Genomic DNA, 71,453 nt, shown 5'->3' on the forward strand with positions numbered 1-71,453 from the left:
CTCTATTCTATTGTGATGCTTCATGGGATTCAAAAAGATGTCATTTTGATGCTTTTTCATCGGCGTGGGATGGTAGATGCAGCCATGGTAAATGTTATTGGGAAGCAAGAGAAGATGGATTTTATATGTCAAGCGATAAGGATGTTCCATCATTTTATAAAAAGTATGGTGATTGGCATTAATATAGTTTCATTGTGATTTTATTACTTTAATATGCACTGCGTCAGTAGTAATATAGTGGAGTAGTATTTAAATGTCAAAAATTAATAAATTGGTTTTGATGATCTTTAGATGTATTTACTAATTGTCAGTTAAAAGAATTGATGTACTTTTCATTGGCGTATGAAAGTTGCCGTGATGGACAATAGAATCGTCGTGGATCGGAGGAGAAAATAAATATCCGTCGATCTTAGATGTATTTTACTAATTTTCAATTAAAAGAATTGATGTACTTTTCAATGGCGTATGAAAAGTTGCGGCGACAATTGAATCAATAATGGTTCCAAAATTCGACTGTCGTGGAATCTGACGAAAAAATAAATACTCATTTCATTTCATAAAAATAGACCAATTTTAACATTTTCGACCATATCATAAAAATAACTTATTTTAGAACACTTTTTTTCTTTCTAATAAATTAAGTAGGCCTTAGTCTTCACTAACAAAGAAAACAATATTTCTCGAATCCCCATGACAAGGAACATGGTATTCAAGTCCAATTTTTGGAACCGAACAACGGAGTTTATAATCATTCACGTAGTTGGTGAATTTGAAGGTTGAAGATGACAAGTTGAGGTTTCAGAGCGTTTGCACAAGACATTTTTGTGGGTCGGAGAGATGCATTAATTGGGATTTGTAGTGATTTTTCATTTTTATTTTGAGGCTAATTGAAATGAGTACATCAACGACAGTGTCGTGATTTTTGTTGCAGTAGACGTCGAAACCTGGATACCCGCACTTTCGGGGTTGTTTGCCTCTGATCTTGAACGGGAATCGGATTAATGGCCGCTGCCTCACCGACAACTTTGTGGCTTACACTCATCTCTGCTTCGAGTAGAGTAAATATACTAAAAAACAAAAAAATTAAATAAGACGTGACGCTGGAGGGGTGGTTTCGAGAGAGCTACCATGGCTGAAAAAGAGAGAAGGGTGATATAAGGGTGAAGGAAATAAAAGGAGAAAATTCTTTTTTCGTTATAGGGAACAATTAACATTCCATTATGCATCGCTGTTAATGAAACGCATGACAAACATGCGTCTCTAAGACGCATCTCCTTTATGCGTCGCTTAAGACGCATGAGCCTTGTGCGCTTTTATAAGCGACGCATGTGGCTCATGCGTCTCTTAACATTGTTTATTGCATATTTTGTTTGGTTTTTTCCCAATTTTGTAAGTTAGGGTTTACTCATTGTTGGGCGTTCCAACATCTCCAACACTTTTACTCATTGTTGGGCGTTCATCGGGATTTGTTCGTATGCACCACAGTCCAACTATCGCCATCTTCTCTTGAATCTTTCCAATCTCATTCTCATCATCAACATTATTGATCTCTGCCGTGAAATTTGCAATTCCCTTGCCTCGATTCAAGTAGTCATATATCCAATATGAAAAATACTAAGAAGAATTATTAGTGTTTCTCGTCATCCCTTTGTTTACGTCAGCTATCTCTATCAACAATATCCCAAAACTATATAAATCGGCCTTGTGAGACACTCGGCCAATGCTTGTGTCGATGATTTTAGGAGCTACAAAGCCTATGGTGCCTCTAGCAGTGGTCAACGTCACACTCTCTTTGTCTGTAAAGTATAGTTTTGCCAACCCGAAATCGGAGATTTTGGGGACAAAATTTTCATAGAAAGTATATTATGAGGTTTAATATCAAAATGTAAGATCTTCATATTACAACCACCATGCAAATACTCGATACCTCGAGCAACTCCAACTATGAGTTTGAATTTCATTCCCCAATCCAAGGAAGCTGTCTTTTCTCCTTCGGATATATACTTGTTGAGAGAACCATTTGGCATGAAATCAAGTATGAGAGCACGCTTGGATCTTTCAGCACAATATCCGACAAGTTTGATGATATTTTCATGATGGATACTCCCAATTAATCTGATCTCATTGATGAAATCTTGGTCGTTTACTCTGCCTTTTTCTCCCAATAGCTTGACAGCCTCATAATGGTCACTCCGAAGCTTTCCTTAGTACACAGAAATGAAACCACCTTCACTTAGTTTTTCTCGAAAACTGTTGGTTAGCTTCTGTATTTGTGAATAGGAGTACCGGATTGGGGACAGTTGGTTGTCACTTTGTAGATAGCTCTCTATGTCCTCATACGACGACAAATGCCTTCTTTGGAACTAGTAGATCAAGAACCCCATTGCGCAGAGAAATCCCACGAGGATTCTTACACCAAAGCTATAAACTACCATCTTATAAAGAGCAATGTCATATAAAAAAAATAGTATGGTTTGAGGCATAAAAATGGGTTTAGTAGCACCTAGGGGCCAATACATTTCCACACACATGATAGCAAAATGGTTCAAAAACATATTCAAATAAGTAATAACATAAAATAATCAAGAGAAAAGGTGTGTACTATAACCAAGTCTTACATGCTACTGATTTAGACCAATAATAGGCCGGATTTTCCGAAAATGATCATGGTTCTTGCTGCCTTATAATTGCAACAGCTGGAAATTTTTATGCAAAGTTAGTTACTTACTACCTACATATCAATGAAATCAATGTTATCTAGAAATTGATACTACACCATTAAATAGTAAAAGCTCACCAAGTATGGGTAGGGCTGGGTCGATACGATATACCGTATCGAAAATTTTATTTCGTTATCATACCGAAAATTTCGATATGAAAGAATTTCATATCGTTATCGTTTCGAAAGTTTCGGTATACCAAAATTTGGTATGGAAAAAAACTATACCGTTACAGTTTCAAATTTTCGGTATATTGTACCGAACTTCGGTATATCGTTCTGAAATGGATATTTAGTACGATAGAATTTTATATCATTTCGAATACATGTATACCAAAAAATATAATTTCAAAACTGAAAAATAAAACCAAAATTAAGTTTTGATATTGCGGCGTGAGATAGGGATTTGATTCCTATTAGGGATTTAGAGTTTCCAATATAATTAAGTTATATGGATATATATTTATGATTCAAACTTTTAATCTTAAAATATAAATTATATCATTATTATTATTATTATTATTATTATCAACGGTATAAACGGTATGTATCGATAATTCGATACGTATTGATTTTCGATATATTTCGGTATACCGATAATATCGATATATATCGCATATTGGATATAAAACGGTATATCGCGGTATAAGAAAATTCATATCGTTATCGTACCGAAAACTTTCGATACGGTATTGTATCGTACCGAATGTTTCGGTATACCGAAAATTCGATATTTTTTTTTATATTTTTCAATACGATACGATCGATATACTATTTTTTCGGTATATTTACCTAGCCCTAAATATGGGCACCTAATGAGGAGTACGAAAAAAGTTGTTGAGAAGTAGTAAATCTTGTTAATTTATAAACGTGGAACTAACCAATTATCTTACCATAAGGTGGTCGGAAGGAGTACATGATATATGCTGCAATTTCAGGAACACAAAAAGGTATCAACAATAGAAAAGGAATCCTTAACTTGTAAAGCTAGCAAATGATCTTACCCTACTTGTAATAAAGATCAGAATGATGCTATAGCCGAGTATTCATTTTGGCATCCCAATGCAGATTAAATCCATATAGCAATGACTGATGGATTTTTGAAAGTGATACATTATTCAAATATGCAAATTTCCAAGATGTTGCTAGTAAAGAATCTATTGTGCACATATATTCCATATCTTTGATATCCATGAACTGAACGTGTATATATGTATATCTGCTAGATTGTTCACAATGAGTAAGTTGGGTAAAGGAGGAAGAATTATGCAACATATGCTCGCAGCTCATCAAACTAATAAGATCAAAGTCATAGCCATAGCTAGGGTAGATAAAAGAATATTTAAACTTATAATCGTTTGCATAATATATAGGAAAAGAACAGTTGTTGTTTGCGGAAATATCAGAAAGCCTGATGGTGAATGTTTGGTAATTGATTGCTTTGACATTATATTTACGAGAATTAAGATAAACCAATGGTACGTTGTTTACGCAAAATATCTCGAAACTGGAATCGCTACAGTTGCTAAGATGGAAAGGGTAACTAATATTGTGAATGAGGCCACAGGCAGAAGGGGTGCAATTTGCATAACATGTTTCAAAGAACTCTAGTGAGAGAACCAAGAGAGATGAACAAGTACGGAATATGAAGTTTTGAATGTATTCACAGGTGATAAAGAGTACACATATGTTAATCCAAAACAATTGTTTTATAACTCCAGAAATTAGAAATGTATTCACAGGTGATATAGAGTATATATATGTTAATAGGGAAGAAAGTGAGAAACTCACAACTTCAATTGGTAAGGTCCGAGAGAGAAAGGAGAATAAGAGAGATGAGATTCGATCATAAAAATTTATAGGAAATAAGAGAGCAATAAATGTCCAGTGAGCTAGATGGCACGTGCAGCAATTCCAAATGAGGGAATTATATATAGTGCGAATTTCTAGTTAATCCAACACAGTGCAAATTTCTAATTATTTCAATACAGTGCGAATTTCTAGTTATTCTAACATTGTGCAAATTTCTAGTTATTCTACTGTGCAAATTTCTAGTTATTCCAATACAATTCGGATTTCTAATTACTCTAACACAGTGTTTAGGATCACTTTTGGCCTTTACTCTTTTCAATAAAATCTCCAACATAGCAAAACACAGAACACGCGAGTGAAGGAAGGAAAAAAGAAGCAGCAATGAGTTCCAAGCGATTTTCCGACGAATCCAGTCGATTGCGGTAATTCTCTTCAATATCTTGGTATTCCTCCCTTAAACACGTTATTTAGTGCATATTTTGTGTAGGTTTTCCCCAATTTTGTAAGTTAGGGTTTACTCATTGTTGGGCGTTCCTACATCTCCAACACTTTACTCATTGTTGGGTGTTCATCGGGATTTGTTCGTATGCACCACAACCCAACTATCGCCATCTTCTCTTGAATCTTTCCAATCTCATTTTCATCATCAATATTATTGATCCCTGCCTTGAAATTTGCAATCCCCTTGCCTCGATTCAAGCGGTCATATGCCCAATATGAAAAATACTAAGAAGAATTATTAGTGTTTCTCATCATCCCTTTGTTTACGCCAGCTATCTCCATCAACAATATCCCAAAACTATAAACATCAGCCTTGTGAGACACTCCGCCAATGCTTGTGTCGATGATTTCAGGAGCTACAAAGCCTATGGTGCTTCTAGCAGTGGTCAACGTCACACTCTCTTTGTCTGTGGGGTATAGTTTTGCCAACCCGAAATCGGAGATTTTGGGGACGAAATTTTCATTAACAAGTATATTATGAGGTTTAATATCAAAATGTAAGATCTTCATATCACAACCACCATGCAAATACTCGATACTTCGAGCAACTCCAACTATGAGTTTGGATTTCATTCCCCAATCCAAGGAAACTGCCTTTTCTCCTTCGGATATATACTTGTTGAGAGAACCATTTGGCATAAAATCAAGTATGAGAGCACGCTTGGATCTTTCAGCACAATATCGGACAAGTTTGACAATATTTTCATGATGGATACTCCCAATTGATCTGATCCCATTGATGAAATCTTGGTCGTTTACTCTTCCTTTTTTCTCCCAATAGCTTGACAGCACATAATGGTAACTCTGAAGCTTTCCTAGTTATTCCAACACAGTGCAAAATTCTAGTCATTTCAATACCGTGCAAATTTCTAGTTATTCTATGAATAGCATTATAGTCACCAAAATTATTGATCTCACTCTCGGCCCTAAGATTAAAGTAATCCTATTGGTTTTATATCCCTATTTGTTGAAGAGGAGTAAAAGTTTAGTGTTAGACAATTAGTTACAAAGTGATTAAATGTGCTTTTATTAGCAATCAAGCATAATTTTGCTATATATGCAACCCTAAAATAACAGAATGTAGCCTTTTAATCGAGTTCAAATCCAGCTAATATAGTAATATGATTAATTAAATTAAAAGAGACTTATGTCGTTAATTGTCAGCCGCCAAAATAATTTTAATTTTTTTTTTAAATCCTTAACTTTTAGTATGTTTAATCCTTATAACATTCATTCATATAGATCACTTAAGAATAGGGGTAACTGCTTTTAAAGTCACCAACTTTCCATGAATTCCGGTTTTTCCCACGAACTTTAAAAAGTTCGTGTAATGTCATGAATTTTATTGTCAGTTGCTATTTTCCCGTGTCAGGTTTTCCGATCTGATTCATACTGTTTGTTTCCTATTAAGACAATGTCCAAATTCTTTTATCTTACTATCGTTATTTTCGTCTTTGAAATAGCTTCGCGTGGGTACTTTGTACGCCTCAATCGGAACTCGGATGAAGAAGTTATGGTCATTTGATGAAGGCTGCGACCTTTGTGCGACCTTGTACTATCATAATGGTCATAACTTCTTGATCCGAGTTCTGATTGAGGCGTACAAGGTACCGACACGAAGCTATTTCAAAGACAAAGATAACGATAGTAAGATAAAAGAATTTGGACATTATCTTAATAGGAAACGAACAGTTTGAATCAGACCGGAAAACCTGACATGGGAAAATAGCAACCGACAATAAAGTTCGTGGCATTACACGAACTTTTTAAAGTTCGTGGGAAAAACCGGAATTCATGGAAAGTTGGTGATTTTAAAAGCAATTACCCCCTTAAGAATATACATATTCTTAAAAATCCGCTCAAGATAATAAAAAAAATAAAAACTCTAATTATTATATAACGTGATATTTTGACCTCAGAATCTAGTCATGATTTTACAACTTTTTAGTTGACGATGTTATGAATATTTTTTAATAAAAAATTTCTTCAATAAGATTATAATATCTAATCACTTAATTCCCTTGGTGAATAATGGGTTGCATCATTTAATTACAGTAGATTGTTCTATTTGTTAAATAGTAGATTGTATATAATTTTCCATTTCATATGTTCATAGATTTCCCTTTTTCCAATCCTCATTTATGATGATCAAGATATAATTAATTTCATGATCAAACGAGTTACAAATCTAGTCTTTCTCCCATCACTATAAAATGTAATTATGCATGAGCTCTAATCTCATATAAAAAAAATATACAAAACATGACTCCAATTAACATGAAAGATTACCCAATTACCATCCTATTTCTTTTCCTAATTTCTTCCCACAACTTTCAAGCTACTATAGCATGCTTTATTACGGTTAAATTCTCAGTTGATATATCCAATAAGCTCCCTTCAAATTCTCAATTAAAGTTGCATTGTGCATCCAAAGATGATGATTTAGGAAATCATACCCTCAATTTTGATCAGGATTATACGTGGAGCTTTTGTCAGAATATTTTTGCAGATACTTTATTCTATTGTGATGCTTGGTGGGGTTCAAAAAAATGTCATTTTGATGCTTTTTCAGCAGCGTGGAATGGAAGATGTACCAAACATACATGCTATTGGGAAGCAAGAGAAGATGGACTTTTTATGTCAGGCGTTAAAGATCAACCTTCATCTTATAAAAAGTATGGTGATTGGATTTAATATATTGTAATTGTGACTTGATTATCTTTAGATGTCAGTGATTAGTAAAATGGTTTTATTATCTTTATTCTTTTAACCCTTCAATGAATTAGCTATCGCCCCATCAATGTATGAAAATTGTTGTTATTGAAAATCAATAGTGGATCCAGAAATAGACGACCTTGGGATCGGACGAGACAATAAAATGTACTCCCCTCGTTCCAGAGTAGTAGGGTCATTTTGCCATTTTGGTACGTTCCGTAGTAGTGGAGTCATTATTTTTTTTAGTAAAAGTCAACACATTTCTTCTCACTTATTTTTCGCTCTCTTACTTTTTTCTCTCAACTTTTTCCTCTCTCATACTTTATTATCTTTTATTTAACACATTACCATTTTTTTTCTTAATCTCCATACCGGAAAGAAATGTTTTTAATATTATGGAACGGAGGAAGTAATATTTAAATAATAATTATTAATACATTGTAATTTTAACTCCTTGAGGGTTGAAGGGTCTATATTAGTTAAACTGATCAAAATAATTGAGAGATATTTGGGGTATTTAAACGAATGCAAGATCCACGAGCATCAAATAAGATCGGAGGTCAACCATTAAATAAAAATATGGCCCAAATATGACTCTTGGAAGCCCACCCCTTTCAAAAATTCACACGATCGATCCAGGCCCAATTTGAAAGTAAGGATTAGGTCACGACATGCATTAACGATCTTTTTCCTTTTTAAATAATTGATTTTTTTCTAAAATATTCATAAGTTATATTTCGAAATTATTTTTATCTTTTGTGAATTGTGATAATTATATTTACGATTTTTTTTTTTGTATTTTTCAGTATTTGAAATTTTACGCATATAATTTGCATTAAAATTTTATTTTGATCCATTTTTTGGGTTCTTTGATTGTACATTTTTAATGATTGCATTTTTCCATTGTCTACTTTTTCAAAAAAATAGTAGTTGAAATTTTGATTAAATAATTTTCATTCAATAATTTATTTTTTAATAATTTTTTTATACAGTAATTATATTCTCATATACACATGAAATTCATAAAAATACTTATAAAGTTCCATATATGTTGGGCTTCAGCTCGTTATAAGTTCTACTCCTCTTGTTCCTTGTTAATAGAGACACTTCTTTTAGGCACAGAGATTAAGAATAGTATGTTAAGTAGATGGTGAATAAAGTAATAGAGAGGGTTACTTTTTGCTAAAAATAAAAATGACTCAATTATTATGAAACTTTCCAAAATAGAAATATGACGTACATGAACTGATCTTATAGACCCCCTAAAATTTTGTCCTCAATTTGCTAGTTTCGAGTGTAACTATATATTTATCACCATGTTTTGCAATTTTCTCAATTAGTAGATGCTAATCAGTATCTAATAATCTCCATCCGGCATCCAGTACACTTTGTTGAGTAAAATTTATTCAATAGTAATTATATATTTTTAATTGTATAGTTCTTGGGTAAAGAATAAAATTGGATGCTTTAATTACACGATATACTTCAAGTAGTAATTCATATTCTCATCATTTAAGAGCTTTTAGGATAATGGATGTATCATATTCATCTCCAAAATTAAATAAAAATAAAAAAACAAGAAGAAATGAAATAGCACGAGGGAAGGGAAAGAAGATGAAAAAGTTGTAGATAGATTCACTATAATTATCATCAATACAGCGAAAGACGTTGCAATGATTAGCGTTGGTAAAAACGACATAATTGAAGAATAGAAATATTAATTGAATAATTGGTGATAGATAAACTCATAATAGCATCATATTCTGGTAATTATGATGGTTTGATATTGCTTATGTCTGAGCATATTATTTTGGCAGCAAGTGAACTACTATCACAAGCAACATTTAAGAGGTAATTTAATGGTATCTATTGTTTGGATATAAACGCCGAAGCAATTAATGTTTAGTGATGAAAACAAATACTCGACGGATAGAGAAACAAATGCATAAATTTAAGTCGATCCTATAAAATTCGTCTGTTGTAGTTCCATTTATTTCATGATATTAGAGATATATCCATAATATGCTTACCATAAATATATTAGAGATATATCCATGTCATGCTTAAAATAAATATTACAGAATTAAATTGAGTGGGTAAGTGACGGTATATTGATGATGAAGTATTAAACAAAACAACACATTTTTTAATGGTTTGAACTTTTTTTTTATTAAAATAAAAATAAAAATATGTATGTGTCATTTACTAGTACAAACTAAATATCAGAATTCAATCTAAAAGATTAGTATGTTAGGAGAGAGAGCTTATTTTTCTTTTATTTAAAAAAGGTTAATTAAACCATTCATAAATGATGAGCAAAAGAGCACAAAAGTTTGTACAAAAACTAAAGCTCCCAAAGCAAAGAAACACCACAAACATACGAGTTGCAATTTTTAAACTATATGTATGGGCAATCGACCCTCATTCAGAGGCAACATACGTCATCGTTAGTCATGGCTGGTTCCCAAACCGCACCTCTGTGTGGTTGGTCACGACCAGTGGCGGATCCAGGATTGATAAACGGAGGGGGCGAAATATATATTAGTAGGTTGGTTTAGGGCGAAAATGACAATTTTTTTCGATTTTCGGGGCGACGTCGGGGCAAACGGAGGGGGCGGACATGGTAATTTTACGTCCGGATAAGAAGAAATTAGTCGCACTGAGGGGGCGACCGCCCTCTCCTGCGCTGGTCACGACCACATTGGTCATGACTGGTTCTTCGTCAAGCCAGCACATGTTAGCCGCCTTCCGAGTCTGCTCCCAAACATCCCCGGTAGTCATGCCTGATTCCTTCATCATGCTACTATTCCATAGGCCAGACTCCAAGTTGTTGAGCCTCTTAAAGACGATATCAATATTACAAACTAAACATGATAATCTAAAAGACTAGTTTATTAGGAAATAGAATTCATCTGGTTTATAAATCCGACACTAGTTGTCATTAATAGTCTACACTATCATCCTCGATCGGACAACGATTGAGGTTTTAAAACCGTAACTTTCTCTCGTGGGCTGAACAACGGAAGCCAAACATATTGGTTATGTTGGTCAGATTCCAATTTAGATTTGTAGAAATAGTAATTGACGGTTTAACTATTAGTTTTGCTTTAATTAACAACCAAGCATAATTTTTTATATGTGTCAATGTAACCCAAAAATAATTGAAGGTAGCCTTTCAATCGAGTGCAAATCCATCTAATATCATTAATTAAATGAAAGAGACGTATGTCGTTAATTGTCAGCCTCCAAAATATTGATCGAATGATTCTATAAAGTTGTAAAATTGACTGAAATTGCCTCCCATCTTTAACCGTCCAATAAATTAAATTACATTTTATAAAAAAGGGGGACCTATATTAACTCTTTGCTATATAATGCTTCGCGAAGACATTAAATATCTCACTGCAGTTCGATACCAACTTATATTTTTTTTTATTTTCGAATTAATTATTTAAAATAAAAAGAAAAGTAAAGAAAAAAAGAAAAATATATGATTGTGATCCCCTGAATTGACTTTATTGCTTGCAGAGATATATAATATATTTGCATGATAAAGAAAAAGGGTCTAATGAGATGTTATTTATATGGCAGACACAGGCCATGCATGGTAGGTACCAATTCTTGAAAAGTAAGATTAGTTAGTTGGTATCTTTGATTGCTTCCAATGGTCACATATAAACAAATATTCATATTTATAAAGAAATCTACTCTAAAATTCAGACTCGATAAGATACCAAGACGATAAGCCTCAACACTAATCTATTAATTTTGCATGTATTCATGTCGTGTCAAATATTGTTAGATATACTCTAAATACATTTTAAAGGAAGGATTAACATTAATAACTAATTAAGGTTTTAATTTTCTTATAAGTTGTAGATTTTATGTTCTTGGTCAGATTTTCATGTGTATATGAGGGGAAAAAAAGGAAAATACAAATGTGCGCTCACACAATAAAGCAAGATGAAAATATAAAGCAACAACTTTAATTAATTAGACTAAAACAAAGTCATCTTCCATATGATGACTGCTACAACATCATAATCTAAAAAAGATACACTGATCTATATATAATTCCCTAAATCCTCACAATATTCTCCACCAACATAGAGAATTTTGCAGCATCCCATTTTCATAATCCATATCATGGGGCCAAATTAGACTACTAACTAACTAACTATAGTAGAAAATAAAAATAAAAATAAAAATTAACTCATCCCAAATCAAAACCTCTCTCCCTCTACAATTAGTTCAAGAACCTAACACAATTATACAAACCATTAATTAAAAATGTACAAACATCAATTCTTAGCTACCTCGATCTATCGACACATCACATCCGACAGCGACGACGACGACGAAGATCAATTTCGAAAATCCCAATTTTAAAAATGGAGACTCTTCGACTCCTAATTAATTAACACAACTCTAATGAGAAATTGGTGTGGTTAATTAATTAGTTAATTAATTAGTAATAATGTTAAGTGGTGAGCAAATTCGTTGGAATTTAGAAGTGGGAGAGAAATCCGCAGTGTTTAACATACTCCTCTTGTTACCGGCGGTTGGGCTGATGAGCATTTTCGTCCGCGGCGTCACCGGCGGAATGTCGCCGGAGCTGAGCTGCGGCGGCGGGTGCTGCCACTGGGGGAGCGGGCCGGCGAGGAGGAGCGTCTGGAGGAGCGGGCCGGCTTCCATGACGGCTTGTAAGAACTTGCCATTTTCCGGCAACGGCTTGCTCACCGGAAGTCTGTCGGCGGCCGGCGGGGGGCTGTCGGAGTCGGAGAGGGATTGGGAATTATTGGTGTTGGTTTCGTCCTCGTTGCTAGTGGTGCCACTTGAGAGTGGTTGCAGTTGCGACGACATTTCCAGCGAAAGTCGCTGGTATTTCGTCGCAAATTCGTCCCTCTCTTGCATGATATTGGCTAGTAGCTCTTTGAGTTGGACAATCTCCTCGTCTTTCCTTGAAATCTCCTCGTGCGCCGCCACCACCGCCGCCTCCACCTCTAGCGTTGAGTAGAAGAGGGATTGCTTCAAATCCGCTACTCCCTATGTATATCACAAACAAAATTAGTTACCTTTAGAGTGTTTGATAGTAAAAATGAGATAACAATATAAAAAAATACACATTTTAAGTCAGATAACTCATTTATCTTTGAGTTATCTTAGAGTTCAAAATGCTCAAACTCTGAAATCAAATATGGGCAAAAGTTCAACAAAAGAGAAAGAGTGTTCGTCTCAGCAAAACAAAGAAAAGAACGCACTACCGGAAACAAAGATACTTGAAATGGGATTAAAGGGAAATAACCTAGTACCTCTTCTTCAAAGTAGTAAGCCCATGTAAGAGGACTGCATTGTTCTTCCATTTTGGTTAGGTTTATTGCTTGGAGGAAAAAGAAAAGAGTACCACAAAGGGAAATGTTAATGAGGTTGTTTTCCACTTTCTTATAGTAGTTGCTTCTTCTTTTTTTAATTTCAATTTTTTAATGAATACCTATATCTTTTGCTACTTTTGTGTGGTCATGGGACATATGGTTGGAGAGAAGCATAAAAGGCCAAAAGCATAAAAAGTCAGGTGCATATAGTGGTTAACTTTATACTAGTAGATTCTTAGTACACGAGGACCTTTTACTGTGAAATATTATTTCCTCTTCTAAAATAAATATTCATTTCTATATTTTTTTAGTGATTTATAGACTAAGAGTATTTATTATCTGATCCAATGATTGTTCCTCGTGCTTATTTGTAGGCTTCTCGAATGATGAAACAATTGGCCTTGTGATTTAAGGTTGTTCAAACTACTCTCCTTGTTGATTTGTAGACACTTTGAATGATGAGACAATTGACCCAAAGATTTAAGGTTGTTCAATATCCAAAGGCAGAGATCGATCCCCTAACTAGTTGATTAAGGATGAACGAGTCTTGTGCCACTCGAACACACCCCTTGAATTTATATTTCATTTCTAATTTAACATATAGTCATAGCTAGTGTTTTATTATCTTTAATTAGTCCAATTCAATTCTCCATTTGTATTGATTGAATGAAGCACAATACAATAACCCTTATGCCCTCAATAAATTGTTCTAATTATAAATGAAACTTATTTTTTAGGAAGTGTGTTGCTTAGAAATGTTAAAAGAAAATGATGTCATATGAAGAAATGAAAGACATTTATTTAGGTAGTAAAGAAATATAAAGGAGAATCTGAAATGGGGCAGGGGATGGAGTGTGAATCCAGTGATTAAGGTTGGGGGTTTATGTCCCCTTCTTTATGATTCTAGTGAATTTCCTTTTTCTCTCGAATCTCCTATTGGTTCTTTTGGGATTTGATAAATAGTTTTCTATATTAAATGTAATGAGATTAGGAAAATAGGAAATGTTATATAATTATATGGCCCACAGCTAGAAATCTAGAAGTTAAAAAGTAATTTCATGATAAAGATTTTAAGGAGAAGACCACATATTTGTGCTGTGCACTTAGGGCATCTGTAACACCGGAGCGCACAGAGTGAGAGAAACAGAGGACAAATGCATGGTGAAGAGAAGTGGTGAGGGCTGCTGATAGCCTCTTTTGCCCACTCGTTGTGTGTAGTATTTTATTATGGAAACTCAATTTTGTTTTCTTTCTTTTCCAATTTTCTGTTCGCAACGGTCTCATAACCAATTTTTACTTAAAAAGATATTTAATCATATTCCTCTTCGCTATTTTCTTTTCTATTTTCTACTTTCTATAAAAATTAGGTCTTCTCCTCCCAACACACGATTTTGCGATGGTTAATATCACGAGGCCACGATCCAAAAGTCGTACCATTTGATATGAATAATATAGTACAGTATGTGGTGAAATGACAAGCACGGCTGAAAGTACGATTAAAGTACACCCTCAAGGAAGATTCTGAACGTTTGTGCCGATGCAAGCAAAGATCCGATCATCTAGGAACAACAAAAGATAAATGATTTTTCCAAGAAAGTTGCTACCATGGAGTATAACTTTGTATGTCTTGAAGGCACTCCAGAGCGTGCGTATAAGATGATTCAATTTTTTTTGACCAGGCCAATTGAAAAAATTCAAAAATTCTATCTTGTTTACAATAGTTGGGAGAAAGTTTAAGGTCTATTCAAGTCGCACGTGGATTTCGGACAACTCTATCGAATTGTAGTCTAATCAATTTAAGGTCTATATTTTCGGTTCGAATTGAAATCACTGTCTTTAACGAACAATTCTCTCTACAAGTGGAAGCCTCCGGATCGGATTTTCATCCAACTAAAGATGCGACTGGATTCTATGACCCGAACTTGGAGTCGAGAGATCAGCATCGAAGCCACAACACATTGATCACTCCACAGTATCTTTACTATTTTTCTTTGCATTACTACTGAAAATTCCAAAAATAGTTAATTTAATAGCCAACTCGTGTGGGATTCTGTCTTTTTCATTATTACGCATTAATCAAATTTTGAAGTACCGACTGCCGAAACAAAAATTAATATTGATTATGAATTTATGATAATAATATTAGAGGATCCAGTAATACTCTTATGTTTCGGATTATTGTAATTCGAAGGGACTCTATTTTGCGGTAGGTACAAAACAGAAATAAAATGCAAATTTGTGACATGGACATGTATATTAAACTAATTCTATTACCAGTTGTCTAGCCATTTTTTGATTGTAATGAACTTGAAAAGTTTGATTTTGAGGTACATGAGATTGCGATTTGCCAGTTGAGTCTAGAGTCAAATTATTGAATTAGTAAAAAAATATTTTTATTTGAGTTTAAAAACTCTAGAATTTTGACAATAGTTTGTCGTCTAGCCATTATATTTTTGTATTCTGGAATAGATTTTCGAAAAGATATGATATCCCACAAATCACATATAGATATTCTGGAGTAGATTTTTGACATATATTGAAAGCATAACTCTAACTAGCGACTTTGGAATTATGTTTGAGAGACATTTCTAACTAGTGCAATGCTTCATTACATATTAAATCAAATCCAAAGTTTGGATAATAAATAAAGGTTTTATTTGAGACATTTTAAAGAAGATTAATTCCAACGTTCAAATTATATAAATCAGACGTGTTTATACATTCAGAGAAGCTCGAATTCCAATGATATTTCGATATATAGAGTTCAAGAACCATCAGACCAAATTAATAAGCACAAGTTAGAATATTTCTCTATATTTGGAAAAATTATTCGAATAAAAAATAGAAAAATCAAAAGCTCATGTTTCTAGATTCAAAATAAATTATAAAATGTCCAAAGTTTGTGCATTTACATATACTAAAAATTACCTTCTACTATAAAAAAAAGATGTAATTTTACTGATTGATCAAATTTGTCACATTGGCATTTTAACACGCTAGCTTCAATTTGCACAAAATTAAATTTCAAAGAAAAATCATATTTAGATTTTTAAACATATAACCTAATAAAGAATAATTTAAAAAATAGTGTATATACCAAATTTGGTTTTTTTTTAAAATTAGGAAATATTCTATTTTGATAGATGATGGTGAAATTCGCATGCTGTAGGATATGTTTCTTCACTCTTTTTACATGGTCTATTAATATAGGATATATAATTTATTGTGAGTTGGATGCAAAATTTTCCACGTAACCTTATTTCCAACTTTCAATATAATTCATGATATTATTATCACGATTTATTGGTATGCGAAATATTTTCTCTCTTTTTTTCAATTTTTCTCATTCCTTATTATCACGCTCACGCCTTATAAAATGAAAATGTCCAATTCTTTTTGTTTTTTAGAAAATAAAAGGTATGAAATCTATCTGAAAAAGGTACAAAAATATGTTGAACTTCACTATGGGATTTTTTATTTTCAACAAAAGACCACATTCTTCCTAAGTTCACACCCGTAAAATTGAATTATTCAAAAACAAAGATAACTGAATTCCAATAAAATGAAGGATTAAAGCTGAAAAAAGAGATCATTAAACATGCATGTAATCATTACAAACATCTGATTTTTACTTCTTTTTCCTGTAAGAGTATATGCTCAGGTTTTTTCCTCCTTTTTTGACTATCATAGGATACAAAAAAAAGGCAAGAAAAGTGAGCAATTAAATTAATTAAACACTAATTCATGAATTAAGATTTCAAGTAGGGATTGTGACTTAATTTGCACCGTTTGTTAGAGATTATGCCAGTTCATATTAATTATGAAAAATTGAAAATTTAGAAAATGAGTTAATGCTCTGTATTTGAACTTGTTTAGATTATTCCCAAGTTATTTGTCACGGATGGAAGCTACAAAGTCATTTTCAAGAATAATTTGTGTTGAAGAAAAATCCAAAATACTTTATTCATATAAAATCTTTTTAATTAAAAACTGAATTAAAATTTTGATTTTAAAAATAAGGGAGGTTATTGGTAGGGTCCTTATGGAAACCTTTTGCACAACAAAGTAAAAAGATTTTGGATTTCTGACCAATTCCAAAACAATGTGTCAAGGGAAACTGCTCCACCACGCGTTGGCTAGTGGGTCCATGCACAATATCATCATTTCTATCCATTTAATTTATTATAATTTATTTATTTTTATTAGGAATATATTTTTATAATATTTAATTATATTTTAATTTCATGTGCTATTTTTAATATTTTAAATGACTACTTAAATGTTATATAGATTGCATCTAGTATTAAATCAAGTCAAGTTGGTGTTCTTTCATGCAATTAATCCTAATATAATACTATATCTATCTTTTAAAAAAGATTTTTAAATTGTTACGAATTTTAATGCAAAATTAGTAAAATAAAAAAATTACCATAGAGAAAAAAAAAATACTATAATAGAAAATTTATAATTTTAATGGATGAACTAAAATAGAAATAGTTTCTATTTTTAAAGAATAGAAATAGTACTCCCTCCGTCCCAAGATAAGTGACCTGCTTCTTTTGGGCACGGGATTTAAGGAATTGTATTTAAATAAGTTAAAGTGGAGAGAGTAAAGTATGAGAGAGGGAAAAGTAGAAGAGAGAAGAGAGAATAAAGTAGGTGGAGAATAAAGTAAGAGATATGACTTTTTGCTAAAAATGTAAATAAGTCACCTATAGTGGGACACCCCAAAAAGGAATACAAGTCACTTATCTTGGGACGGAGGGAGTATGTTTTAAGATTTTGTTTTGCATGTGCTTCAACTTGATGCTTGATGTCATTTAGGATAATGCATAATGCTCAACAATAACTAATGCAGAAACCAATTTGTTGTCAGTGTCATAAATTGATAAGTAGAAGTATCACGTGTAGGAATACTAATGCAATCTGAAAATCCGTAAGCTTGACTCGAATAGTCCACTGTCTGAATAGGGTTAGAGTTAGAGTTTATGTTTATTATAAATTATAAATAATTAATATCTATAATTTTCATAAATGTTTATAAATATAAAACACTTAAATCCTATTAATCTCTAATTAGGCTAACTTGAAATCCGAACGTTCATGATTAAAATTGTAAATTTCTAACCTGATAAAACTTCAACTTGATTAGCTCATATTTAATTGACCCGAAACCAAATAAGCCGGTCTAGTTGACATCTTTAATCACATGTACATGTGAAGGTATTTTACTAAAATAATAAGAGTATAAACATGCATGTTGGCTTAAAGTTGGGGATCGAAGTAGATAATTAAAAGTAAATCAATGCTAAAAGCCTATTAAATATAGGTTCAATAAATATAGATATTATTGTATCATTATGAAATGTACAAAACAAACTCAACAATTAGTAACCCAAGAGAAACCAATAGTCAATACACACACAAACTGTATAAATTGATTGTATGCATGCAATTTAAAATGCACAAATGTGATGTAATAAATTTGAGTACCTCATGCATTTTTTGTCGCGTCTTTTATCAATACATATATGGCTTGTTTGTATTTTGTATGGGATAATGTACGGTAGATTTTATCGATATCTATTACTCAATTAGTAATATATCAATTTCATTTTCATATTTGATTATATGTATTAAGATATCCATAGTTATATGTTGTTTGATAGAACAAACCCTACTGAATTTTGCAATTTATAATAGTATCATAAAATAAATACTCCATCTGTCTCACTCTAAGTGACACATTTTCCTTTTTAAGATGTCTGACTCTAAATAACACATTTCTAAATATAAAAACATCACTCTATCTATTTTTTCCTTGTTTCTCAATTTATTCTCTCCACTTTACTCACAAAATAACTACATAAAATTCCGTGCCGATTTAGAAATGCTCTTTTTAGAGTGGGACGGATGAAGTATTTATTATAATCGTGCATGGTGTTGTCCGTAACGTTGCCCAAGAGCCCAATTGTTATTTAATTAATTATTTACCATTTTCGGTGGCTTAAAAATATAATATAATACATATATTGTGCAAATCTAAAGTATGTCACTCAAAAAGATTTTGGATAATGTTTATATTTGAAAATGTGCAACCCTACAAATGAAAAAGGAGGCATGCATGAATATTCCAAAGGGAATGATATATTTTAATGGAATGCTTGTTGTATTTTTCTACATTAGCATAACTATGACTCATACGATGAAAATGATATTATGTATTCTTCTACATTAGCTTAACTATGACTTGTATGATGAATCAGTTTTTTGTCTCTGAATTTCGTAAGGAAATGTTAAAAGTTGGGATATTTTATCAACAAATGTAACGTTAGCTTTTTTCCGATATATGTTGAAAGTTGCGGATCTAATAATATTACCACCATTCCTAAACACTATACTCATTTTATCCGCTGAGAGTGTGCAACAATCGTTTTATTAGACGTCCACAAAAAATACTACTAATAAGTAATAACACCAATCCTTATAATTTGTTTTCATAATTACCCCTTTTATACTACTTCATCCGTCCCCGATTAAATTGTCACTCTTTGACTGTGCACGGATTTTAAGAAATATAAAGAAAAGTTAGTTGAAAAGGTTTGTAAAATGTGGGACCCGCTTTTTTTATATTGGTTTTATAATAAAATGTGAGTGAAGTGAGTTAGTGGAATGTGAAACCTACTTACCATTTATGATAAAAATGAAGTGTGACAATTATTGAGGGACGAACCAAAATGAAAAAGAGTGACAATAATTAATTGGGGACGAAGGGAGTAAAATATTTATCTTCGACTAGCTTGAGACTTTCTCAAAACCAAATAGTATCAATCAAACATTTTATATAGTTCAAGGTTGTATATTTCATAGACGAAGTGAGTACATATTTATAGCTAGTAGAGGGTTATACAATTAATAGTTTTCAGTTACTTAAGTCAATTGTGATGAGTCTTGGCTCGTTTTGTTTGGTGGTTTGCTTCTTTGATAGGGGCTGCTCATGTTAGCTTTCTGGTTGGTTAGTTTTGTTGTTTTTTTCCTTTAGATTAGATTAGCTTCTTTACTTGTACCTTTTGGCTATTTTTCAGTTTTGTTTTTTTTGTTTTTTGTGTTTGAACTTCTTGCTCGCCAAGATGGATTGAGCCGACTCCTTTATGCATATAAAGAAAAGTTACTTTAAGTCAAGATGTTTGCATTAAACCTAAGAGGCTAAGACTAAAATAAAATCATCACATAGTGGAGAGGCACGACAATATGGATAATGTAAGACAATACTTATCAATTACAACTAAATAAACATATAAAGCACGAATTAAGAATTATATAATTATTCAAAGCCAAGTTTCCCACATTAATCAAACAAAAACAAATTATTCCTCTCATGCTGAACCACGAATTGTATCACTCAATTGAAACATATTTTCTTAAATACTATGATTGTTGGGTTTTTAGTTAGTGGTTAAAGACTTCAACTTATGGAGAAAAAAGCAAGTGATGATTTGGAATTCCTTAATATGCATTTAAATGCTTTATTTTGCCATTATCTAGATTAATGAAAGGGAACAAAATTAGTAATATGATACATGTTTTACCAACATCTATATTTATTACCCAATGTAAATGGGGGCGGGAAAGAAATGAGTACCGAATTGACTTAGGGAAAAAGCAAAAATTCTTATTCATAACTTTTCGTCTGCATAATTTAATTTGTCATGATCATACAAGTTTGCGGCTAACAAATTGTAAACGTAATTAAGATTGAGACCTATCAATGATAATTAGTTAATAAAGTTCTTTAAATATATAAGTGTGAGTTATACTAAAAACTATATTATTGATTATAATATATGTGAATCTGCATAAATACAACATATAGATACATCAAGCGTAGATATTTGTGGCTGAAGACTTGAAAATGATTATTTGTAAGAATCATTTTCATGAGTCCTTCGATCTCACAATATTTATAAGAATAAATAGTCATTTTTTATCCTTTAATCATATAATTTATATATTAAACATAGCATTAATTTTTGTGATGAATGAATGCAACACTCAAGTTCCAATTTCACGACTTTATACGACAGATGCAATGTCCTCAAAAATGTGCTAGTAGTTTTCTATGATAGAACTTTTGTTATTGTGAAAATATTTGCATTGAGCATTGAATGTCTTACTATATATATTTTCAAAAATAACATACACTATTTTTATTAAGAATGAAATTTAAATTTCCCACGAACCATTTGAATAAAATAATATGTTCGCGCGCGCGCCACATTTTGAAATAATCAAGCATGGATGAAACATATTAGTACTCCTACTTTATAGCGCGACAAACGTATATAAATTATAAAATATTTACACATACTTTTTAGTTATTTTTTAATGATATCAAAACTACTTACTCAAATACATTAACATAGGGCTAACAATTTTTGGCACGATACGATAACACGACAAGAACCCCGCACGAAATTAATGGGTATGTGTCAAGGCTTATTGGGTTTGTGTTCTTATCATGTCAACACGATAAGGACGCGAAAACTTCGTGTCATGTTCGTGTTACACGTTAAAAAATAATATTAATATATTATAATATTATAATATTATTATTTTAAAATTTTAAAATTAAAATTTAATATAAGAAATAATCCCTCCGTCCCACTTTAGGAGTCCCGGTTTATCATTTTTTGGTGTCCCACTTTAGGAGTCCCGGTTGAAATATTCCATAAATGGTATTAGGCCCCACATTCCACTAACATTTTTCTATTCACATTTTATTATAAAACTAATACAAGAAGTAGAATCCACATTCCACTATTTTTTTTCACCAACTTTCTTTTACATTTCTTAAAACTCGTGCTGAACTCAACTGGGATTTATAAAGTGGGACGAATGGAGTAATATTTATATATATATATTAGTATAATTTTATTATTATAGTGTCGTTATTGTGTCGTGTCATATATTTGTTGTTATCGTGTCATGTTGACCCGAAATGATTCGTGTCGTTAATGGGTTCGTGTAGTGTTCATGTCTGAAGGTAGTGGGTCGTGTTCGTGTTTATTGTTATCGTGTCGTGTCGTTATTGTGTCGACATAATAACGACACAGCACACACGATTTGCCACCCCTACATAAACATAACCATGGAGTAAAGGTCATTATTAAATTTATGCAACTTTGACATTTTTCTAGGTAGATGCCAAAGGTAATTAAAATATCGTTACTTCCTAGTATTTGACTAGAAATATGGTTTTCATAATTTGCCAAAGGTAATTAAAATATCGTTACTTCCTAGTATTTGACTAGAAATATGGTTTTCATAATTTTTCTTCTTAATTAAAATGGGGTATTCAATTCTCAATTCGTACGAGTAACGTTTTATTTTATTTCTTTTGTAGTCGAACTATATTTCATTTTAACAACACACAACAATTCACAACTTATCGATGATCTTAATTAATTACATTACACTAAACAAAGCACAACATAAAAAAAATTAAGAATTGGGAGTTGATACTTACATAATTGAAACAATGTAAAATGTCATGTCAAAAGCAAATATGATCTTTTGCAACAGGACAAGACAAAGGATAATGTAAAGATTTTGTATTTGATTCAAAGCACTTTGTGTGATTATATTTCAATCATGCTTGATGTAATGAAAACGCGTTTGACATAATGATTGTGCAAATGCAACTTTTTTGGCAACTATCTTTTTCTTTTTCTTAGTTCTCATTAATGTTACTTAAGATAAAAGACATATATGGGACTAAGAGAAAGGGGAAAAAAGAATCCCACTATCGGCTTATGATTAAGTTTTTTACCTCGTCACAAATAGTTTTCTCCATTCATTTCTTCATATCATTTGATGTAGCATGCAAGTCCATTCTTTTAAGGTAAGTGAGAAACATCATAATACAAATTCATTTATGTTTTATTGCAATTAAATTATACTACAGTATATAATTTGCCACAGGGTGAATTAGCGTGTAACGGACTCTACTTGTGTAAGGACTCTATTTGTGTAATATACATAAGTGTAACTATTTTTAACTACTAGTAAAATCCTTCTCGACTATTCAAGAAATTGTTTATAAGCTAATGAGGAGTATAAATTTAATAACCGCATCCACGATTGACTTGAATCCCGGACCTTTGACCTGATGCAGGCCAACTCACACACAAAAAATGTACTAATAGACGCCTGCTGTAAGGCTCGAACCCATTCAAGAAATTGTTTATAAGCAAATGAGTATAAATTTAATAACCGCGTCTCAATTGACTTGAACCCGAGACCTTTGACCTCATGCAGACCAACTCACACAAAAAAAAATGTACTAATAGATAGACACCTACTATAGGGATCGAACCCACAACCACTTAACACTATGCCAAACTCGCACACCTAAAAAATGTACTAGACGCCCACCGTGGGGCTCGAACCCACGACCACAAGGTTAAGAGCCTTGCGCTCTACCAACTGAGCTAGACGGGCTATGTTGAAGGTTAATTGCTTAATAGTTATTACTATCTATATAAAATGGGTGTCAAACTTTGTTTTATTGTTTTTTCTTGTTGTGTGGCTCTAAGCTGGTTATGGACTCTTGTTCCCCTTTTTCATGCTCAAAGTTTTACTTTTCTATAAAAAAAATATACTACTACCATATGGAGTGTATACTAGAACATAGATAAGGATATTAATATTTAATTTAACGTATTTTGATAAATTAATGGATTTCAAAGCAACACTAAAGATAATATATAGTACTCACGTAAATGAATTTAGAGCAAAATAAAATAAGTATTGATGTGGGGTCGGGCAAAATTAGTAAGTATCTTTTTTGGTGTATTTTAGTATTTTATATTAAAAGTTGATGGATACAATTCTTGAAAATGAAATATGCATTTAGTCGATGCCAGAGAGGTTGGATTTCCTGTGAACAAATAACGTCATTTCTCCATCTCTCTCTCTCTTACCCTTGTTCGTGCATCAACACGTTAAGAGCTGTTTAGATTTGAAGAATTGATGGATCAAGATTCGAATGTGAAGGTTTTTTGTCACCTTCTTTGCCGACATTTGAAAATGGTTAATTACAGTTGGTGTGTGTTATGGCTGAATTAGTTTTATATTTTTTATGAAGGATTTAGTTTCTTAAAGTCCTGTGCCAAATATAAAATACTCTAACCATGAAGAGGTAGATATAGTATAATTGTAAAAGTCGTCGCTTTCGAAGAAATGGATGGTATAAACGCGTTTTGGTAGTAGAATCTTCTTAGAAATTTACTTGATATCACATGGTTTATTTATAAAAATGTTAATTATGAGGAACATCCCAATTAAGGTAGTAGTTACATATAAATGATTTATGTCATATACGGACATTGTAGTATACTAGTATCGATAATGGACCTATAAAATATAGGGTAAAAAACATTATTGTTAGTCTCAATATCATTAGTTGACTAGTTGTTGCATGCATTTATAATTAGGAGAAATTGGTCCTTAGATATTTTTAAAGTAGTGTGCGATTTGAATTCCTCTTCTCATAATTATACTATCATTTTCCCATCGGTTTAACATGAAATATTATGGGGCTTCCCAACATAATCTAGTGATCCAACGTCGTTTTCATTAGCATTCATCTCAAAATCTTACACGAGATCTTTGTTAGGAATTTTACTTATATAAACGTAAGTACTAGTTTTTTTTATAATGATTTCATACATGAAAACTCAACGGAATTGTTGCATTTTCCTCGGAAAGCCCTATATTTCATATCCCCAACATAAGATATTGAAATTATGATAAAGTTTGAGAAATTTCCAGGACTATTTTTGTTATATCCTCTATTTAAAGGAACAAAAACAATTTATCAAATCGGTCAAGAAGGGATGGAATTGGGCCACAAAATTGCAAATTAAAGCAAATATGGCCCAACATTTTGGCACCTTCGACTATTAGATGTGACTAATTCATTTATCAGGTGTAAAATCCACAAAACCAACAAATCATCATGATATATATCAAGAGAAGATGAATATGAATTTTGTCCTCAAATATCACAAGTGAATGACTTAGCCTATATGTTCACATTATACAGACTAATGAATCATAGTGTAAGTAGTGAACTTGCTATATACACAAAGATGGAATGCACACTTTGGTTTAGGGATTATCAACCTGCTATATATCATAAGTTTGAATGTAAGTATCAATGTGTAATGTTGCTCTATTTCACTCAGGCCTGCGCAGTTTGACGCATAACGATACCTCCTTGTATGACTGAACCTTCTCCTTTGCTGCCCGTGATGGCCTCGAGAGAAGCTGCAGAGGCTGCAACCTAGGGCCTGACCCGTCTTTGCTGCTTTCGTTTTCCACTAATGCAGTCTCAGATGTTGATCTCTGTTCTCCGACAGAATCCTCGGGCATTTGAGATACAGAAACTCTAGCCTCCTTTGTTTCTAAGAAATCCTCACCATTTTCTACTTCTGCAGCATTGAATCTAGCAGATTGCCTTCGCCGAATTTTCCTGTAGTTGCAATACTCAAAGGAGTAAGTGAAAGAATGAGGTTACCACAATTTGAAAACAAGGAAGAAAGGGGAAGTTTATTGTGCCACTGTGTGTTTCTAGTTTTACAGAGGCACTGTAGAAGTAGAACCTCTTATTTTCTGTCTTGTCCTTATACTTAACTGGTCCAGAGGAGCATTCACCTATCACGAACCAACAAGAAACACTTCAGAGAGATTGTCATTGGAATTTAACCAGGCATTCTAAGAACAATTTTTTCACCATTTTGTTGTAACTTCACTTTGGTTTCATGAGGCTCCTGATCATCTGTATCTCCTTTTGAGGACTCCATTTTGATACCCTTCACATATCGAAGATTACAGCAAGCCGTGTTGAGGGTCAAAACTTGAATGGAATATTCATAAAGACTTAATTAAAGTGCAACCTATACCTCAACATCAACAACAGCATCTCCCATTGGTGTTGTTGTTTCCCTTCCCTATGAAAAAAATGGTCATTACACAATATAATAAGATAATGAGACGATTTGCTATAATCAGGCTGATAGATAACTTACAGACCTCAAGATCAACTTTGAGAAGACCAGCTTTGCACCCAAGCACATGCTGTAACATTTTCAACTGAAATAAAAGGAACGTGCACAATGTGAGCTTCCGGGTGAAATATGTAGCACCAACCAAGCGAACTAAATGTAAACACACATCAAGTAAGATTCTATGGACATACCCGATCTTTACCTGAATTTATTTCCTGAAATCCAGTTTAGAAATAAATATCAACAATATGCAACAGAAGAACTTCAGAGAAATCAAAGAGTTGCATATATAGATTTCATAAAAGCACCACAAGTATTTGAGCATTGTAAGTTGCCAGATGTTGATTCTGTTCCTGCATTTTGAGCAGATTTACTCTCAATCTGTCAGACTCAATTCCATTCTGTTCAATGATTTTGCTATCACGTAATGTCAAGGAAACAACGAAAACGAACCTAATCAAAAGCTAATTTATCCAAAGCAATGAGTATCTCGAAACATACAACAGAATTGACACCATAAAGGATACTTCCTCTGTGCTATCAACTTCACCAAAGCCATATTATCCTAAAACAACAAAGAATAAATCTAGAATGAGCAAGGACGAGTAACAAAAATCAATCACGAGATAACCGAATGACTTACAAACAGTGTTACCTTCTGTAGCTTGTGAATGTACTCTTTAATATTCGTCTCTGTAGATTGAGATTTCTCTTTAACTAACAGCCTCTGATTTTGTGGCTGGTTACTGATGTCTGCAAGCTTCCTCCTACCCACATTTTGAGTGTCCTTCGCTTTATCTGGAAACATGTTTGAACATCGCAACGAATTAGCAATCAACTCAAAAAACAATCTACCTCGCAAACATGATTTCACCTTCTATACACACAAAACAGCAAATATTATCACAATTCACAAGTGGAATAATAAAAAATTAGTAAAGCAGACTGCTATTCTACAAGCCAAGCAGATATGATTTTGCGACTATGTGAAATTGACAAGGTATGATTGCCTCACTCCACACAAAAGAAATTGTTGGTTTCGTACAATTTGAGATCCAACTAAGGTTATCGGCATTATTCAACAACGCTTCATGAGCAGAATTCTGCACTAAACCCTAGAAATCCTTGTATTTGCGCAGAGTGAGAAAAAACACAGCTACAAAACCGAAAAAGTAATGTTGATTTCAATAATCACCTTTGGTTATCGCAGCATTCTGCGCATCCAGAATGTGAAAACCTTCCGGCTTCGGCATCACTGATCAAACAGCACCGCGAGAAATGTTTGTTTGAACTTTCTCTTTCTATATTTATACAATACAGCCTTCCTTTTGCGAGGGAGAATACAAGAAGTAAACTCCGAGCCTCCATAATGGGCTTCAAATTTAACAATTGCAGGCCCACTAAAGACTGCACCAATCCTTAAAAATATTTTGGCCCAATAAATAAGCCGATTCACTTAATATGGATCTTAAACTTCAAAATAGTTAATTAAATTTTAAATTTTTTTTGAACCCAAACCGACCTATCTTTTCTGGCAAACAGAGATATGTATAAGCTATAGTATAACAAAATTTGAGAAGTTTGTAAATTGTAACTAAATACTTACTAGTACTTACTATAATATATAAATTTACTTTTCAATATAGATTGGACCACGAAATAAGAAGAGTCATACTAACATTAATATGAATCAGTTTTGGTTGGATCAAAAGGTATTAAAGATGAAGAAAATCAAGCTCATTTATGAAATTTTCACAATAAATCTACAATAATGTTTGTAAGTGTTTGTGACTACAATTGAATGTACAATGAATTCTCAAAAGATGATGTATAAAATGTTTTCCAACACTCGTTAGTGATATAAACCATCACTGTCTTATCAAGAAATTAATAAATCCTCATTGTAATTAGTGGTCCTAAAAGGTAAAAGTCTTCTTGATTTCCTCATCCTCTCTCAAGTCATTTTCACTACAAAAGGTGAGGTTAAAAAACTAAACATAAAGATTTTCATACTACTTCTTGAATTCCTTGTTTAATTTCAATGTCAATGTTATCCTCAGTTTGTTTTCACTTTTCGCCATAGGAAAATAAATACTCCCTCCATCCATGAAAATTTGTCACCTATTTCTTTTTCCACTCGTCCCTAAAAATTTGTCACCTTTCATTTTTACCTTTTTTGGTAGTGGACCATATATTCCACTAACTTTTCTATGCTCATATTGTAGTATAAAACTAATATATAAAAGTAGAACTCACATGCCACCAACTTTTTCAACTCACTTTCTATTACATTTCTTAAAACCTGTGTCGGATTAAATGGTGACGAATTATTAGGGGCGGAGGGTGTATTTTTACCAATAAAAGAATTATGATGATGTTGAATTAATTAGTATTTCAATGCATTAGTCAAACATGAGATGACTTTCTCTAAAGAAAATATATCTACAGAAAAGAATCTTGTTTAGTGTTCACTACTAAATACCAAAACTTTACTTCAAGGGATGAGAGAAACATTATTTAAAGCATTGAAAAGATAGAAACTGAAAATGGTTCCATTTTTCATTTATTTTATCTATATTTTGAGAAACGGCTCTTTTCATTGGAGAAACCAGCTGCAGTCACTCACACTGACAAAGCTGTAACTCCATCCAAATGAAATTATTTTACTCCTTATATTTATATAGAATCAATTAATTGTAAATTGTGTCTGTTGAGAAGGTATTGAGAGATTCCCTCTCTCTCTCTCTACAGCCTCCACCACCACCATGTTCAAGAGCTCTGCATCAATCAGCATTTCTGTTTTTTCCCTTTAATTAGACACAATTATTTTATGCTTCATTCATCTCAAGACCCAAACACACACCTCTTCATTGTTTAGAGCAGAAAAAATCAGTTATTCATAATTAATTATCTTCTGCTTCTTCCAATCCCAAAGATGCTGCTTTCTCGCATGTACATTCTCTTGCTGCTGCTATGTCTCATTTGCTCTTCCTATGTTGAAGCTGCCACTTCCTTCAATCTCACCCTCTCTCATCAGCACCCCAACCCTGATTTTGTAGCTCTACAAGTCAGAAGGTAAACACACACACACATGGATATGTGAACTGAACTTTACAGACATTTCTATGCTGCATTTCTTGGAAGATCTGTTGGAAATCATGCCCATTTAATTATTTTTGACATTATCTCTGTTTAAATTGAAAAGATTGGATTTTTTTAATCTGGGCTTTGTGTAGCATTTGGGTTGATGTAGTTGGTATCATTACACCTAAATTTCTGCATCTGGGATTAGGTTTTTGTTTCTACATTGCTTGTGGATTTGATTCTGAGAGGCATAATCTGGATTTTAATTCTTTTTCATCATTTTAAGATCTGAGATTCACCCAAATTTGGATTTTTTTTTTTTTTTCTGGTAGTTTTCCCCTGTTTTCCCTTTTATTTACTGTGATGTTTCTTGCCTAGATTTGATGTTTTCTGCTTCTGGCAATTGAATAGTATTATTCACATTTATTAATTACATGTTAGCTTACTTGAGCATCACTTTTTTCTCAATTTAATGCTCATATACATTTTAGCCTGTTTGTTGTTGAAGCTTGTATGTTAGTTGCCTAAAGAGATTAATAAGCATAGGTTTTAATCCCACATTGTGCTGAATTTGATCATAGGAGTGTGAATGAATCGCTATCGAAACGCCGCCAGATTCTTGAAACACCCTTGAGTAGTAAGGCACAGTCACAATGCCTGACCGGGAACCCCATAGACGACTGCTGGCGATGTGACTCCAACTGGGGAAACAACCGGCAGCGCCTGGCTGACTGCGCTATAGGGTTCGGCCAGAGTGCGATGGGGGGCAAAGGGGGCCGTTTCTATGAGGTGACGGACTCCTCTGATCACGACACAGTCAGTCCGACCCCTGGCACCCTTCGTTATGCTGTCATCCAAGACGAGCCCCTCTGGATCACCTTCAAGTATAACATGGTCATCAAGCTCAAGCACGAGCTGATTGTCAACAACTACAAGACCATAGATGGGCGTGGTGCCAATGTGCAGATCACGGGGAATGGATGCATCACATTGCAGTATGTGAGCAACGTCATCATCCACAACGTGCACATTTACAACTGTAAACCGTCTGGGAACACTGATATTAGGTCGAGCCCCACCCATGTTGGCCACAGGGGGAAGTCGGATGGTGATGGCATATCAATCTTCAGTTCGAGGAACATATGGATCGATCATTGCACGCTGTCACATTGCACCGATGGATTGGTGGACATCATCATGGGATCTACGGCTATTACTGTGTCGAATAACTATTTCTCTGATCATAATGAGGTTATGCTGCTCGGGCATGATGACAAGTACTTGCCCGACTCGGGAATGCAGGTTGGTTCTTGTGGAAAAGGCAACGTTTTGATCTGTCCCATTTTGAATTCTTGATTTGAAACTGATGGCTGAGGTTTGTTTGTTGTGTTTGGGATGCAATGTAGGTCACAATAGCCTTGAACAGGTTCGGACCGGGGCTCGTGCAGAGGATGCCAAGAATAAGGAGGGGCTACGTCCATGTGGTGAACAACGACTATTTTCAGTGGAAAATGTACGCGATTGGAGGCAGTGCTAGCCCGACTGTGAATAGTGAGGATAACCGCTTCACTGCACCAGCTGATCCAAGTGCGAAAGAGGTAAAACGCTGCTTGCATTATTCGTTGAGTTTGTTGTGTGCATTTCTCACAGCTAAAAACACATATTTCCTACTTGTGATGCAATTTGAACATATGCATACTAACTACGTTGTGTGTCTGTGGTTCAATAGGTGACGAGACATGAGGATACGAGTGAGGGGGGGTGGGCCGACTGGAATTGGAGGACGGATGGGGACTTGATGGTGAACGGTGCATTCTTTGTGTCATCCGGTGAAGGGGCTACGATGCAGTATGCCAAGGCCTCGAGTTTCAACCCTAAATCGGCTAGCCAAATCGAACAACTAACCATGAATGCCGGTGTTCTTGGTGGCACAAGGTACACACATGAATCTTTGCTTCTCTCACAAAATGGTGTTTAAGTTCATATTTCACAAAAGTGTCACTACATTTAGCATGCACTAATACTGTAAAAAACACAAAATAAAACATTATCTAAATTGGCAATGTGATATGCCTTTGTTTGTAGTATAACTTCAACTTTAAAGGAATGCTCATTTCTTTACAGCCTTTCACTAGTAAAGAGTGTGTTCATCTTTTCACATCATGTGGTGTTGGAGAGAATAAATTGGATTCCATTGGTCACAATTTCTTTATGTTTGTTGGTTTAAAAATGTTAATTAGGAAACATTTTTAGCAAATAGTACTCCAATCTATGTGAACTTATAAATTAATCCACATACTATTAATGTATTAATGTTGTTAATAGTTCTACTTTATAAATTGTTTTACCAATGTAGTGCTTCGTTGTCAACTTAACTATAAGCATGAGTAGTAGTAGTAGTACTAAAATAGTGTTATCCTAATATTTAATTTGGAAATATATGAAATTCTCATCCTCATGCAATCCAGCCCATAGATGTGGGCCCAGACTCTTTTTGGGCCCACTTGCAGCCAGCCTAGTGACAGTGCTTTATCGACTGGTACATTGTCATGTAGACTTTTTGCAGAGTGCTTTCTGGGTTGTACCTTCAATATCTAATGACCCTTTTTATAATTAATCAAATTATTTTAGTTACAATTAATCTTGAGTTTATGTATACTTTGTAAATATAATTTGTGCAATAGTAAGATAAATAAGTGACAAGAAATGATTGAATTATAATGCAGGGACAATAGCGTCAGCTCATATGGTGGCGGGTCCACCACCGTGACAGGCGGCGGGAGCGGCGGCGGAGGGTCCAGCGGTGGTGGAGGTGACTATTTTGGGATGATATTTGCGGGCAGCGCCGCCGTAAGAGGGCCATCGCCGCCCACCATTTTGTTTTTATCTTCCCTAATTATTTTAATGTTGTATATTTCCTCCTCCATTGTTAATGGTTTGGTATGATTAAAACCTCATTCATTTTAATATTTGAGGTGCAAGAAAAAGGGAAAAGGAAATCAATATTTTTGTGGGGGGCCATTGATTCCTCGATCCAAACGAGTTGTGAAAAGTTGACAAATGAGGCAAGTAGTTGGAACTTGAACAATCACTTATTTAATTCACCGAATAATAGTCCGACATGTATGAAATAATGTCTAGAGCTCTAATGGCAACGAATTGAAAAGTGTAATTATAAATGGACATATTTGAAGATGGGTCTCTCATATAATTGGTGATGAGCCAGTTGGATGATTGTGAAGTTTATTAGAAGTAGTTCTTGATTTCTTACATTGTCTCAAGTTGTAGTGTTATTTTAGTCTTGTGATGAATTACAAACTCATTTAAGAAGAATTCGTTAAATTAAACATTTGCAAACGAAAATGGGTACTATTGTACTGAGAAGATACCATGATGAGGGGCCCATATTACATGAATAATTCTGTTTTTATATTCTTCCAAATAGTAGATAAATGATATGATTCCATTGGACAACAGCGAATGCAATGAACCTAACAGTAACACTGTCCCTTCTTAAGGGTAATTGTTCTTTAATATATTTTCATTGAATCTTTTTTATCTAGTTTTTCATCAATTACTACAATCTCCTTCTCCACGTGAATCTGTGGTTAATTAGTTAGTCAAACTGTACATGACTAAAAGAGTCATGTGGCATGGAGCCCATGCAACATAGCATACATGTGCAGTTACACTATTATTACTGAAATTGAATAGCTTTTCATGCATATCCATAACTCACTAAATCAAAATCTAGTTCTTAGAAATGACGTCGGGAACTGATTTAAAGAATACTCATGGTTTTGTTATTGTGGCTGATTTATGGCTCATATATGATGGTTTGCAGCTTATTTGTGATAACAATATAACGGAGTATTGAAGTTGAAAGTGACAATCAAGCCATAGTCTTTATGCGATGAAAAGATAGAAAGTTGCTTCTCAAACCTTGTGCAAATATTTGGAATATGCGTGACAAAAATTAGTTTGTGGTACACGTGTATATTTAGGCTAATTCAGTTGCAGATTATTCAAGATACAAGTTTGTATTTGCATTGAGCCAACAATTGTGTACGAAATTTATTATTGAGCAATCACTTGGGAATTGCATATATTCGAGCCGAATAGAATAATGTATTTAAGGACGGCCTTCTCTTGTAGTAAAAAACAAATCTAGAGTTGCACAAAACATCATTTGTAACATACCACGCCAAAGCTGAGGAAATATCCATAACTGATTTTCCCTTCCAGTGATGAAAACCAAGCAAACCCATTAGATTTTGCATAAAATGAATATTAGGAATTAAGACAAAGTTAACAAATACTTTTCCATATAAAATAACGTCACCAATCAAGCTTCTAAAAAACAAAGAGAGGCAATTCTCAAAGCAGTAAAACAATCTTTGATCTAAAGCCTCATAGCTTGATTTCAGTCTATTCTTTTACAAAATACAAAAAACCACAAAATAATTATAGATTACAAAAACTGATCATTATTTGGATGAGTAATAAAATGAAATGTTGCAAATCACAAACAAACACAAGATGACGGCATTTTGTATGAAGCAAAGTAGCATACTTACCTCCATTTTTCCCGGCCGTTTTGCTCCCAATCAATTCGTTTTCTATAAGTTGCTCCTACTCTTTGAGAAGTGATAGAATGTCGGGTTGATAGAACTTCACCATCTGACTGGGGAGATTATTTAAAAATCCGCAGCTGTATGTTTTTGAATCCCACAAAAAAAATCACTAAATGACGACCATGTTTTCTTCACCGGTAACTTGAGAAGCAACCTCTTCCAGTTTCTTCCAAGTTAACTCGCGATGCTCTTTAACTTCTCCAGCTTTTGCTTGCTTATCGTCATGCTGCCTCTGGCATTCTTCAAATAGCTCGGGATCCATCTCAAGGAACATTCTCCTGACATTGGAGCTCAATCCAACGATTGCCTGGTTCCAGTGGCCTCGTATGTTCTTTTCTAGAGCATCAAATATGATTGGTAAAACAATATGCCGATTTTCTGCAATCAGACTGACTATGTGCTCATTGTTCCACCAGAAAAGAGCCCGTTCAGCTACCTATCAAATGGAAAATCATGCCAGTTAGTACATATGTTCAGAGTCATGCCAACCGTACAGAGAAGCAAACAATTCAACAAGATTCAGGGCTGTTATTAATAATGCTTATAACGTCCCATGAAAAGAAGCATCCTCAAAGGGAAGATGTCATTAAGGGAAGTAGATGGCCAAAACACATGCTTCTGAATGTATAAGTGCAAGAGAATTAAATAAAAGCTATTTTCGGAGAATGATATCTTAGCTTTTACTGGAAAGCAATGATTAAATCATTCATATCTGGCACTCAGCCAGAAAGCATTATACAGCTTATAGCATAGTATCTGTATGCACTTGTAGAGCTATTAGGGGAGGAAGAGGTTTGATATATATTCAACTCCTCACATTATTTTAGAACTCATCCAGAAATTCTAAATCTACCTTCCCCCCACTCAATCATACTCTCTTCTTCATAGTCCATATATACCTCAACAAGACATTCCTATTAGAGCGCAACAAAATTCTAACCAGCAAAAGTAGAAGGGTGCTGGCTAATTCTTTTTACTTTCATAGATTGGGACTATACGTACATAACTTCAAATATAAGCCGAAACTCAAGAATTATAAGCAGCACACAAATTCAATTCGATTTTATGGATGTCCACTTCAATCCAAAGGAAGAGCAAACAACTCCATTACGAGCACCATGATAACTCACTTATCTCATTCAGTTTTGAATTTCTTGTCATAATCATATTAATCAGCCAGCATGTTCCATAAGATTACATCCACCCACATCGCTTCTTAAACACTAAAATTAATCCTTATGGAGTACTACCTTCTGGAAAGTGAGAATATTACAGTAGCAACACAATATATATATCAAAGATAACTAATTGCAAGAACCTTTTTTTAAGTAGACATGTAAAGTAACTAGATGAAACCCAGGAAGGATCCATGAAAAACTTCAGACCTGGAAATGTGAGCTAGTGAGGCTTCGTCCAATTTGTCTAAACAGCGGTACCATGCAGCGCTGGAACTCTGCAGACTGTGTCACTTCCAAAATCTCTTCTAGCTCCCCAAGGAAGAGAACCTCCTTGCCACAGTTTGTGACAGGCCAATACTTCAGCACCCCTCTAATCACAGTATCAGCCAACCGGTAATCCTTCTCGACAAACTGTGTTATACAATAGCACAACTGCTGATGGTATGAAGAAATACATTTAGGCTTGTGCAATGGAACAAGTGCCCGTACAAGGAACAGCTTGTGCTCTTCTTTCATTGGCAGTGCAAACCCATTAATTATACTTCCAAGAATCTCTAAAAGCTCACCAATCCCATTGTACCTCTCGGTCTCAAATATGAACCGATAAAAAATGTTGTTTATCGCATTCCGTATGAAGGGTCTATGAACCATAAATCTCCCATATATGCGGTGAAGAATTGTCTTCAAATATTCTCGTTCCCTCATGTCTTCTGAATCAAACAAATCAAGCAATTTCAGTACGAACGAGTGGTCAAGATACTTCTTCGCAATCTTAGTGTCTGTTTCTGATGACACCACATACTTTAAAAGCAGATCATACACAAGTTGCAAGTGAGGCCATGAAGGGTCCATGAACATCTCATCTTCCTCAGGATCTCCACCCTCTGAGCCAGTGTTCTCATGTGCAGCCGGTGGCAAGCACCGGAAAATATTCACAGATATCATCTTGATCAGTTCCTCCTGCATCACCTCATTCATCTTACACGATCCGGACTGCATCAAGTCAACGAGTTCCGCCAGATTTTGCCTCTTGATCTCCTTCTCCCGCACAGACTTCGTCGGATCAGTGAAATCAAACAGGAAGCAACATATTTGAAGTTTCCGGATAAACAGATTATGCCGGTCAGACATTGGAACGTCCCGCAACGTTGGCAAAACCTCTACAGTGCCAAGATTCTGCGGGATGCTAGCAAGGCTCACAGGCTGAGGCGTCGCAGAGGCCAGTCGAGATGCATGATTGACCGTCACACTAGAGGCAGACGACGGAGGTATGGGGGCCTCAATCGCTTCAGATTTCAAGGACCTCCTCTGCCCCCTTTTCATTATCTTATTCAACATTGTGATCCTCAACCGAAAGAAGAAACAGAAACTGTCTAAAGCACTAAAGCAGCACTACTCCATTCTCCCACATACACTCAACTTCACATTTTACTTGCTCTTCCAGTAACTTCCATTCGCAAAGCAATGAAAGCAGTTGGTGGTAAAACTCCGGGACCGCAATCTCAAACCGATCAATTACTTAAACTAACAGTTAGTAACAGCATAGAAACGCTTCTGCCGTATAAATCAAGTACAAAAATATGCTCCGTGCTCGTGCAAAATCGCAAGCAAACAATTCGATAGAAATAAAATACCAGATATATGCTTGAGAAATCCGAAAATTACAAATCCGCGACCCGATCAGCTCCGTCGAACTTAGCAAAGCAGTGTCGCGCAACTGAATCGACGAGTTCGAGAGCAAAACGAAGCAATTATACTCTCAAAAGCAGCAGAAATCTGGAGGCGGGGAGTAGAAATTGGGAAGAAATCGGTTGGATGCAGATGAAGAAAAGGATACGATTTGAATCAAGCCACCGCCGACGAGGAAATTTAGGGCTTCTTTTTGTTTTTTCTTTATCTTAATTATTCAATTATTTATTTATGGTTTCCATTAAATTTGATCTTCTGCGAATGCGCAGGCCATGGACAAAATGGTAATTTTCGAATTTGTGCATCGGTATATAACAGCCGCACCTTTTTCGCATTTATTTCCCTTTGCCTTTTTGTTCTCTATTTTCAGATTTCGACAGTATATTTCTACGGAAAAAACAGATGAGAAATCCTATGTTTTATGCCCAAATAATCAACAATTATATAAAGAAAGTATACTATAATGGCAATATTCTTTGGAGAGAGAAGAGGCATACCATAAATGAACCAACAAAAGATCAGAACTTAATTCAGAATTAAGGATAAATACAAAGCGCATATATTCTTTAATTACCAAAAGCGTTGCGCGGTTAATCACTTAGTCATGACAACACTAAGCCATGTCCAAATTTGATAAGTCTTAAATTTACTAAACTGGTCATGATAGTCCCATAACATAAAATAGCATGGTTAATATAGAGGTGTGACATTCCAGCTCTTTCCAGTCATCTAATACCTGTACCAAAATAGAAATGTAAATTGTCAGTTATATAATTCCATAGAAAGAATCTATCTCAAAATGTATCTGGCCACTCATAGAAAGATACCAAGTTTTATAATCGGAAAAGTACTCAAGAGAGCATAATCAAAAGCTAAGATATGCAGAAAAGCCCATATGGTCTTATTTGAGTGGCGTTAAGGTCTTGCGATTACCTCGATACTCTCACCAGCCACCTTTGCCACTTCCACTTCCGCTTCCACTACCCCAGGTGCTGGTTGCAGCTTTACCCCATGGACCGGATGGTTCGTCGTCCTTAGTAGAATTAGTGTTTGTGGAGGGAGCTCCCCCCCAGGCACCCGTTGCAGGTTTACTCCACGAATCAGATGGTCCTTCACTTTTAGAAGATGCACCAGTTTGCACTCCATCAGTAGTTTCTGGTTTGCTCCAGCCTCCTGAAGAGTTACTATTTACTGGGGGGGCTCCCCAAGAGCTTCCTGTTGCTTTCTCCTTCGTATCAGCTGAAGTCGGAGTTTCATCAGTCTTCCAGCCGCTTGTCTCCTTCTTAGCAGGTGGTGTACCCCAGCCGGATACTTCCTTAGCTGGAGCACCAACTGATTCCCAGCCACTACCTCCAGCACCACTTTGCACAGCATCCTTGCTAGATTCATTAGTCTTGCCCCACCCCCCAGTTTGAGCATTATCTTTTGGTTGGTTCCAGCTCGAACCCCAACTATTTCCACCATTGTTTGAACCCCCACCATCTCCCTGCTTCCAACTGCTAGCATTTCCAGTGCTCTTCCATCCCTCACCGCCACTGTTTGAACCCCCACCATCTCCCTGCTTCCAACTGCTAGCATTTCCAGTGCTCTTCCACCCCTCACCGCCATTGTTTGAACCCCCACCGTCTCCCTGCTTCCAACTGCTAGCATTTCCAGAGCTCTTCCACCCCTCACCACCATTGTTTGAACCCCTACCCCAGCTAGAGGATCTGTCCTGATTTGAATTATCTTCTCTGTTATTCCAGTCACCTCTTCCTCTGCCCCTAAAGCCACCCCTTCCCCGGAACCCCTCTCTGTCAGACCCACCTCTACCACCATATCCTCCCCTATCAGATCCTCCACCTCCATACCTGCCTCGGCCACCTCTACCCCCAAAGTCACCACTGTCTGATCCACCTCTCCCTCGGAAACCACCACGGTCGCCTCTCCCACCCCGACCTCTCCAACCTCCACCTCTTCCGCCATCATCTTGATTGTTACGGTCATTAAAGCCACCACCTGAGTTCCAATTGCCTTTACTACTCCAAGTACCATCCTGGTTCCCAGCAGAATCAGATGTACCATTTTTATTTGACCAGTTGCTTTGACCCCATCCACTAGATGAACCTTCATTACTCTTCCATCCACCAGATGAACTGTCATTTTTCTTCCATCCACCAGATGAACTATCATTATTCTTCCATCCACCAGATGAACTGTCATTATTCTTTGCAACATTCCATGATCCGCTTGACCCACCGTTTCCATTGCCTGCAGAACTCTGATTCCAACCACTGTTTTCCTCAGAAGCTTTCTGACTTCCCCAGTTATTTTCATTTGGTTTCCCATCCAAGGAAGTGGCTGCAGCATTCCAGGAAGACTTGTTATTTTCATTTGGCTTCTGTAATTTGTCCCAACTACTGTCACCACTACCAGCTGCACCAGTTTGCTCGGTTACATTCCAGCCACTGGACTTGTTATCCCCTTCAGCATTTGTGCTACCCCACCCCTGCCCATCAACATCCTTATTTGCATTAGATCCTTGATTCCATGCTGATCCTTCACTATTCCCAGACACATTTTGTTTACCCCATCCATCATTACCCTTACTGCCCTCATCAGGCACAGGATTTCCCCAACCACCTGCTGGGTTGCTGCTCCAACTTGTAGTTTTCCCAACATCGTTTGACCCACCAAATTGACCTTCTTTACTCCAGCTACTTGACTGATCCTGACCAAAAGATCTTCCCCTCCCATAATTATCCCTTCCTCCACGACCACCTCCTCGGCCACTCCTTCCCCCAGAACCACGACCTGAATCAAATGTCTTTGGACTTCCCCAGCTCATTTCTTGGGATGCATCCTCTTTCTTTCCCCATGAGGATCCACCATCCTGCTTGCTCCATGAAGGTGTGCTCTCTGATTTTCCCCATGATGACTTATTGTCCTGCTTCGGCCAAGAAGTTCCACCATCAGCAGAAACAGAACTCGGTTTATTCCAACTGTCATTCTGGCAGTTGTCAGTAACATCATCACCCCCCTTTCCAGTAGCCCAGCCTTTACTCTGACTTTCTTGCTTATCAGCAGCTGGCACTGCCCAACCAACTGCATCAACATTCGATGTACCGCCTGCGCTACCCCATGCACTTGTTTCTGGTTGATCAAGATCTCCACCGATCTGTTTCCCAGATGAAACAGCAGTCTGACCCCAGACCGCTTTACTAGCAGAAGCATCACCTCCGCTGTTCCACTTTTCTGCAGCTTTGCCCCAAGAATCATCTTTTAATGCTTCACCAGAACTGCGTGATTGAGGCTCAACAGCTTTGCCCCAGCCTGTTCCAGTGTTGGTTGCAGCTGCACCCCATGAAGAACTCTGGTTTGGAGTCTCTTTTAATTGCCAAGAAGATTCTTCTGCAACAGATTGAACACAAAAGAACATGAATTAAGAGCATTAATTTCTAGCAATCACATGCTGGCACATTCCATTTAAATTATGACATAAAGTGAAGGAAGCAACCCTCAGCTAGAACCAGACTCCTGACAGAAAGAAAACTTTTAAAGGCTAACTCAAGAAGGTTACCACAAAAATGCTGATTGTGAATGAACAATTAGTGAACCAGCAGAACTAACCAACATCTAGTCCAGATTTGTAATGAATCTTTTCTCAATATCCAGAAGCATGAATAAATTCCATTCCTTCATTATTTCATATGCTTGCCATTGGTATGTTAGATAAAGTATTGGAGCATAAATAAATTCCATATCTAACATGGGTTTTTTTTGTCATCTAACTCACTTATACGGATTTCTCATGCCTAAAAAATTGAATAGTTTAAGTTCCATTGAAGAGATGCAGGCCTCTTACTAAGAGTTTAAGTTAGCATTTCAGAATCTGTGACCAAGTTCCAAAAAACAGAAGTTAGCTATGGTATAACACTACAGATACCTTTCTTAGGATTATCTGCAGGATCACTGGAACCAGATTCCTTGGGGATCTGTAAAATTTAGAGCAACATAATTATTCGATAGCAAAATTAATCGCACTTTGTTTTCAAAATAAAGATGAAATACTCCAACTCACAGAGGCATCAGAGGAAGGAACAGAAGACCACGAAGACCTGCTAGGGAATGCCATTGTTATTAGCTTAATGCTAGGAAAAATAACCACCAAGGAACTAAGGACAGGTATAAGTTAGGATATAGAAAAGGAATTAAGGATAGGTATAAGTTGGCTCTTAACCTTCCCATAGATCCGCCTGCATTCCATTGATTGTCCTCTGTTGACAATGGCGCCGCATCCATCCAGTCTTTGGAACATATAGGTATTTATGCCACAGATGTGACAAAGGTACGAAAGGCAAATGTTATAAGAAAGCAGACAATAGACAATGTGCAAGTCGTACTGCAACAAAAAACACTTACCTCTTGAACCGTCCTGTCCACCAAGAAAATCAAATGGTTTTACAGACCCGGAATCCTCTCTGTTCAGAAGCAACGCACCAAAGTAGGGTAGTTCAATACACGCCAAATACAATAATCGCATAGAGAAACAAAAGAAATCTTTAAAGTTAAAAGGAATCAACAGTACCCCTTTACGATGGCAGGATTCCTTTCGCGAACTTCAGACAAATGCTCGCTTTTCACTAAGAATAGAAGACACTATTAGATTGAGGATCAGTGTTACATATATTAATAAGATAATCCAAGTTTTAGCATCATACCAGTAATAATTTTATGCTTAGAATCCAATTTCACTGTGACATCAGACCGACGAACAGCTAACACTCGACAAATATAACCCTTTAAAGGGCCTACACGGATTCGTAATGACTGGCCAACAGAGAACATCCCAGTATCATCACGTGCAACTGCATTGATAACAGTGTGAGCACCAGTTGGACCGACAGCAGAAAAACTTAAAATTATAATGCATGCTGAGTAAAGTACAGAGATAAGTTTCCAACATACAGTTGCTTTTGCTATCCTTCTCTTGCAAAGATTTATCAGGAGACAGTGGAGATTTTGGGGAAGACAACAAATCTGCAAAACCTGAAGGTTCTGGCTCACCTTCCTGTAACCAAAAGGCAAGTATAAGTGTTGAAGATAAAGCATTGAGATCATGCTGCAGCACTTCATGTGTACAAACCTTTTCATTTGGGTCATCACCAGAAAGATTGACTTTCTCGCATACTTGTGCTTTGATGCATATGTAGCCATTATTCTCCTGTTCACTCTCATCATACAAAAACAGTACCCCTTTATAGATTTTTTTAATAATGCCTTCTCTACCCTGCAATTCATTATGTAACAAGTAAATGCTTACACTACCTCATAAAATACCAACAAAGTAGCACTTCAAAATATCTAGTTAGTAAATACTGCTAAACCTTCAATGGACCATCCAAAACACGAACTTCATCATTGACTGTTAAAGTATTTGAGTGTTGATCCAACACAGTGAATAATTTTCTGTCAAATGATGCAATTTTCAGCTCACTTTGTTTAACATTGACAACTAGTGGTCCTTCTGAACCTTCTTTTATAACCTGAAACGTAAAGGGGGACAATCAGAAGGTGCAGAAGAGGCTGAAAGCACAGATACAGAAAGACAAAGAGAAGAGTCTTGATAGACAAAAGGTTACGAATTATGCAGAGCGCAAACCTTGACAGTATCATCCTTCTGTGTTTCAATTACAACACCAAAATCCTTCCGACTGCCAAAACAATTGAGTGCAAAGCATGTCAAAGAAGGCACCAGTTAAACCCATCACATCGCATGATAGTAGTCAGAGATGTACCCAAAAAATACAAGGTCGTGCAATTCAAAATCATTTTCGGCATTGGCACTAGAGGATCCCTCTCCTTTTCCACCCCCTTTCCCTTTGTCAGGCTTAATACGCTTGACTTCCTTCTTTTTCTTCTCACCAAAAAGTTGTGTAAGCCACTGTACGTCAGTAGATTCATCCTTCTTTGCTGGCTCAAACTTCAAGAGCTCATCTTCAGTTGGCACTATACCCCAAAAACTCAATGAGTCCATTGCTATCTTTTTGTACAGATAGCCATCCTTCAGCATCATCCCATCAAGAATTTCAAACGTCATGTTAGCATCGCGGTCTCGCCGAATATTAATAAGAGGACGGAACTCCCTGGACATACGATAAAAAACAAGTCTAAGAAACCAGGAGAAAGATTGAAGATTCTTAATATATAAAAAATTGGTACTCAGTAACTTACTCAAGCTCGCTAGGGGTAATCAGCCTCTGTGCAGGGACGGCTGTTCTTTTAGAAGGAATTCCTCCACCCTACGGAACATATTAAACACATGAGAAAATACTCACTGTCGATAACACACAGCTCAACTACTCAAGAGCGCAGTTTCTTCCACAAATACTGTATGACATACTGAAACAAGGAATGAGAAAATTGCACCAAAAAGGAAGGAGAATTGCATTAACTCTCATTTAGAAAACAACCACACCACAAGAAAGAAAAGTAAATTTTTCATAGATTACAAGGAAAACACAATCAAAGGGAACACAAGAAACTGAAATGAGGAAAGTGAAATCTAATTCAGATATTAGGTGCATTACATATCTGCATACCATATACACATATAAATAAACATCTACATATATATGTGTGTGTGTGTTTGCGTGTGTGTCAAGAAGTGAGAGATGAGCAACACCTCAGCGCATATAAAATTTAGCTTAAAAAAAAAGACTTACAAATTTTTCAGCCAATGATTTTAGATCTATCCTTGGTATCAGTTGCACAGTGACTTTCTTCCGTTCATCATTCACCGCAACAACCTACAAGCAGGATGGGTGACATTGCAAAAAATAGCCTAACTTAAAAACTTAAAAGATAGCAATATAAACATATAATAGATAGATACTAGATAATAACCAAGAAAGCTTAAAGAGTCAATATGGGAAATATTATACCTTTGCCAGATCACCTTTGTATCTCCCGCTCTTCACACGGGCCCACATGTCTTTTGTTATTGCACTAGACTTGCTTCTAACTGTTAATAGACGCGAGATTTCGTTAATCGGAACGGCTGTGACTTTACTCAAATATATGGTGGAAAGACCTTTGCATGCCTGTAGTTTTAAGAAGTGTGTCAGATATATAAGTAAATAAGTGCATATTAAGACATAATAGTCATTAAGAGTGCATGCATGGCTGGCAAATGCTACACTGAACTAATGTAGATAGAAAGCAAGCAAACAAATAAAACATCTCCCCATGCCAACCCAGCCAATAGGATGGAAACGATTGTAGAAAAGAGCAAGAAGAAACCTCATATATATCCTGCTGCTTGTCAGCTTCCACAATAATAAAACCCTTCACATGATCGAGTGCACATGCAGACACTATCTGCAGCTTATTTTGCAATTGTGTCATGTCCGCAAATTTTTCCATAAGACAGACTGCTGAGTGCCTCTCTCGTCCAACCTAGGCAGAAAAGGAAGCAAAAATGAAAAGTAAATATAAAAGACACAAACGCTAATAAGCTTGTAAATATTATAGTATAATGCAACACCAAACATGACAGCATCTACCATGCATTTGACTTTCCATATCGTTGGATCCTTGGAAGATGGCACATAAATGCTTTCAACGGTATTTTGCTTATCATAACCATCTTCTGCATAAGTAACAAAACTACTTCCAGGTTTGTATCTCTCTTCCATCATCCGATCGTACTCTTCCTCACTCATCACTTCTTCTTTAACTTCAGAATGGTAAGATGCTTTCCCGGGATCATTGTTCACTTTAAACTTTGAGCCAGATACATCCTCAAATGTTTCTGTTTCATGATTTAAGAATAAAACATCTAAATGAAAAGAGAAGCATTCATCTTTAAGGGTGTGTACGCATACAGAGCTATACAAGTTGGTGCTACCTACAATATCAGGTCGCAAATACACATCTACATCTCAAACTGATCAATATACAGTAGAACCACATTCACAATGAAGTAGAAGTCATTCAAAACTAACATGCATAAATATTAGCACAGCTAAACTTCAATTACAGCTCAAAAGAACCAAAAATCCATTTCTCTTCAGGTAAAAAAAAACTGAACAACTTTAAATTCAAAACTAAACTAGAAATCACCTTTAATTTCATCACCCACGCTCCCACAGTCCAATCATAAAAACGAAACACAAAACCCCTAAAAGGACGCCACACTAAGAAACCCACATTTCCGTCGATTCTCCTAAAAAGCACAAAATCAGACGAATACAAGCAAATGCAGCACTGAAGGGACAATCAATAAACAGAAATACATCTCTAATCTCATTTTCGAGGGATCAATTACCACTGTCGTAGCCGGAATCGTCGCTGAAATCTTCGCTGGAGTCCTCGCTGGAATCTTCCCCTTTGTCGTCCCGGTAGGCGGAGATATCGATGTACTGAGCCACGCCGGGGTACTTCCGTTTCCGCCCGGTCTTGTCATCGTCGGCCGTCCACTTCCTCTTCCCCTTTCCGTCGGAATCAGTTGCCTTCTCCTTGCCTTTAGCTGAAACCATCTGCGTGTGTAGAGAGAGAATTGAGTGTGTGAGAGCGATAATCGAAGAGGCTCTGAACAAATTTTATGGGGCGAATGATTCGGGTCGGGCCTGATCCGTTTATGGGATTCAAAATATTTGGGCCCAATTACTCTCAAAGCAACTTCAATTATTCTATACTCCTACTTTATAGTAGTAGTACTTCACACTTTATGAGTGCTACATAACTTTATTAAATACGTACTAGTAATACTTTTTCCATTTCATGTGTTCACTGCTAATTTTAAATAATGAACCATATGTGTTTCATCTAAAATTAGATTTTGATAGTGAACCATATGGTATTTATTATAGAAGATGATGCGCACTTCATTTTAGAGATAAATAATCTCATAATTTAATTTTAAAAGGATATTCCTATGATAATGAGTCATAACAAGCGAACGACATTTACATATAACTCCCTCCATCCATAAAAAAATGATCTCAATGGTAGACGGCACGCGTTTTAATGAAAAATTGATAAAGTAAGAGATAAAATGGGTATAATATAGAATATAGGAGGAGAATGGTTGGATAAAGTATGAGAGGTAAACCTTTCATTTTTTGAATGAAACTATTTTTTATGAGCATCCCAAAATGGTAATATGAGAATATTTTTTTGTAGACGGAAGAAGTAGTACCATATAATACTAACAAAATAGGTAAAGTAAAAGAGAAAAAGGAAAAAATAGGTAAAGTAAGATAAATATGAGGAAAAAAATGGATAAGATTTTCATGCATATTAAAATCATTCGATAATAAGATATCTATATCACAATACGAACAAACACGATTTACAAAAACTTAGTGGAATGAGTCTAAATCTAAATAGAAAGAGAATAAATCGACTTTACCAAATTTCCTAACAATTGACAAATTCATGCAAGTTTTTTTTTCCTAGAAAGGAAGAAATTACAACTGAGATCAAGAGGGCTCGAACTCAGCACCTCATACATTGATGTCTTAGCTCATTGCCGCTAGGACAAAGGCTCTGAACACAAATTCATGCAAGTTATTGTCACATAATCTTCAAATGAAAATGTTGCATGAAGTTGTAATTTGTCTAATGCGCACAGAGATAGGAATTGCGAGTTGTCACCGCATACAAAAAACTTGAGTGGATATCACATATTCGTTCTATGTCAATGTAAAATTTGCTAATAAAAAATCATAGCAGCCTTATTTAAGTTAGGTGGATCTATTATCCATTGAAAGATTGAATAATCCTAGTACATTATTTTTTATTTTAACTTTTACGACCGGAGTTTTTCAATCTTTCAATAAAACCATATCTAGAACAATAGTAAACCATATGTAGAACAATAGGAATACTAGTATTTTGGTGTACCTATAGCATGATTGATTGATTGATTAACGTAACACTACTCTCAAACTTGAGCTAGTTATTGTGACCTATTTAATTTTTTATTTGTAATTTCGGTGTTGTGAATAACCCTAAACTAGTTTAATCATGTTTTTGTGGACAATCACGAAGAATGGGAAAGTTTGGAATCTACCATAGACCGATTTGTCCCCGTCAATTCTCTACCCACACATTATTTTCCCATCAGTGATGTATTCCCCTAATTTTTTAGGGTGCTATTCCTCCAATAATTACTTGAAATATAGGCTACCTTATGTTCATATTGTAGAATACCTTATTGAGATTGTTCCACTCCCACCATCAAAGTTAGCGCAAAGGAAACTTTATTTTTCACGTTACTTGCAAGTTCTTCTGCACCCAATTTGCTGATTTGATTAAGTTAATCATGGCCGAACTAATTGATAATATTGTTATAACACGTATTTGCTTGGGGTTAAGTTAGCACTTCATTTTTTTTTTGTATTACATAGTGATGTCCTAACTCTTAACGTTCCAATCTCCACCACCTAGTTGGTTTGCGTATATATTTTAGCTCCGAAATGTTAACTTCACATATAATTCTATAGTCATGTTATGATTCTATACTTTCAATTTCGAAAGCCTTTTGTTCATTCAACATCAAGTATCATAGAATTTATTTTCCCAATCTTTTCCTAATATATTATTTGTGATTAAAGTAATTGATTCTTAGTTTGAGACTACTCAAACAACACGAATTAATGTAATGCATAATAGAAGGATAACATTTCTTTGTACTACTATTAATTAAAAGAACCAAAAAATAAAAACATTGGGCTTGCTCAGTTTGGGAAGCTTTGGATTTTTAAACCACCCATAGGCCCATATAGTAAACACCATTCCAATTTCTAGAATTTTCTCCATTTTTAGGGCCCATTTGGTTGAGAGTGAAATTCAGGTTTTTTCTTCTCCTCCTTCTTGAGCTCCGGCGAAATTCGCTCCGTCACGGATTATCGCTCCCCGACTAACGCCGTCCACTTTGGGGTTTATCGCTCTCAGAAAAAATGGCGACGGTTATGCAGAAAATCAAGGACATCGAAGATGAGGTAATTAGGATAATCAGTGCATTATTTAGAACTTCCATTGTTGTGCTCAGCCTCGATTTCGATTGGTTGGTTGTTTTAAGATGATCGGTGCCTTAATTTTTGGTTCCTAGTATATTTTTTTTAATTCGAATACTTATTGTTGTAACGAACAGTACTTGGTGCTCCAATTGCAAAATGGATTATTTTGGGAATGGTTTGGAAAAATTGATGTAAAAGATATTTCTTTTACTATGTCTTTTAGCTGACTGGCTTATTATTATCCCCACAAAATCATGTAGCAGTTGGAGTGGCAGCGTATGATGTTTTATTTTTTTAGAATGAATGATTTTTGTTGCAGCAAGGCATTCAATGGTGTGGTTAGCTGCTGAAAATATATGTTAAATTTTTCTGCCATCAGTGGTTGTGAAGTTCGAAATTTTCTTCTTGTGCATGCTTATTATAGTTGGTTCATAAGTAATACTGAGTGGTTTAGGAGTGTTAATTATGTTTTATGTGTCCTGTTGCAGATGGCAAGAACTCAGAAGAACAAAGCCACTGCTCATCATCTTGGCCTGTTGAAGGTAAGCTCCACCATATCTGTTGATTTGCATTTTTAGGCTTTTCGTTGGTGTCTGTTTGATTTTGAAGTTGCTAATTTCATTCTGTGAATGTTTGATTGGTTTCCAGGCAAAACTTGCTAAGCTTCGGAGAGAAATTCTCACACCGACCTCAAAGGGAGGTGGTGGCGCTGGAGAAGGTTTTGACGTTACAAAAAGTGGTGATTCAAGAGTTGGGCTTGTGGGCTTCCCTTCAGTTGGGAAATCAACACTCTTGAACAAATTAACTGGAACTTTTTCCGAGGTTCATAATTATTCAATGTTCTAATTCTAGATATTATCTGAGGCATACAGTTCTCTTTAAATTAATGACGGTTTTGTTGTATTTTAGTTGATGATGTATGACTAATGGCATTATGGCTATACTCGGAATTTAGAATTGGCGTCTTCCTTACTATAAAGATGTATAGAAGCAATACACTTGACATGTTTGTCCGATCAATAGAAATACTCATGGAAATGGAATAAGAAAAGTACAAAACATAGCAGTTATGATTCTAGTTGCCAAAGTCCCATTGAGCTTCCCTTACCCGTTTTTTTTTTAAAATCTTGAATTGCAGGTTGCTTCATATGAATTTACAACTTTAACTTGCATTCCTGGTGTAATCACATACCGAGGAGCCAAAATTCAGGTATTATCAATTATCATTACCATGGTCTTAATCTTGATTTTGGTTATCTTGTAAGTTGTAAAGTCAGAACATGAACCCTTTTTTAAACACATAACAATATTGCTTGGCCTTTTGGCATGCTTTTACTTTCATGAGTATTTCATTTTCACCCTAGTTAATTTTTTGCATGTAGCTCACAAATGATATACTCTGTACTTTGCAGAGGAACTTGGGTAATCAACTGGATAATTTTAATTTGGAAAACATGCCCTTGGGTTTAAGTTCTCGTATTTGTTATTATCTTTTGTTTTGCATTTGCTAACATCATTTACTACAGTCAAGAAACATTATCTGTTTTATAAGCACTAATTCCTCTTGTATAATAGACAAAACCTTGTTTAACATTGAATTGCTATATCAAATTTTGGTTGTGTGTGTTGTTCAGATTAATTGAACTTGTGGAAGTTAATATCTTGTTAGGTTGTACTATATTAAAAGAATAATATGACAGTATCCACTTGTCCCATGTCTTCCATTATGATCCTTGATTGAGCACATGTTGTTGTCTGTGAGTAAATCATTCTCTTATTGCAAGTATTTTTTCACTTGATGCTTGCCTTTTGATGTTCGCAATTTGATCAATAACCACTTTTATAACTATAATTTTTAACGGACGTATATGTAATTCAGATTTCCATGAGCAAGTTTAATTAGAATAATGTGTTATAAGCCTCTAATTATCTCTGCTTTTGCTGTTGTAGAATTGCTTTTGAATGTCCAGGAAAAGCTATCTGAGTTTGAATCTTCTAATACTCTATTTTATTGTTTTCATGTTTCTGGCAGCTCCTAGATCTTCCTGGTATTATCGAGGGTGCCAAAGACGGAAAGGGTAGAGGTAGGCAGGTAATATTCGACTGGCTGCTATGAGAAGTTTGATTTTTCGGTGTTTATTAATCTCTCTTTGTGGTTTCATGCAATTCCATGAAGTTGGGCATCTGATTTGCTGATGAAAATGCATCTTATATTCCATCCTCCTATTCCTTTTCATGGTTTACCACTTTACCTTGGAATTACCTGCATTAGCTATGTAAGCTTAGATACTCAACTTTCCTCCTAATACACTGCAATATTCTTCATGCTTCTAGAGAAGTAAGAAGGTTCACTGAGTGATGATGTGAAACTGAAGTAAAATACACCTCAAGAAACTAACACAAGGGGTTCATTGTTTGTGTGTTCCCTATAGCTAATAGTTATCTTATGTAGACCATTCATATATTATGTTTTTCATGTGAAGCCTTTTCCTTCCAATCTACTTTAGAGTTTGGACAGTTAAATGTTCCTCTTTTATTCTTTTCTGCAACACTTTACTGGCCAAGATGATGTATTCATGGACATGGTCTTGATACTTATTCTTTAACTAATTTTTGAATCTGGTCTCTTAAATCAGGTTATCAGTACTGCCCGGACATGTAACTGCATCCTCATTGTCTTGGATGCAATAAAACCAATTACTCATAAACGCCTGATAGAGAAGGAGCTTGAGGGATTTGGCATAAGGTAACATGTGAATTGTTGACCTACTTCATTTTTAACAGAGTTATCTATTACCAACATATAACTGCTACAGCATACTGTATGAAGCTATTTGTTGCATGCTGGTCACAAGACCTGCGTGACTTAAATTGTGCCATCTTGTGCAATATGGAGAATAATGTTACTGGGACCTTATAATAATTGCATAACTTGTTTTTATTTGCTGATAGGGCATGAAGTGCGAGGTTATGATGAATGTATGTTGATATTTTTATATTCTTTTGCCATCCCTTAACAATTAAACTCTTCTGTTTCCTGTTATTTGCTAACAGATTAAACAAAGAACCACCAAATCTTTCTTTCCGGAGGAAAGATAAGGGTGGAATCAATCTTACATCCACAGTTACCAACACAAATCTTGACCTCGACACAGTGAAAGCAATTTGTGGAGAATATCGGATACACAATGCTGATATCAGTCTCCGATATGATGCAACAGCAGATGATCTCATAGATGTCATTGAGGGAAGTAGGGTATACATGCCTTGCATCTATGTTGTGAACAAAATTGATCAGATTACACTTGAAGAGCTGGAGATTTTGGACAAACTTCCACATTATTGCCCAATCAGGTACTTCCCCGTCAAATTTTTGTCAGTGTTGTACTTATTCAGTTATGGAATGATTTTTGGGCTTAAGTCCAGAATGTTTTAAGGAGATCTAGATCATCTTCACGTTATGACGAGTCTCTAACTATCCCACTTTTATTCATGTGATGTGGAAATGAATTGCTACAGTGCTCATTTGGAATGGAACCTTGATGGCCTTTTAGAAAAAGTATGGGAGTATCTCAATTTAACTCGCATATACACAAAGCCCAAGGGAATGAATCCCGATTATGACGATCCAGTCATATTGTCATCAAAGAAAAGGACAGTTGAAGACTTCTGTACTAGAATCCACAAGGACATGCTGAAGCAATATAAATAGTAAGTTTCCAACTCTCAGCTACCTCGGTGATTTAGAGTTGGGGGAGGGTCCATCATCGTCAACAATGTCGATTGTTAACATGTCTTTGCCCATTCATGGAATTTTCTAGTGCTAAATAAATAAATACTCATTGAGTTTGTTGCTAAATGCAGTGCCTTGGTTTGGGGTTCAAGCGCGAAACACAAGCCCCAGAGGGTGGGAAAGGTAAGTTCTATGAATTTGAAATGTTTGACTCTCCTTCATCAGTACAGTTTGCTGATAACTTTACCGGCTGATTCATATATGACCACTTTATCTAAACAGGAGCACGAACTGGAAGATGAGGATGTTGTGCAAATCATCAAAAAGGTTTAATCTCCGAACTTCATCAAATCAAGTTACTACCTGTTCCTGCATTGAATGTCGAGTGTTCCTTTAGTTGCATATCAAGTAGAACCGGATGATAGATGGTATGATCTGTGAAATTTTATTTGTGCCTAACAATAGATTTTGGGTGTGTTCTGAGATATAACCATAGAAATTTTGCTATTACTGTCAGAAAATGTTGCTAGTTTGAGTTTTTTTTACCTTCTATTCCCGTGTCTTGAAGACGATCTATCCTTGTTGTATCAGTATGGGGGGCTCATGTTACAGATGCTCATTTATCTTATTTATTCGTGCATTTTTGGTTTAGTTCAATGCTACCTCAACTGGCATGAGGTATCTACCCGGCCGCCTATTGAACATTTGCATATAACCTGATCATGTTTTCCCATAGTTGAATTTTTTTTCTGTGTATTGCAAAGCCAAACTGAAGAGAAACATACACTGAATTCAGGAGTTGTAGACATGGTTCAACCTCTTCAATTATCCAATTTACATACATACAAATACAACTCTTGCCACTAAAAAAGGTTTTTCTCAATATATACTTGCCTTATGATTTCCGATTCATCAAATAGTGTTGGACAGCTTTGAGATTACAGCCAATTTATGGTGCATTCACATCCACTAAGTGACGGTGAATACTTGGAGCCAAGACCTCCCAATATGTGCAATATCTGATCCTCCTCTGAGACCCTGCAACCAGCCAAGCCTAGCAAATCACAACATGATTTGATCTTGTTTAAGATGTCCCTCTTAGACAGTGATCCCTTCATGAGATTTTGCAGCTGCAGTTTGTAACTGCATCACTCTGGCATTCGGACTGGCTCGTGAAGTTAGTCTCCCACCACCAAGGTCATGGTGCTATCTGAGAGAGAAGATTGCAACCATTGCAGCTAGGACGGTTGGGAGGCACTTCCTTTGCTTCCATTGCACATTCCATACTCTTTGATCCGATAAAATTCCAGCTCGATTAATCCGCACCTGATTAGCCCGTAACCCGAGTAGGGTTGCCCATTGACATACTCATAAGCATGTAAGATGAGAGAGCACACATTAATTAGCGGTCTTCAGTTTCAAAATAAATTTGGAAGTGTATCCTAAATAGGACAAGCCTCTGCAACCATCACGTTTATTTATTAGTGCATAAATGCTACATTATGGCTGAGCGGATTTTTAAGTAATTTTACGAGAATATAAATCTGATCGATAAGAAATGTTTGAAAATCCACATATTTATGACTGAATCTGAATTGTAGTGAAAAATACAAAAAAATTCATGTAAAAATCGATTTTTGAAACAAGTATTATACGCACATAGTAGTATTAAGTTGGGAGGAGTAATCTTTTACAAATTTATATGAAATTCGTTTTGTTTAAAGATAAAGAACTGACCCGACAATCCTAATTTTGAAATTAAAGAAATAAGATTTGAAAATTCGAATCAAATTTAACACTTGAGTACTTATTTAATTTTAAGGTGCTATACCGCTATTGACCGTATTTTTAATATTAATTGACTAATAAAAACATTAGTTGAAATAGACCAAACATGGAATAGAGGAGCCATAAATATAAATTGTGAAGGATAATATTTTGAATTATCGCCGGAGAAGTCTCACATAAGATGATTCAATGTCGGTCGGCATTTATTTCAGATTCCCTTTGGACTTCCATTTTAGAGATCTATATTATGGGAGGAGATCCTCTGCTATTCCACTTAAAATAGCACATCATGCTATGCTACTAAACGCATACAATATTAAATGAAACGACATGATTAGTTCTTTCTCCTTTCTTTTTTTTATATACTCCCTATAGCTGTGATTTTTAACTTATAGGAGTAGTAAACAATTATGCTAAAATAGTCTATAAATAGCAATTAAATTTATGATTAGCATATTTACAATTTCTAATAAACAAATTAAATCGTCCGAGTCTAATATTGGAAAGAGAGAAAATAAATAAGTGGACATGTCCGGATGTATATTTTCCAAAATTTGGACTAGAGCGTTTTCCATGGTCAAAAAATTAAAGTTATGAATGAATGCTTAAAATATCCATTCATTCCCATCTTTCAAAGCGGGGGACCTCAACTCACCGCCGAAAACATATGTAAACATTTGTTTTATGTAAAACAAAAATCATGATTACCCTTAAAAGAACAATTAAAAAGAATAATTTATAAAATTTAGTCAAATTCTGGTCAATTATCCTAATTTTTGAAATTAAAATATTAAATTATAAAATTTAAAATTTTATCAATTATCTCATTTATGAAAAAAGGGGAGTGATCAATTACTAACTAATTAGCAATTCCAAACTAAGACTAAATCTTAGCCATTAGATTAGAAGATCTAGTGGTTGAAATAATGCCGCATAGATTATATTTTAATTAAGAAAATTAATAAATAAAATTAGAGGGTATTAATGTCAATTCACTCTCATTAAAATCATCTTAAAACTTTAAATTTACGTAACTCTCTTGATTTAAATTATTTTTGCGCAAAAAATATATCAAACTAAAGATAATTTTATAAGGATTCCAACGATGACGTTCGGATGATGAAATTTGATATTTTTTATTTTAGTTTTCGTAAATGTTGATAACCAGATTTTTATCAACAAATACATCAAAAAATCTTAATAAAACCATGTAAAAATCTCAATAAATATGTGTTGATATTTTCTTGTATTAGTGTTGATATTCTTATGTCATATTGTTGATATTTATAATACACTATGTTGATATAAAAAAACATTAACGAAAATTATCATATGATAACATAATGACGACATTACCCTTTTGTTGATATTTTGTCTACTATTTATTGAGATTCGTAAGATTTAATCTCATCCAATCATTTTAAAATTTATGGGTAGAGATTCGGTCTTGATTTTGGATTAGGGTGCTATAAGTATTAGAATATGACCCAATGGAAAAAATATCATCTTTTGATAATGTTTAAAACGACATACTAATTTTAATAAAATGAGTTTCTTTTCATTATTTTTTCTTTATTTTTTTATTTTATTGAACCAATATCATTTTTAATATCACTAATTGAGAAAGCTAGACCTTTGTAATTTAATATTCTAATTTTAAAAATTATGAGATAAACCAGAATTTAACTTTAAATGGCTATTACGAAAATATAAATGCAGAAATCAAATTTCATTTCGGGTGAAGTAATCTTTCTCAACCCAATATTTGTATATACTATCTCTATCATTACACCAAACTATCTCTCACTCACTCTTGCCCACACACATAAACACATCAACTACTTTGAAGCGTGGGCACCATTACCATTACCATTCCCATTCGCGGCGGCCGCAACCACCGCCCTCTCCTCCTCGGCCTCCGCCTCCTCCCGGAACTTCTTATAAATATCACTCCTATAAAACTTCCTGGTCCTCACCACCAGCAGCAGCGACACCGCCGCCCCGAACGCCGTCGCCGCCGCAATCACCAAAAACGCCACCCTAAAACACACCGCCCCGTTACAATCCAGCTCCTCCCCCTCCACCCGAGCCCGCCCCGCAGCCCGCAGCTGCTTCATCGCCTCCTCGTCATACAAGTGCCCCGTCAGCCTCACGTTCAGCAAGTACAACCCGATCGGGCTCGCCACCGACCCGAAATTGTAAAGCGTCGAGTAATACTTCAACCCGAACAGCTCCGAGATGATCGCGAACAGCAGCGGCCACTGCGCCCCGAAGCAGAACCCGATTATCACCGACGCGAAGTAGAGCCCGTTCGGGACGTCGAAAGCGATCAACAAATGGCCGATGCACGAAACCGCTAGCGTTAGGGTTAGCATCATCGGCCGCGGAAATTTGTACTTTTTCAGAAAATGCTCCGACCCGAATCCGGCCACGACTCTCCCTAGATAATTCCATATGCTCACCAGCGACACGAATGTGCTAATACTCTTCTTCGGATAGCCCAACGAGGCTCCGATTTGGCCGAGGTTATCGATGGCGGTTAGGGTTCCGCCAACGCCACAAATCGTCGCGAAGAACAGAATCAGCATGTCGAAGCTGAAGAGCGCTTGGAGGATCGTGTAGTCGTCACCGCGAGCTGGAGGATGAAACATGCTCTCCGGATTCCAGCAGGAAATTTTTTGATTTTCCGACGGCGCCGCCGCTGTGACCACCGCCGGCGCCGGCGGTTTTTGCTCGACGATTTGGATTTGCGGAGGGAGATTGGATAGTTCTTGGTTTTTTTTGTTGGTGAGGTAAAGTTCCTCTTTGAAGACTATGACTAGTGGGAGGAAGATTAGGCAGACGACGGTGGCGGCGCCGGCGATGAATTCGGCGCGGGTGAAGTTGAGCTGCTTCTGGAGGATGATGAGGAGCATGAGGAAACCGGCGAGGCCGAGGGAGACGTAGAGGAAGCGGTAGAAGACCTTGAGCTCGTGGGGGATTCGGACGACCTTGATGATGCGGATGGTGCGGAGGAAGACGAAGGAGATGGCGGCCGGGAGCCAGCCGATGAGGAGGATGAGGGCGCGGGGGTCGTTGTGGTATACGGCGTTGTAGATTTGGGTGATGATTGCGCCGCTGAGGCCCACAAAGCCCTTGAGTAGCCCGAGGACGGCGCCTCGGGATTCGGGGAAATTTTTGACGGCGGTGACGAGGGCCCCGGTGTTGGCGAAGGACTGCGAGTTGGCGCCGATGCAGATGTAGAGGCACATGTGCCAGACCTGGGGGCGGGCGATGCGACGGGTGACGGCTAGCCAGATCATGACGTAGCCGAAGAGGTTGAGGACGGAGCCGATCGAGAGGACGACCCATGGCGGGGTGACCTCGTTGATCAGCCCCGCTAGGACCCCGACGTTGGAGCCGAGGTCCTTGAAGAAGGAGAGGAGGTTGAGGGTTGTCTGGTCGTACCCCAGAGATGTTTTGATCTCTGGGGAGTAGAGACCAAACATGTAGGTGGCGCCTGCTGCGGACATGATCAAGGTGGTGGCGAATACCATGAACCACCTCCCTGTGATCACTTGGGCAGCGAAGACCCCGGTGGCGAACTCGGCGCCTCCGTTGGTTGCGGCCACCATAGTTGTGTTGGATTTTTGTGTATATGTGTGGGAAATAGTGTATAGTTTGGTCTCAATTTATGAGTGATAAAGATATTCTACCTATTTGAGCATCGCCGTTAATTAGGACAAGAACATTAATTTGGAGAAAGACCTATGTCTGTACATATGCATGTCTTGTGCGTGTAATGTGATGAGCAAGTGGGCTATTTATAATGTGTACCCGGCAAGTGGGAGGAGGGGGTATGGGGTGGGGGTGGGCCCGCTGGGGTAGGGTAGGGGTAGGGTGCGATTTGTAAAGAAGACTTGATAGTTGACTAGGAGTTGTATATTTAGATCATGTGTGATATATCTCCTTCACATTTTCATATCACTTTATTCAATTGAAATGCTACTTGAAATTGATATAATATTTTTTTTTTATTACGGATGAGTAAGTAAGATTTAGTGTAAAACTAAAAAGTGTTTCTATTTAAACTTTATTTTCTAATAGAATGTGAACTCCAATGTTCGTAAAATGAGAATTGGCAATTAAAGAGTAATTTATTTTGTTAATACATATCGAGCGCACATTTATAATTGGGTGATTACTAGAGAAACCATGAAATTTAGACGACTTTTGATTATCTTTATGAATAGATGATAAGTACTATTGTTTAACTCATATGTATATATATAATATCAATAATACTCATATTGTGTTTGGGCAATCATTTACTATAAGCAAGATAAAAATATAACATGAAACTCGTTCGTGCCGAGTTTTTATGACAATAGAAATTTACATTGAAGATTCAATTACTTAAAATGTATTACTAGTTCGTTTTTAAGATGCGATCGGAAAAATCGAACTTAAAAACATTTGATTTCAATAAAACCTCGTTTTTCCGAATGTAGTTGTGGAAAGTACACAAAGGAAAATAACTTTAAATTTTGGAAGAAGACTTAATAATAGCTGACTACGACGTATTGTATTTTTAGGTGTGTGATATATATCCTTCATATTTTCATATCACTTTTTTCAATGGCAATGCTACTTGAAATTGATAAAATATTTTTATTACGGATAATTCAGTACTAAGGCTTAGTGAAAAGTGTTTCAATTTAAAATTTATTTTCTATTAGTAGTTTGTAAAAGTATTTCCCCTCAATATTCGTAAAATGGGAATTGGCAAATTAAAGAGTAATTTATTTTGAAATGCATATAGAGCGCACGTTTATATTTGGGTGATTGCCAGAAAAATCAGTCAACATTTTATTTGTGTGAAGCTTACATAGTTTGCAAGAAAAACAATGAAATTTGGATTTTTTGCCACATTATCCATCTACAAAAAATTACAATGTATATATGTAATATATTATTGATATTTAATAGGCAAATGACATCCTTTTCTTTATGAATAGATATTGTTTAACTCATGTAGTTACACTTAGGGCTGGCAATTTTTGACACGACACGATAATCCGACACGAATCCGCACGAAATTATTGGGTTTGGATCAAGTCTTATTGGATGCGGGTCAAAATTGGCTCGACCCACTAAGAACACGAAAAAATCGGGTCGGATGCGGGTTGGATGCGGGTCGGGTCGGGTAACCCGTTAAAAATTAATATTTTTTTTATTTTATTTTGAGTAAAGATAAATTTACAAAAATTGTATACATAAAATACCCTTCAAATTTTAAAAAGGATAATATTAATTTATTTTGATTTAATTAATTTAATTTAATTATTAGTATTTTCACTTTTTTTGTTTTGTTCTTTTTACTTCTTTAGTTCTTTTAACTTGTTTCAATTTTTTCTGTTAAAACTAGAACAAACATGATGTAAAATATTTTTCTAAATATAATAAAATATTTTATCAAAATTATAGAAGCATTTTTTGTTTTAGAATTCAGTCGAAAGCATGTTCACTACCCTTTTATTTTTCATATTATTAGACTTAGTCACTTAGGAAATAAAATAATAAATAATTAGATTAGGGTTAGAAATTCTCAAATTAGAATGTGGATTGTGGAATAGCCGAAGTGCCGAACAACCGCCGTCTTCCAGATTTTCTACTTCTATATTTCTATTTCCTACCTCTGAAAGTGAAACCGCCGCCGCTCATCATCGCCGGAAACCTGGAGGATTTGGAACAAAAGTTATGTATTTTGTTGGGTTTTTTTGAATTGTGTTGGAGTTTTGCTGTTTAAAATGGAACATCTTCATGTTATATGGCTTTTTAAAGTCTTGATCATTTTTTGAAGCAATATGTAATCGTGTTGGTATCGTGCTTAGGTTGTTGTCGTGCTGTTATCGTGTCGGGTCAACCCAAAGTGGTTCGTGTCGGTATCGTGTTCAGGTCGATATCGTGTTGTTATCGTGTCTAGGTCGATATCGTGTTGTTATCGTGTCGGGTCAACCCAAAGTGGTTCGTGTCGTTATCGTGTTCGGGTCGTGTCCGGGTCGTGTCCGGGTTTGAAGGTGGCGGGTTGGGTTCGTGTTCGGGTTTGGGGTTTCCTTAACAGGTTGGGTTCGGGTTTGCCCTTATTGGGTTGGGTCGTTATCGGGTTGACCCGATAACGACCCAATCCGCACGATTTGCCAGCCCTAGTTACACCAACGTATAATTTCTCGGCTTTCATATTAGATATAATTTCATCAAATTTTTTTTATTGTAAGATAATTGCGAATTTGTCCTATATGATTTCAATTTCATTGATTATAAATACTCCATAATATCCAATATTCTCATCATTTATATTGTCTTTGGGAAATCATAGTATTAAGCAAGGTGAAAATATAACGTGGAATTCGTTGGTTCCGGTTTTTATAACAATGAAAATTTTACACTTGATCACTAATATAAGTTTGTTACTAGTTAGTTTAATTAAGATGCGTTCGTAAAAATCGCTCATTTGACTTCTAAAACCTCGTTTTTCCGAAAGTAGTTATGGGGAGTAGACTAGAAGGAAAATTGACATAAATGGAAAGAAATTTTTAAAAATAATCATAGAGCAAGTGGTTCCAGGAAACTACCTCGAAAGGGAAATATTAGCTCGAAAGCGATCATATGTTGTGATCACTTGGCAATATTTGTATTACGAATGTCGGGGATTCCGTGAGATTACAAGAGATAAACACTAGCCGGAAGAAGGAATACATAATTGATAATTGAAAAGAAATTATAACGTAATAATCAAAACAATAAACCGTAGGAAAGATTAGCCGAGTCGAGGAGTCCTCTTTCCGCAAGACGAGATACGCCCCGGTAGTGCTCTTCGGATTGACGTTTCGTCCACAAAGGTAAAACGGCTACCTCTCGTCCGATGCAGCACCGCAGTCGAAACGAGCTCCGACGAACTGGAATAAGGCGAGAGCAGAGCTTTCGACAGAAAACAATGCAAAAAGAGAGGAGAGAGCTTATGATGCAGAATGCTTGTGAATTCTAGTGTTCGTTCTAGTTTCTGGTGTCTAGAATGCTAGAATGAGTAGCCTATTTATAGGCTCCATCCACCTGCAGGGGTCAACAACCTTGATGACTGTTATCATAAAACATCATAAAACATCATAAAACATAGTTCTTAAACAGCTGTATCTGGACATGTACATCTTGAAGTGAGTATTAACTTGATCAGGTGTGCAAGGCGGCAGTTCTACAAGTTGATCAGGTCGTTGGTCCAAAAAGTAATACCTTGGCAAGGCCCAAGAGCCCAAAGCCCAAAGACCAATTGCCAAGAACACCGGCGCGGCTCGGCACGGCGGGCGGCGGTGCGCGCGTGTGGGCTCTTCAGCCCAACTTGATCCACTAGAATTTATTAAGTGTTGTAGATCACTTAATTTATACACCTCAAAAGAGGCTCTCACTTCCAATGTGGGACAACTAACACTAGTTGATTGCTCCCTACACTCAAGACTCCAAGCTTAGATAAAGCTCAATCGTGCCCAACTTTAATCCACTACTTCTCACTCACCAGGAGTCGGATTTGAGAAAGTGAATATACTACGATCATCTACGCGGAACGTAGACCGACGCTGTAGCATTATTTCGAAAAATTAAATGTCTCGTTACATTTATTATTTGGTCAAAGTCCATCGACCGAGCAAATTTAATCCATGATTCCAACGATGGATACGTAAATAAAGCTTATTGTAAAACTAAAAAGTGTTTCTATTTAAACTTTATTTTCTATTAAACTATTATAGTAAGTATTTTCCTCAATATTCGTAAAATGGGAATTGGCAACTGAAGAGTAATTTATTTTGTTAATACATATCGAGCACACATTTAGAATTGGGTGATTATCATGAAATATAGTCAACTTTTGATTTGTCTTAAACTTAAAAAGTTTGAGGAAAAACTATGAAATTTGAATTTGTTCGTAATTATGCAACTGTGAAGATGCATATATGTAATACATTGTTGATATTTTTCAGCCAAATGACATCGTTTTCTTTATGAATAGATGATATTGTTAAACTCACATGAGGTGACGCGCACGTATGATTTCCGACTTTCATATTGGATATAATTTCACCACAAAATTTCATTGTAGGTTAATTGCGAACAAGTCCAAACTTCTTAGTTTTTCAGCTATTTGTCCTATATAATTTCACTGAATAATATACTCATATTGTCTTTGGGCAATCATATTATATTACAAGCAAGGTGAAAATATAACGTTGAATTCGTTGGTGCCGGTTTTTATGACAATAGAAGTTTTACACTTGAAAAATCAATCACTACTATAAGTTTATTACTAGTTCGATTAATTAAGATGCGTTCGTAAAAATCGACCTTAATATCATTTGACATCAATAAAACCTCGTTTTTCCGACAGTAGTTGTGGAGAGTAGACTAGTTTTATAAAGGAACATAGACATAAAGGGAAAGCTATTTCCAAAAAATAATCATAGAGCATGTGGTTCCGGGAAACTTCCTCGAAAGGGAAATAATAGCTCGAATTTATGATTTTCTGACAAATTGATTTATTTTAGCTAGATAGTACTATAGTTGACGATGAGAGTGAATCTGAATAAAATTTTTGTTGTCAAGTCCAAGATGAGGAAGAAACTTCAAAGCAATAATTAGGATGGAATGCTTAGAAATAGTGGGCTGTCAATTTGATCTTATCTTAACTCAAATATTCTAATTTCTTGGAGATAGTCCCTACTTATTTTAATGTTTGATAAGTGTGTTTTGGTTTTGTAGTATTTGTAGGTGTGTGTAACAAAGAGATAGAATATCTATGGCTGAATTATTTAAATACGTCTATGTTGTGGTTGTTTTCTCTACTTATTATTGGAGTATCATGCCAGCAATGAATGGCGTGGGAGTTGACTCTTCAATTAATGAGATCAAGTTATTTAATCTTAAAAAACAAAATAATTAGTTATAAAATCGATTATATAAATCTGTATGGTCTATAGGAAAGAGAAGTCGTGCCGTTAGATAGTTAGAATTCCAGTGCTCTAAAATTTTAGAATTTAAATTGCAATATTATTATATCAAGATCAAGTTATGTAAATATATAGATGTGATATAATACTAGTACATAGGTTCAAATTTGGCATATGCTAAAATGCGACATGTTTTAGAACTTTTCAGGACCAAAATCGTACGTGGAGGAGTAACATAGGAAAAATAGTGTCTAGCAAAAATCATAAATTGGTTACATGAGAAACAGGGGAGATGGAGTAAATTATGACAATATTAAGAATTATATCTATGTGTAACATTAGGCATATTTAAAATTACTGCCTAAAAAATTTAAACCATCAAATTTTATAGGAACTAAGATATTTCTCATGATTTTTTCTTGGAAGACCTCCAACACATCACCGATCTTTCGTGAAGTCATATAAATATATTTGATAACTACTAAGTTACTAACTAGCTAGGTTGAAGTTTTTAAATTAATACAAATGCGTCACGTATATAATTAGTATGCTTACTGTTAAGTGGTAAATTCATTTATATTTTCACGTTTATATACGAAATAGGAGTATTTATGTAAGTCATTAATTGGAAATAGGATTTGGCGACACCTTTAGGCTGTATGATTATAACTCCCGACTCGATCCTAGTGATTGTTTTTCTCTAGTTATAATTATATTGTCACCCTTCCCTTCAAAAAAATTACATTAATTATCATTATTCCATGTTCAACTAATTGTATGAAACTTTTTACTATATGTTAACAACACGACAACTATCTCGGCTAAATAAAACAATACTAATGTTGTCCATTGTCTACCACCATTATTTAAATTAAATTAAACTTTACTCTAAGATCGTGCTGATCAATTAGTAACATAAACTTTCGCATTTCGGTTATCCGACAATTTCTAAATTGGCATCAATGTATTTAGATATATTTTCCCTAAAAATGTTATGCATAAATGAAAATCCAGTTGATATCGATACTAAATTCAAATATAGAATTTAATTTGTCAACTATTACGTTAATATTTTTATGGCTATATGTTTTTTTTTTATGTAGACAAGTTAAGGAATTTAATTCGCAAAGGCTGAAATTTGGTTTGATTTAATTTGGTGGTGTTTTAAATCGTGTAAAATTTGTCTACCTGAACGAGAGAATCTAAAACTATTCCCCTGAATGGCTAAAACTATGCCAGCCCGTGCTTGAATAAATTTGTGTATATTTGTTGCTGCAAAGTGTATATCTGTGAAATTATTAAAAGAGAGGTGTTAACGAATGAAATATAGAAATTACCATTCCTTAGCTAGCTTTGTTGTCCTAAATATGACCAAATATGAATAATAGAGATAAATTTCATGCTTTGATGTCCTTAAACGAACAAGGTAGTTGTCCTAAATATGACCAAATATGAATAATAGAGATAAATTTCATGCTTTGATGTCCTTAAACGAACAAGGTTTGAGATACAGAGTATTTCACATCTTCCATATCTCTCATATTTCTTTAGGTGGTGTTCGATTTCTTAGGATTGAGTGTGTAATTGAATCCCATGAACCAAACACATTACATATTTAATCACGGGATACCAATCTGTTAGGGAGATTTAATATATAGAACAGAAAAACGGATATCTGAAAGTCGTGATAAACACTTTCAGATCAAATCAATTTCGGTGGTTCTACCAAAGTTATTTGATCGAATAAAATTCAGAGTATGCAGAAAATTCATGTGTATTCAAGATGATGAACCAGAAGAATTGATCAGATTTTGAAGAAGATGAACCGATGCAGCTGTTGACGAAACAGTGCATCCGTTGGGAATTTAACTGAAAATAACTGATTTTCAAAAGGTTTCCGAAATTGCAAATTAGTCCTTCAATTTTCAGAAATTACATTTTCGGATGAATTTCTGAAACAGCAACTTCGTTGGAAATAAAAAATTTCCAAGCTCGACCCCAGCCAGGGACTCTGCCCCTTGGACCCCGCTACCCGGGGGCGCTGCCCCCGGACCCCCGTTCATCTGTTTAGGGGCTTCGCCCCTAACATCATAATGAATTCAAATAAGCGTGCACTCCACACCTCCATACTTAAATGATGTATCATTATAACAATACTGATCAATCAAGTTAATCCAATTACACTAAAATATCCAACACAATCTTGTTAACCGAACACCCCCGTAATATATTATTGACTTATCATATCTTTCCCATATATTGTTTTCTTGTTCCCTAAGTTAGCGTAGCCTTATACATAGGAGACATTATATTTTTCTCAATCAATCCGATATATAATTATACATATTTTATTTTCATGTTTTTATTTCAATTATGTAACCGTACTCAGTTTGATCGACGAACAAAGCTTCCGCGACTACATTTTATCCCTCCGCCAATCACGATTGCGACGCCAGAATCTTGTTAAGGGAAATTATCCCTTAACAGTTTGGTGCCGTGTTGCGATCGATATGCCTTTTGCTAATTTTCTTTTGAATGCTTTGTTTTGTTGTGTTGCTTGTAGAACTCTTTTGCTCGCAACTTCTTGCCTCGAACATTCTCGCTCTATGCACTAAAAAAGGTTTGTTTGTAAAATAGAGAATACAACTAGAAAATTCAATGCGATATTTCAAACACTACACGGAATCATGTTTATATATGTTTTAAAAACAAATGAATTATGATTATCCATACATATGTAGTGCATGTTTAGTAATAAGTAGTAGTACTGTATATCTATCCAATCTATATATTAGGTTAACATGATATGATTCGATCCGCACAAAATTGCCTCAAATAAACATTTACTCATCTTTGAACACAATAAATTAGTCATATGTGTTAGGTTGAATGAAGAATATTCAAAATAATATTTCATTGACCTAATGGTTCAATTACGTCAACAACATACGCTGGTTAATTCCAGTAATTGGGGACAATTTCCTACCAAGAAACTAAAAAAAATGTTCAATTCGACAGTTAATGATACTTAATTCTATAACTCAATTAAATTAATCCGAATGCATTGCAGCAGTTTTTGTCGGGCTTTGTATCTGTTGAACTCTAATTCACCACTTCGATAGGCTTAAGCGTTTGTGTATTATTATATAAAAAAATCATTTTGAAGACGTCCACTAAATTCAACAAAAATATAATACTAAAATCTTACTGTACAATTCTACTCGTTCATTTGATATTACTTACAATTTTTGTTTAAGCTTTGTCATTTAAAATCCTCTCTTCTGTATTTTTCACTACCGGTAAAAAAGATTTTTTTTTCCTGAGCTTCTTTCATTTTGAAATTCAGCTCGACGATATTAGATAAAATATATACAAAACAAAAGTATAAGGATATATTAAAATAAAAATATTGAGCAAGGATGTAACATAACAAAAATATAAAAATTCTCACATACACATTAGGTAATTTGAACACCAAAACCAAAAGGATAACTATAATCAAAACAGTCAAACATAAATCTTTAACACTATTAATCTAGTCAAGGATATTAACTACATACGCAATCCCTAGCTAATTAGACATTAGCAAATTCAATAAAAAAAATAAAATCAATAAACTACTTATTCCAGCTAAGTAATGAACGATTTTGATATGTGCGTATGATATACGTTAATATACTATTGTACTATTAATGCCACTTAATTGGAAATATGTCACATGGGTAAGTAACTGTCATTTAACAAAATTTCTACAGAATATTCTTATGTCACAATCTAAAGTCAATGACCAAGGCAATGTCATATATATCAAACTTTGGAAAATAAAATAAGAAAAATTTATCTCAATATAAGTCGACATATATTAGTCAAATATAGACTATATATTTAGACTGCAGAGTCTACATAAGTAGTCTGCTGGATTTAGCAATAATGCAATTTATTTCAACCATTATGTTCACACTATATTTTCTTTTTATTTTTTTGAAAAAAGCGACAGGCATGCACCACACGTGTAATATCATATCACCGGTAATACTTTAATTATCTAAGCATGACAATAAATCTTGCAACAATTTCTTGCTTTTGTGTATATACGACTGAATATATGAATCTCGAGAAACTTGTGAAATTTTATTGGAGGTTATGTTGAAATAATGGTCATGAGTTAATCGAGAGCAATTGATCATTACTCATATCGCACCGCGAAATGAATTCCGAATTATGATTGGTTGTAATAAAATTGAAAAAAGTGAGATGGATAAGAAAAATATTAAAATATTATTAATGAAAAATAAACTCCGTCCTATTAGAAAGATGAAATTTATAGAAACTATTTATTGTGGATGATGCTATTTGTCATAGAACACCGTGCCGTATCATCTGAATACTAGTTGTAGTTTTTAAGAATAAATGATCAACATTTTTCTTAAATGAGGTCTCTTGATAGTGAGGATTTCCACTTGAGAAAATCGTACTCACAAAATAAAAGGTGACATAGTTGATAATATGTTAAAAGTCTTAAATTTGTAAGTGTTTGAAAATTCGTCGAACGAAGCTCGAAGAAAATGTAAGTTGTAAACCACAAAGTCTAAAGCTAAAAAGGGCATGAGCCAATACACTTTTTTAGATTATCCAAAAACAATTGGATAGCCGAAACTTTGAAACTATGAGAATATATATTATAAGAATTATATTTATATGTATGCTAATTTGTTAATAAGTCGTAATTTTTCAATATGTTATGGTCGCACTCAGTTTATTACTTTCTCCTGGAAAATTAATTAATCAAAAAATAAAACACATTAAATTCTATAGTCTCTTGTTGGACGTAGCAATCAATATTAAGTTTACATAGATAGATACAGGCAATATGCCACAAATGATATCTAAAATACAATCAGTACAGTCTTCGGATTTTTGGAGAAAAATTTAATTAGAAATTATATTTTCAATCCATATTTAAATTTGCAATAGCATTCAGTTTGATTGTCATTATAAGATTATACTTGTGCTAGATACAATTTTAATCAATGTAGCGAAATTGATACGTGATCGAGAGATCAATCAAACTTTAAATGAGGTTTTATCTCAAAGCTACTGTCCGTGTTTAAATGTCTCATATTTGACCGGCACGAGTTTTAAGAAATTGTTTGACTCTATGTAGAAAAGTAGATAGAAAAGCTAATGAAATGTGAGACCTACTTTTATATATTGGTTTTATAATAAAATGTGAGTAGAATAAGTTAGTGGAATGCGGAGTCCACTTACTAAATATAATAAAAATTAAATGGGACATTTATTGACGGACGAAGGGAGTAAGATTCATAAGAAAATAAGTAAATAACTCACTAAAAGTTAAGTTTTATTTTATTTCGCACTTCCAATATATGCCAAGTCACATGCAAATATAAGCACGCCCTTCACATGTGAATAGTAACACACCCCTTCATATTTGTAGCCTTTGTATTAATTAATATCTAAACAAAATCTAACGTTACCTTCACCGACACATTCAGTTTGATCATGAGTCTGCCTCCATACCATGCTAGATTTACTTGAGCTAGATATTGTCTCAGTTAGTCAGTTATTGAAACGTACCTGATATATAAAATTAATTGTTGATAAGACGAGTGACTCAATATGTATTTAAATCGATCCTCATTAGAGTAACATATCTTAGTTTAATCAAAATTTCCAATAATTTTATTAAATATAGCTATTTTTTATAATTCAAACTCATAATAAGTTCATCACAAAATCGTCTTCTACAAATTGAGTTGGGGGTGGGTGATAATTATAATTGGTGATTAAGCCAACATCATTGCTTGTAATATTATTTTTTGCTTCTGAGTTATGTGATAGAGGAGGACGGGTGAACTATTGAAACACAAGAAAGATAAATGTTGCATTTTACTTCAACTAGCTAATTTGGATGGTTTCCCAGAATTCTGAAATATAAAACGTGATAACTTAATTAGTTGGAGATTAAACCTAAATAGATACTTAAATCACACAAGTTATGCATAAAATGATAAAATAGAGAAAGCATACTGTATCTTAAACTTCTAGCATGATACTACTAAACTGAAATCACAATTAATCAAATAACAAAAACACATAATTATACATGTCGACGTTAGTTGATCAAACATGTTTTTTCCAATGATAATTAAGCTGCATGAGCTAATAAATCAAGGAATTAATTTAGCCATTGATTTCTTCAGCCATAAGGGCATCCTTGACCCCATCCCGAATTTGGGTTGCAAGTCTCCTTCACGTCATCATTCCCCTAAATTTGGGGTTCCAGGCCACAACTCCATTAACCCCGCAGGCCACAACTCGGGCCACAGCTATTCATTTGCACTATTCACAACTACAACATATTTTAATCGTAAAATAGAATACGTTGAACAATTAAAATCGAGAAAATTCATTGTTCAGTCGAAAAATAGAAAATTAAAAATCCGAGGAAAAAATGTTACAAATCCTAGAAAATAAAAATTACATCCTAGAAAAAATATTAAAATAATTTAGAGGATAAAAATGGAGAAATTGGTGGAAGAATGTTGAAGAAATGGATATAATAAAATGGCAAAAAAATCAAAAAAAGAAAAAAAAGAAAAATTTTGGGGGTTTGCGGCCCGTCCCGATGCATATAACCCTGAGCCGGGCCGGACCCCGGGACCGGCCCAGGGACGGAACTGTGGCCCCGGGACCGTCCCGGGCCGTGACTCTCCCCCCTCCAACATTGAAATCGGGCCGGGACTCGCGAGTTGCGGCCCGGCCCAGTAGCATTAAGGATGCTCTAAAAGGATTTGAGGAGTTCCTATTAGATATCCAAGTCTCTTTTTAAATCTACTCTAAAAAACTCTCAATCCTATGTCAAAGCATCTCTTGTATGTTTGAAAAAATTGCTAGAAAAATCATAAAATTTTGTCATTATCTTTTCTGTCTCGCAACTTAAAAATCGGCCGTAAAAATTTATGAAATAAAAAAAAAAAAAATTTAGGAAATTTATGTATATATTTGTATGAGCTACATATTAGGTTCAAGTAGAAACAACACTCATATGTATATGTGTACTCATTATTATATATATTATCAATAGAAATATAGTACTATCAATTAAAAAAACTTATAAATTCTTTTTAAACCAAATTAGCGCTCGACGGTTTAGCCCGAAACCCGGAAGGTTAGAGTTAGTGTATGAAAATTTATAACTAGAATTTCGAACAACCCATCAACCTGAACAGGTTGATCGATTTATATCCCTAGTGATATGTAGGATGTCGGATCTATTTATTAAGTTTCAGGTAAGTTGTATTCAGATTGTGGAACAATCTCACTACAATTTAATTGGATTAGAAATGACGGTGAAAATAAATGAAACATTTTAGAAAATGAACTAAATGCAGTATTTGGAATAGGATTATAAATAGGACAGTTTCTACATTTAGTAATAAAACAGGGATTTATTTTATGGGCCTTCCTGCTGCATGCGGCCCAATTGATTTTCCTAAAGCCCAGGCGCATTTGATTAAGTCCATTTTGCAATTATGTTTACTTGAAATAACTTCATTATTTGCACGTTTATATACGATATATTTTTATAAGTCAAAAATTAGAAATAGTATTTGGCTACATCTGTATGATGATAACTACTTAAAATATCCTAATTATTGTTTTTAAAGTTATGATTATATTGTCCTATTCCATGTTCAACCAATTAATTGCACGAAACTTTTTTATATTTGAGAACATGACTAATAAGACGACAACTATCTCGACTAAATAAAACAATACTAATTAATAATTTTACAATTTACAAAATTAGTAAAATCAGAATATGACAATATAACAAATTGAATAACTAGAACTTCATACAGAAAAATTTGCACAATATTAGAATAACTAAAAATTTGCACTGTATTAGACGGGTAACTAGAGGTTTAATAGCCCAACTGAAGAACTAGTAATTACACGAACAAACCCAAATTTAAAAGCACTAATTAACAATAGACTCTTGTTTTATTCTATTAGTACAAAAATACTAGTACTTCATCCCTCGCATATCAGTTGAGATGATTCCTTAGCACGAGTGATTTGAATATCTATAATGGAAGTATATATCAATGCCAGCAATGAATGCCCTCCACCATCTCCACCTCCTTCGCCTCCAACCCCGTCTCCTGTCGCAGAGAAATCCACCATATACTTACAAATGGAATAACTGGAAATTCACGCAGTGTTATAATAATTAGAAATATGAACTGCATTGAAATAACTAGAAATTCGCACTGTATTGAAATAACTAGAAATTTGGACTGTGTTGGAATAACTAGAAATTCACACTGAACTTTAGACTTTCTAGTTATTCAAACACAATGATAACTAGCAGCTTAATAGGTGGTGTTAGAATGATAATTAATCAAATGCGGCCGGCGGAGGTGGAGAAGGAGATGGCGTCGGGGGGAAGGGGTAAGGCAGACCCCGCACTGGGGGTCTACCCTTGCTGAGCCGGAAGAGAGAAGAAGGAGAATAGTGAGAAGGAGGAGCATTGTGTTTGTGTTGTGTGTGAGTTCGGATTTAAATAGAAGGGTAGTGTGTGTGTGTGTGCATGCGAGAGTTGGAATAGATGATGATGTATTGTACGGACAGTACGTACGGAGGTGGGGAAGGAGACGGCGGAGGTGGGGAAGGAGTTGGCGGCAGGGGGGAAGGGGTAAGGGGTAAGGGGTAAGGCAGACCCCGCACTGGGGGTCTACCCTTGCCGAGGCGGAAGAGAGAAGGAGGAGGAGGAGCATTATGTCGGGTGTGTGTGTTTGTGTTGGGTGTGTGAGTTCGAATTAAATAGAAGGGTTGTGTGTGTGTGATGCATCACAGTTAAATCTTATAAATGTTATACTATCTCCGTCTCCCAAAATTTATCCCACTTTGACCTGGCACGGGTTTTAAAAAATGTAATGAAAAGTAAATTGAAAAAGTTAGTGGATTATGAGTCTTATTTTTATATATTAGTTTTATAATAAAATGTGAGTAGGAATGAGTTAGTGGAATATGTGGTCCACTACCAAAAATGTTAAAAAATGAAATAAGACAAATTTTGGAGGACGGATGGAAATGAAAAATGGGACAAATTTTCAGGGACGGAGGTAGTAGTATTCAATTTTATAATAT

General features: G+C 35.1%; 7 protein-coding genes, 1 non-coding gene and 1 pseudogene across 8 annotated transcripts; 2 read left to right on the plus strand and 7 right to left on the minus strand.

The window, feature by feature from the left end:
- Positions 1-1,401: 1,401 nt before the first annotated feature.
- On the minus strand, positions 1,402-2,435 carry LOC148930887 (rust resistance kinase Lr10 pseudogene; annotated as a pseudogene).
- Positions 2,436-11,711: 9,276 nt separating this feature from the next.
- LOC125212803 (uncharacterized) lies at positions 11,712-13,182 on the minus strand. The gene is made up of 2 exons (XM_048113061.2): positions 13,060-13,182; positions 11,712-12,793 (listed from the first exon to the last, which is right to left on the minus strand). The coding sequence occupies exons 1-2, from the start codon at positions 13,108-13,110 to the stop codon at positions 12,212-12,214; spliced, it is 633 nt and encodes a 210-aa protein (XP_047969018.2). The 5' UTR covers positions 13,111-13,182; the 3' UTR covers positions 11,712-12,211.
- Positions 13,183-23,546: 10,364 nt separating this feature from the next.
- Positions 23,547-23,619, minus strand: TRNAK-CUU (transfer RNA lysine (anticodon CUU)). Its single transcript has one exon. It is a non-coding gene; the product is annotated as a tRNA-Lys (tRNA).
- A 1,539-nt stretch (positions 23,620-25,158) lies between these two features.
- LOC125212537 (uncharacterized) lies at positions 25,159-27,478 on the minus strand. Its single transcript, XM_048112738.2, has 10 exons — positions 27,385-27,478; positions 26,845-26,987; positions 26,717-26,754; positions 26,498-26,606; positions 26,381-26,404; positions 26,215-26,274; positions 26,085-26,132; positions 25,916-25,994; positions 25,785-25,836; positions 25,159-25,654 (listed from the first exon to the last, which is right to left on the minus strand). Exons 1-10 carry the CDS (start codon positions 27,440-27,442, stop codon positions 25,360-25,362), a joined length of 906 nt encoding a protein of 301 aa, XP_047968695.2. The 5' UTR covers positions 27,443-27,478; the 3' UTR covers positions 25,159-25,359.
- A 1,330-nt stretch (positions 27,479-28,808) lies between these two features.
- On the plus strand, positions 28,809-32,312 carry LOC125212535 (putative pectate lyase 13). Its single transcript, XM_048112736.2, has 5 exons — positions 28,809-29,264; positions 29,855-30,575; positions 30,680-30,871; positions 31,003-31,208; positions 32,000-32,312. Exons 1-5 carry the CDS (start codon positions 29,125-29,127, stop codon positions 32,217-32,219), a joined length of 1,479 nt encoding a protein of 492 aa, XP_047968693.1. The 5' UTR covers positions 28,809-29,124; the 3' UTR covers positions 32,220-32,312.
- Positions 32,313-33,581: 1,269 nt separating this feature from the next.
- Positions 33,582-36,988, minus strand: LOC125212536 (serine/threonine protein phosphatase 2A 57 kDa regulatory subunit B' beta isoform-like). The gene is made up of 2 exons (XM_048112737.2): positions 35,293-36,988; positions 33,582-34,343 (listed from the first exon to the last, which is right to left on the minus strand). Exons 1-2 carry the CDS (start codon positions 36,421-36,423, stop codon positions 34,017-34,019), a joined length of 1,458 nt encoding a protein of 485 aa, XP_047968694.1. The 5' UTR covers positions 36,424-36,988; the 3' UTR covers positions 33,582-34,016.
- Positions 36,989-37,277: 289 nt separating this feature from the next.
- KTF1 (kow domain-containing transcription factor 1) lies at positions 37,278-45,334 on the minus strand. The gene is made up of 19 exons (XM_048112735.2): positions 45,083-45,334; positions 44,319-44,566; positions 44,056-44,211; positions 43,698-43,856; positions 43,479-43,562; positions 42,988-43,055; positions 42,552-42,899; positions 42,416-42,467; positions 42,141-42,299; positions 41,900-42,043; positions 41,722-41,824; positions 41,475-41,621; positions 41,342-41,396; positions 41,176-41,234; positions 40,994-41,060; positions 40,835-40,871; positions 40,700-40,748; positions 37,708-40,164; positions 37,278-37,510 (listed from the first exon to the last, which is right to left on the minus strand). The coding sequence occupies exons 1-18, from the start codon at positions 45,291-45,293 to the stop codon at positions 37,718-37,720; spliced, it is 4,593 nt and encodes a 1,530-aa protein (XP_047968692.1). The 5' UTR covers positions 45,294-45,334; the 3' UTR covers positions 37,278-37,510; positions 37,708-37,717.
- A 2,246-nt stretch (positions 45,335-47,580) lies between these two features.
- Positions 47,581-52,164, plus strand: LOC125215591 (GTP-binding protein-like protein). Its single transcript, XM_048117050.1, has 10 exons — positions 47,581-47,762; positions 48,269-48,322; positions 48,429-48,602; positions 48,919-48,990; positions 49,813-49,872; positions 50,417-50,526; positions 50,835-51,134; positions 51,300-51,491; positions 51,645-51,696; positions 51,796-52,164. The coding sequence occupies exons 1-10, from the start codon at positions 47,721-47,723 to the stop codon at positions 51,844-51,846; spliced, it is 1,107 nt and encodes a 368-aa protein (XP_047973007.1). The 5' UTR covers positions 47,581-47,720; the 3' UTR covers positions 51,847-52,164.
- A 2,851-nt stretch (positions 52,165-55,015) lies between these two features.
- On the minus strand, positions 55,016-57,075 carry LOC125215014 (protein NUCLEAR FUSION DEFECTIVE 4-like). The gene has a single exon (XM_048116292.2). It carries the CDS (start codon positions 56,913-56,915, stop codon positions 55,140-55,142), a length of 1,776 nt encoding a protein of 591 aa, XP_047972249.1. The 5' UTR covers positions 56,916-57,075; the 3' UTR covers positions 55,016-55,139.
- Positions 57,076-71,453: the final 14,378 nt, after the last annotated feature.

The sequence above is a fragment of the Salvia hispanica genome, chromosome 3 (genome assembly GCF_029641045.1).
Source record: "Salvia hispanica isolate PSC_SH4W2 chromosome 3, Shi_PSC_v1, whole genome shotgun sequence".
Classification (NCBI taxonomy): domain Eukaryota; kingdom Viridiplantae; phylum Streptophyta; class Magnoliopsida; order Lamiales; family Lamiaceae; genus Salvia; species Salvia hispanica.

Bases quoted from the DNA above. Each gene is read 5' to 3' on its own strand.
- LOC125212803 (XM_048113061.2), bottom strand. From the start codon at position 13,110: ATGGAAGAACAATGCAGTCCTCTTACATGGGCTTACTACTTTGAAGAA. The intron at 12,794-13,059 runs GTACTAGGTTAT...TGATATACATAG, and splicing joins CTTACTACTTTGAAGAAGAG to GGAGTAGCGGATTTGAAGCA.
- LOC125212537 (XM_048112738.2), bottom strand. From the start codon at position 27,442: ATGCCGAAGCCGGAAGGTTTTCACATTCTGGATGCGCAGAATGCTGCG. The intron at 26,988-27,384 runs GTGATTATTGAA...ACATGTTTCCAG, and splicing joins GAATGCTGCGATAACCAAAG to ATAAAGCGAAGGACACTCAA. The intron at 26,275-26,380 runs GTATGTCCATAG...CTTTTATTTCAG, and splicing joins TAAATTCAGGTAAAGATCGG to TTGAAAATGTTACAGCATGT.
- LOC125212535 (XM_048112736.2), top strand. From the start codon at position 29,125: ATGCTGCTTTCTCGCATGTACATTCTCTTGCTGCTGCTATGTCTCATT. The intron at 30,576-30,679 runs GTTGGTTCTTGT...GATGCAATGTAG, and splicing joins TGCCCGACTCGGGAATGCAG to GTCACAATAGCCTTGAACAG. The intron at 30,872-31,002 runs GTAAAACGCTGC...GTGGTTCAATAG, and splicing joins CTGATCCAAGTGCGAAAGAG to GTGACGAGACATGAGGATAC.
- LOC125212536 (XM_048112737.2), bottom strand. From the start codon at position 36,423: ATGTTGAATAAGATAATGAAAAGGGGGCAGAGGAGGTCCTTGAAATCT. The intron at 34,344-35,292 runs GTCTGAAGTTTT...TCCATTTGATAG, and splicing joins TCACTAGCTCACATTTCCAG to GTAGCTGAACGGGCTCTTTT.
- KTF1 (XM_048112735.2), bottom strand. From the start codon at position 45,293: ATGGTTTCAGCTAAAGGCAAGGAGAAGGCAACTGATTCCGACGGAAAG. The intron at 43,563-43,697 runs GTATAATATTTC...TCCTGCTTGTAG, and splicing joins ACAAAGGTGATCTGGCAAAG to GTTGTTGCGGTGAATGATGA. The intron at 43,056-43,478 runs GTAAGTCTTTTT...TATGTTCCGTAG, and splicing joins AATCATTGGCTGAAAAATTT to GGTGGAGGAATTCCTTCTAA.
- LOC125215591 (XM_048117050.1), top strand. From the start codon at position 47,721: ATGGCGACGGTTATGCAGAAAATCAAGGACATCGAAGATGAG. The intron at 48,323-48,428 runs GTAAGCTCCACC...ATTGGTTTCCAG, and splicing joins ATCATCTTGGCCTGTTGAAG to GCAAAACTTGCTAAGCTTCG. The intron at 51,135-51,299 runs GTACTTCCCCGT...GAATTGCTACAG, and splicing joins CCACATTATTGCCCAATCAG to TGCTCATTTGGAATGGAACC.
- LOC125215014 (XM_048116292.2), bottom strand. From the start codon at position 56,915: ATGGTGGCCGCAACCAACGGAGGCGCCGAGTTCGCCACCGGGGTCTTC.